We start from the raw sequence: 72,089 nt of genomic DNA on the forward strand, positions 1-72,089 counted from the left end.
ATGACCGTAATTTAGAACAAACACAGGATCATTAACCTCAATGTCACGCGAGGCCGCCGCTCGATCATGGTACAAGTTATGCTGGTGCCGCCGGGTTTCTGCGTGATCATTGAGATCCGGGTGGACTCAGGAGAGCCTGGTTTTGAGTGCTCTCTTTATTAACTATTCTGCAGGGGTAACCCTGGTGAGCGAGTGGGGGCGTGTCTGGTAGCTGAGCAGCACCCGAGATAACCGGGTCTGCAAGGAGCCGTCCGTTATGCGTCTCAAGCTTTGCTTGATGGTTTGGATTGCCCGCTCTGCTTGGCCGTTGGATGCGAGCTTAAATGGGACAGACCTGACATGCTTCATGCCATTGCGGTTCATGAACTCATTGAATTCTGAGCTGGTGAAACATGGTCCATTGTCACTGACAAGGACGTCGGGCAAACCATGGGTGGTGAACATGGCCCTAAGGCTTTCAATAGTGGCAGTGGATGTATATGATAGCATTATTATACATTCAATCCATCTCGAGTAAGCGTCCACTGCTACTAGAAACATCTTCCTTAGAAAGGGGCCAGCGAAATCTATGTGGACCCTTGACCACGGTTTGGAGGGCCATGACCACAGGCTCAGGGGGGCCTCCCTGTGTGCGTTGCTCAACTGTGAGCAAGTGTTGCATTGGTGTACGCATGACTCCAATTCAGAGTCAATGCCGGGCCACCAGACATGCGACCTGGCGATAGCCTTCGTCATGACTATGCCTGGGTGGATACTGTGTAGGTCACGTATAAACATTTCCCTGCTTTTGGGCAAGATAACACGATTCCCCCATAGGAGACAATCCGATTGGATGGACAATTCATCCTTGCGTCAGTGAAATGGCTTAATTTCATCTTGCATTTCCCTGGGGACCGCCAACCAGCTCCCATTGAGGATGCAGCTTTTTACTAGAGATACACCGGATCCTGGCTAGTCCAGGTCCTGATCTGGCGAGCCGTGACGGGTGACCCCCTCGCTCTCAAAAGCATCCATTACCAGTAGCAAGTCTGCGGGTTGTGCCATTTCCACCCCGGTGGTGAGCAATGGCAGCCGACTGAGGGCGTCAGCGAGGTTCTCAGTACCTGGTCTGTGGCAGATTACATAGTCATAGGCAGACAATGTTAGTGCCCATCTCTGGATGCGTGACGAAGCATTGGTGTTGATACCTTTGCTTTCTGAGAGCAGTGAGGTAAGCGGTTTGTGGTCGGTTTCGAGGTCGAACCGGAGGCCAAATAAACATTGGTGCATTTTCTTAACCCGTATACACATGCCAACCCTTCTTTCCCAACCATACTGTAGGCTCTTTCAGCCTTGAATAAACTCTTGGACGCATATGCAACTGGTTGCAGTTTGCCTGGCACATTTGCTTGCTGTAACACACAACCGACCCCGTACGACGATGCATCACAAGCTAGTACTAAACGTTTACATGGGTCATAAATACAAGTAACTTGTTAGAGCATAGCAGGTTTCTGGCCTTATTAAAGGCTGTCTCTTGAGATTTACCCCAAACCCAGTCGTCACCCTTGCATAGCAATAAATGCAAGGGTTCCAGCAAAGTGCTCAACCCCAGCAGAAAGTTACCAAAATAGTTGAGGAGTCCCAGGAACGAACGCAGCTCCGTCACGTTCTGTGGTCTGGGTGCATTCTTGATGGCCTCCATCTTGGAGTCCGTGGGTCTGATGCCGTCTGGCGCAATCTTTCTCCCCAGAAATTCGACCTCTGGCGCCAGGAAAACACACTTGGAGCGTTTCAGCCCGAGTCCCATTCTGTCCAGTCGCTTGAGAAACTCTTCCAGGTTGTGCAAGTGCTCGGTGGTGTTGCGACCAGTGATCAAGATGTCGTCTTGGAACACTACGGTGCATGGAACCGATTTCAGCAGACTCTCCATGTTCCAAAGGGGCATCTGCGGGACATGAACAGTCCTTTGTGCGTGTTGATGCATGTCAACTTCTTTGATGGTTCAGCCAGCTCCTGAAGAATATAAGCAGAGGTTAGTTCTAGTTTGGCGAACGACTTTCCCCCTGCTAACGTTGTGAACAGGTCCTCCGCTTTGGGTAGTGGGTATTGGTCCTGTAACAAGACTCAGTTGATCATCACCTTGTAGTCCCCACAGATTCTGACCGTCCCATCGCTCTTTAGCGCTGGCATAATTGTGTTGGCCCACTCGTTGAACTCCACAAGCGATATTATCCCCTCTCGTTGAAGTCTGTCCAACTCGATTTCGACTTTCTCTTGCATCATATATGGGACTGCTTGGGCCTTGTGGTGAATGGGCCGTGCCCCAGCAACAAGTTGGATCTGCACCTTGGCACCTGTGAAGTTGCCAATGCCTGGCTCAAATAATGCCGGGAATTTGTTTAGCACCTGGGCGCACGGGGCGTCATCCACCGAGGACAGTGCTTTGATGTCATCACAGTACCACCGGATCTTGCCTAGTCAGCTACTGCTGAAGAGCGTTGGACCATCGCCTGGTACAATCCATAGTGGTAAATCATGCACCATTCCTTCGTACGATACTTTCACTGCCGCACTGCTGATAACAGGCATGAGTTCTTTGGTGTAAGTGCGCAGCGGTGTGTTAATCGGGCTCAGTTTTGGCCTCTGTGCCTTGTTGCCCCACAATTTCTCAACAGCCTTCTGGCTCATAATCGATTGACTCGCCCCCATGTCCAATTCCATGCAGACTGGAATGCTGTGAACATAGAAAATAGGTGCAGGAGTAGGCCATTCAGCCCTTCTAGCCTGCACCGCCATTCAATGAGTTCATGGCTGAACATGCAAATTCAGTACCCCATTCCTGCTTTCTCGCCATACCCCTTGATCCCCTTAGTAGTAAAAACTTCATCCAACTCCCTTTTGAATATATTTAGTGAATTGGCCTCAACTACTTTCTGTGGTAGAGAATTCCACAGGTTCACCACTCTCTGGGTGAAGAAGTTTCTCCTCATCTCGGTCCTAAATGGCTTACCCCTTATCCTTAGACTGTGACCCCTGGTTCTGGACTTCCCCAACATTGGGAACATTCTTCCTGCATCTAACCTGTCTAAGCCTATCAGAATTTTAAACGTTTCTATGAGGTCCCCTCTCATTCTTCTGAACTCCAGTGAATACAAGCCCAGTTGATCCAGTCTTTCTTGATAGGTCAGTCCCATCATTCCCGGGAATCAGTCTGGTGAATCTTCGCTGCTCTCCCTCAATAGCAAGAATGTCCTTCCTCAAGTTAGGAGACCAAAACTGTACACAATATTCCAGGTGTGGCCTCACCAAGGCCCTGTACAACTGTAGCAATACCTCCCTGCCCCTGTACTCAAATCCCCTTGCTATGAAGGCCAACATGCCATTTGCTTTCTTAACCGCCTGCTGTACCTGCATGCCAACCTTCAATGACTGATGTACCATGACACCCAGGTCTTGTTGCACCTCCCCTTTTCCTAATCTGTCACCATTCAGATAATAGTCTGTCTCTCTGTTTTTACCACCAAAGTGGATAACCTCACATTTATCCACATTATACTTCATCTGCCATTCATTTGCCCACTCACCTAACTTATCCAAGTCACTCTGCAGCCTCATAGCATCCTCCTCGCAGCTCACACTGCCACCCAACTTAGTGTCATCCGCAAATTTGGAGATACTACATTTAATCCCCTCGTCTAAATCATTAATGTACAATGTAAACAGCTGGGGCCCCAGCACAGAACCTTGCGGTACCCCACTAGTCACTGCCTGCCTGAAAAGTACCCATTTACTCCTACTCTTTGCTTCCTGTCTGCCAACCAGTTCTCAATCCACGTCAGCACACTACCCCCAATCCCATGTGCTTTAACTTTGCACATTAATCTCTTGTGTGGGACCTTGTCGAAAGCCTTCTGAAAGTCCAAATATACCACATCAATTGGTTCTCCCTTGTCCACTTTACTGGAAACATCCTCAAAAAATTCCAGAAGATTTGTCAAGCATGATTTCCCTTTCACAAATCCATGCTGACTTGGACCAATCATGTCACCTTTTTCCAAATGCGCTGATGTCAGGCTGACCGGTCTATAATTCCCTGTTTTCTCTCTCCCTCCTTCTTTAAAAAGTGGGGTTACATTGGCTACCCTCCACTCGATAGGAACTGATCCAGAGTCAATGGAATGTTGGAAAATGACTGTCAATGCATCCGCTATTTCCAAGGCCACCTCCTTAAGTATTCTGGGATGCAGTCCATCAGGCCCTGGGGATTTATCGGCCTTCAATCCCATCAATTTTCCCAACACAATTTCCCGACGAATAAGGATTTCCCTCAGTTCCTCCTCCTTACTAGACCCTCTGACACCTTTTATATCCGGAAGGTTGTTTGTGTCCTCCTTAGTGAATACCGAACCAAAGTACTTGTTCAATTGGTCTGCCATTTCTTTGTTCCCCGTTATGACTTCCCCTGATTCTGACTGCAGGGGACCTACGTTTGTCTTTACTAACCATTTTCTCTTTACATATCTATAGAAACTTTTGCAATCCGCCTTAATGTTCCCTGCAAGCTTCTTCTCGTACTCCATTTTCCCTGCCCTAATCAAACCCTTTGTCCTCCTCTGCTGAGTTCTAAATTTCTCGCAGTCCCCGGGTTCGCTGCTATTTCTGGCCAATTTGTATGCCACTTCCTTGGTTTTAATACTATCCCTGATTTCCCTTGATAGGCACTGTTGAGCCACATTCCCTTTTTTATTTTTACGCCAGACAAGAATGTATAATTGTTGTAGTTCAACCATGTGGTCTCTAAATGTCTGCCATTGCCCATCCACAGTCAACCCCTTAAGTATCATTCGCCAATCTATCCTAGCCAATTTACGCCTCATACCTTCAAATTCACCCTTCTTTAAGTTCTGGACCATGGTCTCTGAATTAACTGTTTCATTCTGCATCCTAATGCAGAATTCCACCATATTATGGTCACTCTTCCCCAAGGGGCCTCGCACAACGAGATTGCTAATTAATCCTCTCTCATTACACAACACCCAGTCTAAGATGGCCTCCCCCCTAGTTGGTTCCTCGACATATTGGTCTAGAAAACCATCCCTTATGCACTCCAGGAAATCTTCCTCCACGTATTGCTTCCAGTTTGGCTAGCCCAAACTATGTGCATATTAAAGTCACCCATTATAACTGCTGCACCTTTATTGCATGCACCCCTAATTTCCTGTTTGATGCCCTCCCCAATATCACTACTGCTGTTTGGAGGTCTGTACACAACTCCCACTAACGGTTTTTGCCCTTTGGTGTTCTGCTGCTCTACCCATATAGATTCCACATCATCCAAGCTAATGTCTTTCCTAACTATTGCATTAATCTCCTCTTTAACCAGCAATGCTACCCCACCTCCTTTTCCTTTTATTCTATCCTTCCTGAAGTTTAACATTTAACATTATGGGAGGGCTTTTGGTGGTGAAGGTGTGTACCCCATACACTTCCTCCTCATCCTCCGGTTGAGTTGCCTCTCCTGCTCGTTCAGTGTGATCCGCGCTGGATTGGTCGTCCTCTGCTGACTCTGCCACGTGGTGAGTCCGAGGTCACTTGCTCGTTTGCTGGAGGTGCCCCATTGTTCCACAGCCCTTGCACACATTGTGCTTGAATCGACATTGATGGGCTGTATGACTGCCCCTGCAGCACCAGCATGGTGTTAATGGATTCGCATTAGCACTCCATAGTGGCCTCTGTGTCACCCTAGGCCTGGCCTCTGCGGTCGTGTGGGCCCTACCATGTACAGTTCTGCCTACTAAACGGATCATTTTATGCATAGTATTTATGCATAGAGCTTTGATTCTGTGAAGAAATCTGTTTCGTGTTGTCGCTCGTGGATATGAAGGCCTGGGCTATCGTGATGGCCTTGCTCAGATCTCAGGATTCGGCAGACAGTAGTTTGCGGAGGATGGCCTCATGGCCAATTCCGAGCACGAAAAAGCCCCACAACATTTCCCCCAAAGATCCTGCAAATTCACATTGTCCCGCAAGACGTCTTCGGTCGGCGATGAAACTCGCCACGTTCTGGCCCTCGCAGTGATGGTGCATGTAAAAGCACATAGCTCTGTGTAAGTCTTGACCGTTGGTTTGTCTGGGACCAGTAGATTTTTGAGGAGGCCATATACCGACGACCCACATACGATGAGGAGAATTGCCCTGCGCTTGGTCTCCGTCTCAGCGGTGTCCAGCTCATTTGCCACGAAGCACTGGTCGAGACACTCAATGAAGGCTTCCCAATCATCACCCTCAATAAATCTCTCAAGAATACCAACGGCAGCCATTTCCGCGTGAAAGTTCGTGATCTGTAACTCGTCGCTAGTTGTTAAGTTCAGAATAACTCCACAAGACTGTGTTGCAAGCTCAAACCATTGTGACCTTGGTCTCTTTAATATAACTCCAAAGTGAGGCAGCAGCATGGTGGACTGCCTTTTGTTCCTGCTTGTTCCAGGGTACACAGGTGACCCATAGGTCTCCCACAGGTGTGCCCCCTAGTGGCAAGTCTGAATAGTCTTAGGTTAGGTTCACATACATAACAGGTTGTAATTTACCAAGATTTCCTGGATTCTGGGGAGGTCCCAGCAGATTGGAAAACTGCAAATGTAATACCCCAATTTAAAAAAGGAGGCAGACAAAAAGCAGGAAACCAAAGACCTGTTAGCCTAACATCAGTGGTTGGGAAAATGTTGGAGTCCATTTTTAAAGAAGCAGTAACAGGACATTTGGAAAAGCATAATTCAGTCGGGCAGAGTCGGCATGGTTTTATGAAAGGGAAGTCATGTTTGACAAATTTCCTGGAATTCTTTGAGGATGTAACGAACAGGGTGGATAAAGGAGAACCAGTGGATGTGGGGTATTTGGACTTCCAGAAGGGATTTGACAAGGTGCCACATAAAAGGTTACTGCACAAGATGAAAGTTCACGGGGTTGGGGTAATATATTAGCATGGATAGAGGATTGACTAACTAACAGAAAACAGAGAGTCGGGATAAATGGTTCATTCTCGGGTTGGCAATCAGTAACTAGTGCGGTGCCGCAGGTATCAGTGCTGAGACCCCAATTATTTACAATCAATAATAATGATTTGGAAGAAGGAACTGAGTGTAATGTAGCCAAGTTTGCTGAAGATACAAAGATGGGAAGAAAAGCAATGTGTGAGGGGGACACAAAAAATCTGCAAAAGGACATAGACAGGCTAAGCGAGTGGGCAAAAATTTAGCATATGGAGTACAATGTTGGAAAGTGTGAGGTTATGCACTTTGGCAGAAAGAATCAAAGAGCAAGTTATTATTTAAATGGAGAAAAATTGCAAAGTGCTGCAGTACAGCAGGACCTGGGGTCCTGGTGCATGAAACACAAAAGGATAGTATGCAGGTACAGCAAGTGATCAGGAAGGCCAATGGAATTTTGGCCTTTATTGCAAAGGGGATGGAGTATAAAATCAGGGAAGTCTTGCTACAGTTATACAGGGTATTGGTGAGGCCACACCTGGAATACTGCATACAGATTAGGTTTCCATATTTTCGAAAGGATATACTTGCTTTGGAGGCAGTTCAAAGAATGTTCACTAGGTTGATTCCGGAGATGAGGGGGTTGACTTATGAGGAATGGTTGAGTAGGATGGGCCTCTACTCATTGGAATTCAGAAGAATGAGAGGTGATCTTATCGAAACGTATAAGATTATGAGGGGGCTTGACAAGGTGGATGCAGAGAGGATGTTTCCACTGATGGGGGAGACTAGAACTCGAGGGCATAATCTTAGAATAAGGGGTCGCCCATTTAAAACAGAGATGAGGAGAAATTTCTTCTCTCAGAGGGTTGTAAATCTGCAGAATTCTCTGCCTCAGAGAACTGTGGAAGCTGGGTCTGAATAAATTTAAGACAGAGATAGACAGCTTCTTAACCGATAAGGGAATGGGCAGGGAAGTGGACCTGAGTCCATGATCGGATCTGCCATCATCGTATTAAATGGCAGAGCAGGCTCTGGGGGCTGTATGGCCTACTCCTGCTCCTATTTCTTATGTTCTTATGTTTTTATTATTTAATGGTAGCTTGTTCCTTGACTAATAAGGTGCTTATTATTTTTTTTTAAAATCACATAACCTGAAATAGAAAGTATTCCTATAAAACACTCGAGGTTAATTTGAGAATAAGAAAGATGCTTTTGCCTGCAGAGTTAATAAACAGTATGATTAGTCCAGGTATTAGTAATTTGTTATTTTTCTCAGCAATTATCACCCCTCCCCTCTTCTCTCTGACTTCTTATTTGACATGATTCCATAGTTGCCACCCACAATCAGCCACCCACATTCTCCATGTGTAGCATGGATTGTTGGCAGGGTACTTGACTACAGAAGCCAGGTTCCACCCTGACCTCACCTGACATTGGCATGAGCACACTGCCAACAGGGGTCACTGGGCAGCTAACTAAATTGGATTGGCTAACTAAATCAAGAGCACTGAGGCCAAATATAACACTGCTCCTCAGATAACCCAGCACAAACCTGAAGCTGGGATCTTACTGGTCTGTGCAGCTCCACTTCTTGCTGTGTTGATTTATTGCCCTACTGTGAGAGCCTGGTACTGATAATTAAATAAAATATCTGGATTAACAAATTCACAATTATTTGTTATTAATATGCTAATAAAGCACATACTTATTACACACAATGCCACATTTCAAGGGTAAAAAGGAACATTTTCAAGTGTCCTGTTATGTGTAGTCTGTGTTGATATGCTGCCAAGAACTTTGGTTTATGAAAATGCAGCTTAGTTAATCATATGAAGAATACACGGATGCAATTCTGGTTTCCTCGTAACATCAAGTGTCAGTTCCTTTCGCAAACTTTGCAACCTGTCTGATATTACGGAGCGCATAAGAGCCCCTGTTTGAAATATATTCAAATCGGGGTGAACTTGTTACAACACTGCTGCCAATTTACGATCTTATTACCTGATGGTGGGTGGTACAAGTTCTGAGGTCACTATTGTAGGCTCTGAACTGTAAAACGGATTTTGGCATTGGAATTGGAATCCTGCTCTGGGGAGAGGAGGAGGAGGATGGAAAGGAGCAAGTAGACCAGCAGCTGGAAGGACAGCACATAGAAGGAAGCATGCACAGGGGAATCCTTGCCAAAAGGGTTTATAGGCTCAGACCAACATACCTAACATTCTCTAAGGAGTATTGCTGAAGAAGGCTTTGATTCTCTGGGGAGTCAGTAACAGAGGATGACGAACAAGCTGGAACGGTACAACAGATGCCTTTAGCCAGAGATATTTGGAAGGAGCTTATTGAAGAGAACACAACAAACAGCCACTTCCAATATCGACTTGATTATATCAATCATTTTTCGAGTCTCCCAGCAACGCAGTGGATGCGAGGCACACCCACATGGCACGATCTGAATTCCACTATTGAAAGGGCGAATGCAGAATGGAATTTGGAGGAGCCAGCAATTAGTTAGGATAGATTTACAAAGAACAAGGGTAGCACCCGGATTCAATGATGCTGCCCTGGAATTATTGATCGGTGCAGTCATGAGCAGGAGTGAAATAATTTTCCCGATCATGGGAAAAAGAAACCTGAGACGGTGACCAAGAATGCGTGGTTGGGGGTGGTTGTATGCCAGATTTTACCCCCATACACTGAGACACCCAGTACACTGAGACCCCCTACACCGAGACCCCGTATACCGAGACCCCGTACACTGAGACCCCATACACTGAGACCCCCTACACCGAGACGCCATACACAGACCCCATACACTGAGACCCCATACACTGAGACCCCGTACACCGAGACCCCATACACTGAGACCCCCTACACCGAGACCGCGTATACCGAGACCCCGTACACTGAGACCACCAAACAGCGAGACCCCAAACACTGAGACCCCATACACTGAGACCCCATACACTCAGACCCCATACACTCAGACCCCATACACTCAGACCCCATACACAGAGACCCCAAACACTGAGACGCCCTACACCGAGACCCCGTACACCGAGACCCCAAACACTGAGACCCCGTACACTGAGACCCCATTCACTGAGACCCCCAAACACTGAGACTGCAAACATCGAGACCCCGTACACCGAGACCCCAAACACCGAGAGCCCGTACACTGCGACCCCAAACACCGAGACCCCGTACACTGGGTCCCCAAACACCGAGACCCCGTACACTGCGACCCCAAACACCGAGACCCCGTACACTGGGTCCCCGTACACCGAGCCCCCATACACTGAGACCTGAAAAACCGACATCCTGTACACTGAGAACACATACACCGAAACCCCCAAACACTGAGACCCCAAACACCGAGACCCCAAACACCGAGATCCTAAACACTGAGACCCCCAAACACCGAGAATCACGTACACCAAGACACCGTACACCGAGACCCCCTACTCCGAGACCCCGTACACCAAGATCCCGTACACAGAGACCCTGTAAAACAAGACCCCAAACACCGAGACCCCGTACAACAAGACCGCGTACACTGAGACCCCCAAACACCAAGACCCCAAACACCGAGACCGCAAACACCAGACCCCAAACACTGAGACCCCGTACACCGAGCCCCGATACACTGAGACTTGAAAAACTGAGACCCCTTACACTGAGAACACATTCACCGAGACCCCCAAACACTGAGACCCCAAACACCGAGACCGCGTACGTTGAGACCCCTTACACAGAGACCCCAAACACCGAGTCCCTGTACACCCGAGACCTCAAACACCGAGACACCAAACACCGAGACCCCGTACGCCGAGACCCCAAACACCGTGACACCGTAGACTTTGACCCCGTACATTGAGACCACATAGACTGAGACCCCCAACCATCGAGACCCCAAACACCAAGATCCCGTACACTGAGACCCTACACTGAGACCCCCAAACACCGAGACCCTGTTCACTGAGACCCAAAAACAGAGGCCCCGTACACCGAGACCCCTTCCACAGAGACCCCAAACACTGAGGCCCCATACACCGAGATCCCGTAGACTGAAAACCCAAACACCGAGACCCCGTACAGTGGGACCCCAAACACCGAGACCCCAAACACCAAGACCCCGTACACTGAGAACACAAAACACTGAGACCCTGTACACTGAGACCCCGTACACCGAGAGCCCAGACACTGAGATCCCAAACACCGAGTCCCCGTACACCGAGACCGCAAACACTGAGATCCCAAACACCGAGTCCCCAAATACTGAGACCCCAAACACCGAGACCCCGTGCACTGAGACCCCAAACACCGAGTCCCCAAACAACAAGACCCCGTACACTGAGACCCCAAACACAGAGTCCCCAAACAACAAGACCCCGTACACTGAGACCCCAAACACCGAGTCCCCAAACAACGAGACCCCGTACACTGAGACCCCAAACACCGAGACCCCAAACACTGAGGCCCCATACACCGAGACCCCGTAGACTGAAAACCCAAACATCGAGACACTGTACAGTGGGACCCCAAACACCGAGACCCCAAACGCCAAGACACTGTACACTGAGAACACAAAACATTGAGACCCCAAACACCGAGACACCATGCACCGAGACCACGTACACCGAGACCCCGTACACCGAGACCCCGTATACTGAGACCCCCAAACACCGAGACCCCGTACACTGCGACCCCAAATACCGAGACCCCAAGCACCAGACCCCAAACACTGAGACCCCTTACACCGAGCCCCCATACACTGAGACCTGAAAAACCGAGACCCCGTACACTGAGAACACATACACCGAGACCCCCAAATACTGAGACCCCAAACACCGAGACCACATACACCGAAACCCCACCGAGATCCCGTACACCGAAACCCCATACACTGAGGCCCCATACACTGAGAACCCAAACACCGAGACCCGTACACTGAGACCCCCCAAACACCGAGACCCCGTACACTGAGACCCGGTACACTGAGACCTCGTACACCAAGACCCCGTAGACTGAAAACCCAAACACCAAGACCCCGTACAGTGGGACCCCGTACACTGAGACCCCCAAACACTGAGGCCCCATACACCGAGACCCTGTAGACTGAAAACCCAAACTCCGAGACCCCGTAAAGTGGGACCCCAAACACCGAGACCCCAAACACCAAGACCCCGTACACTGAGAACATAAAACACTGAGACCCTGTACACTTATACCCCAAACAATGAGGTCCCGTACACCGAGAGCCCATACACTGAGATCCCAAACACCGTGACCGCATACACTGAGACCCCGAACACAGAGACCCCAAACACTGAGACCCCGTACACTGAGAACACAAAACACTGAGACCCCATACACTGAGACGCCGAAACACTGAGACCCCAAACACTGAGACCCCGTACACTGAAACCCCAAACACTGAGACCCCAAACACCGAGACCCCGTACACTGAAACCCCAAACACTGAGACCCCAAACACCAAGACCCCGTACACAGGGTCCCCAAACACCGAGACCCCGTACACTGAAACCCCAAACACTGAGACCCCAAACACCAGACACCAAACACTGAGACCCCGTACACCGAGCCCTCATACACTGAGACCTGAAAAACCGACACCCCGTACACTGAGAACACATTCACCGAGACCCCCAAACACCGAGACCACATACACCGAAACCCCATACACTGAGACCCCATACACTGAAAACCCAAACACCGAGACAGCAAACACCAAGACCCCAAACACCGAGACCCCGTACACGGAGATCCCAAACACCAAACCCCAAACACTGAGACCCTGTACATTGAGACCTCAAGCACCGAGACACTAAACACCGAGACCCCGTACGTCGAGACCCCTTACACAGAGACCCCAAACACCAAGACCCCATACACTGAGACCCCAAACACAGAGACCCCCAAACATCAAGACCTTGTACACCGAGACTCCGTACACCGAGACCCCGAAAACTGAGACCCCAAACACCGAGACCCCAAACACCAAGACCCCGTACACCGAGACCCCGTACACTGAGAACACAAAACACTGAGACCCTCTACACTGATACCCCAAACACCGAGATGCCGTACACTGAGACCTCCAAACACCGAGACCCCGTACACTGAGACCCCATACAGCAAGACCCCATACACTGAGACCCCGTACACTGAGACCCGGTACACTGAGACCTCGTACACCGAGACCCCGTAGACTGAAAACCCAAACACCAAGACCCCGTACAGTAGGACCCCAAACACCGAGACCACAAACACTGAGACCCTGTACACTGAGACCCCAAAACACTGAGGCCCCGTACACCGAGACCCCTTACACAGAGACCCCTTACACAGAGACCCCAAACACTGAGATCCCATACACCGAGACCCCGTAGACTGAAAACCCAAACACCGAGACCCCGTACAGTGGGACCCCCAAACACCGAGACACCAAACACCAAGGCCCCATATACTGAGAACACAAAACACTGAGATCCTGTACACTGATACCCCAAACAATGAGGCCCCGTACACCGAGAGCCCGTACACTGAGATCCCAAACACCGAGTCCCCGTACACCGAGATCCCATACACTGAGACCCCAAACACCAAACCCCGTACACCGAGACCCCGTACGCCGAGACCCTGTACACTGAGACCGCAAACTACGAGACCGCGTACACTGAGACCCCAAACACCAAGATCCCGTACACCGAGACCCTGTACACTGAGACCCCCAAACACCGAAACCCTGTACACCGAGACCCCAAATACCAAGACCTCGTACACCGAGACCCTGTACACTGAGACCCCCAAACACCGAAACCCTGTACACCGAGACCCCAAATACCAAGACCCCGTACACCGAGACCCTGTACACTGAGACCCCCAAACACCGAAACCCTGTACACCGAGACCCCAAATACCAAGACCCCATACACCATGACCCCGTACACTGAGACCCCCAAACACCGAAACCATGTATACCGAGACCCCAAATACCAAGACCCCGTACACCGAGACCCTGTACACTGAGACCCGCAAACACCGAGACCCCTTACACCGAGACCCTGTAAACCGAGACCCCGTAGACTGAGACCTCAAGCACCAAGACACCGTAAACAGAGATCCCCAAACACCGAGACCCCAAACACCGAGACCCAAAACAGAGACCCAAAATACTGAGACCCCCAAACACCGAGACCCCCAAACACCGAGACCCCAAGTACTGAGACACCGTAAACTGAGACCCCAAACACTGAGACCCCATACACCGAGACTCCAAACACCGAGACCCCGTACACCGAGACGGCAAACACCGACACCCCGTACACCGAGACCCGGTACACCGAGACCCCGTACAGACACCCAGTACACCGAGACTCCAAACACCGAGACCCCGTATACCGAGACCTCAAACACTGAGACCCTGTACACTGAGACCCCAAACACCAATACTCCGTACACTGAGACCCCAAACATCGAGACCCCATACACCGAGACGCCAAACACTGACACCCCGTACACTGAGACCACAAACACCGAGACCATGTAAACCGAGACCCTAAACTATGAGACCCCGTACACAGAGACCCCGTATATCGGGACCCCGTACACCGAGACTCCGTACACTGCGACCCCAAACACTGAGACCCCTTACGCCGAGATCCCGTACACTGAGAACCCATACACTGAGACCACAAACACCGAGACCCCAAACACTGAGACCCCGTACACTGAGACCCTGTACACCGAGACCCCAAACACCGAGAGCCCGTACACTGAGACCCCAAACACCGAGACCCCGTACACTGAAACCCCAAACACTGAGACCCCGTACACTGAAACCCTGTACACCGAGACCCCAAACACCAAGACCCCGTACACTGAGACCACAAACACCGAGACCATGTACACCGAGACCCTAAACTATGAGACCCCATACACGGAGACCCCGTATACCGGGACCCCGTACACCGAGACTCCGTACACTGCGACCCCAAACACTGAGACCCCTTACACCGAGACCCCTTACACCGAGATCCCCAAACACCGAGACCCCAAACATCGAGACCCCGTACACCGAGACGCCAAACACCGACACCCCGTACACTGAGACCCCAAACACCAAGACCCCGTACACTGAGACCCCCAAACACCGATACCCCGTACACTGAGACTCTTTGCACTTAAGCCCTGTACACTGAGACCCCATACACCGAGACACCCAAACACCGAGAACCCGTACACTGAGACCCCATACACTGAGAGACCATATACTGGGACCCCCAAACTCTGAGACCCTGTACACCAAGACCTCATACACTGAGAGACCCATTAATGGAGGAGAGAGCAGAAATGGCAATGGAGACGCAGAGGACTGGATGTGGGCTGCCACAAATTGTGCAGCTCACGGATGCAGAGGAGGGTGCTATTGACATAAGTGGTACATCTGCGTTCCTCTTAATCAGTGATGGAGAGACTGAGAACTTGCAGATGGCTTGTGACAGAATTAAAAATATCTCTGACAAACATGCTGACTTTAGTTCATCAATGACCTAACTATGAAATGACTGAGTATGGTGTTTGTGACGATCATTACTTTGCCATGCCTAATTCATATCACTTTCTTTTGTCTTCTCGGGCCATCATGTGTACAGCAAGTGTTGTTTGAAGATGCATGAGGACTGTCCCTCATAGGAGCTCATTTCTTCTGGCAGTTCACCGTCGCAGGATGTACAGCCATATAAGAGTGCAAATACGCACACTTCGGTTATATTTCGACAGTTAGTTGGGTTTTCACTGAGTGATTCGTACCTGACAAGTGAGCACGAGCAGTCTGGTGTCAGGGACAGCCGTGAAGAGTCCACATCGAAGGTACAATACTCTCCCAGCTCTGCTCAGCTGGAAAAAGATGCAAGACCCCAGGGATCATCATTGAGAAGGAGAATGATACAGGTGATTCAGAAACTTTGTGACGACCTGACAGATGTGCCACACATACTCTCCACAATAACAGAGAGGAGTCCAACTCGAACACCTGTGGATTGGTGGCCCAGGTAATTGTGGGAATGTCTGTCATGGCGAGAGTGGCCATCTCCATAGAGCTTCATGCAAGGCTCTCAAATGAGTCTGTGCAGGCCATGACAATGGACATGCAGATTTTGGATGCCAACATGTCTGCTGCTATAAACAGGATGACAGATACCTGATCCATGGCCTTACAATGTGTCACTGATCTCCACCAAGCTGGCCTGCAGAAGGATGGTAACAGTGAAGTGGGGCTGGCCCAGGAGATGGATGAGGGTGAAAGGAGGCATGGAACTGCCCTCTCACTTCTCACTTGTTGCTTTCCCCAACGGCAAGTAGCCAACTTGCTGCCTCGCCTCCCAATGGCCGAGTCTGCCCCTCCAAAGGTGCAGGTGCAGTGGTCCTCACAGGCTCCAGGTGGCATAGGCCAAAGCATCTCTGCAGTCATGGCTGCGATCTGAGCCACCTGCCTCTAATTTGCTGAAGCTACATGAGATGCATCACGTAGAAGAGCTAAGAAACCTAAACTAAAGCATTTATAATTCTGAAGGGGATTGCAAAATGGGCGTTTGACAAAATGTTATGTTGTTAAGTTTCCTTTTGTTATTACGCAACATAAAATTTATTGAGTTGCACCATTTCCATGTCTTGTCCATTATTGCGTCCCGAGTACCAATGCCCTTTCGCTTGCTTCATGGTGAATGTCAATACATAACAGAACTCATTGGGTGGATGTGCAATGGGTGTATACGTGGTTGAAAGACTGTTTTGTGCAAAGGGAGTGGTTGTGTTGACAGGAGGTGGTGGTAGTGGGTTTCATTTGTTATTTGTTCCAGTTGGAATAACTAACTGAACTTTTGAACTGTCAGGGCATCCCTGGCATCCGGGCAGCAACGTGTGCACTGCTTGGGAGATTGGTGCCCCATCTTAATGTTTCACCTCTCCTCCGCTTCCTCCTCCTCCTTCTCTTCAATGTTCTCATCATCAGAAGTTGATTGATGAGCGCCTTGGTGGTCCTCCATCTCTAATCCTCTCTGCTGTACAATGTTGTGCAGGATGCAGCACACCACTATTATTCTGGATTGGTGTATACTGGATGGCACCTCCAGACCTATCTAGGCACCTGAACATGCCACTAGCTTACTCAATGACACACCTGGTGGCCATGTGGCTCATGTTGTCATGCTCCTGCGCTTCATTGGTGGAGTTCCTCACAGGTGTCATGAGCCAAGTTTGAAGAGGGTACCCTTGGCTTCTAAGAGCCTGTCCATAAGTCTGTTTCCTGGAAAGAAAAGATCTGGAATATTGGACTGCTGCAATATAAAGGCATCCTGAGAGCTCCTTGGGAATCTTGGGAACCTGCATGAAATGTTTCCTGTGGTTGCACATCAGCTGTACATTGATGGAATGAAATCCTTTGTGGTTGATAAAAAATCCGAGTTGATTTGGTGGTTCTCAACTGCCACGTGTGTGCGATCGATGGCCCACTGTACCTGTGGGAAGCCAGCCAGTGAAGCGAATCATGTTGCCCGCTCATTCTGACTATTGTCATCACAGGGGAAGTTGTCACAAGTCAATGCCTTGGCAAGCAACCCATCCGTGACCTGCTGTATACATCTATGTGAAGCTGACTGAGAGATCCTCAAGATTTCTCTAGTGGTGCACTGGAAGGAACCAGAGGCAAAGAAATTGAGGGCAGTGGTAACTTTTATAGCGATGGGCAACATGTGGCCACCAGGTCCAGCAGGCAGCAGTTTGTTTTGATAGGGACTGCAGATGTCTGCAACCACCTGCCATGTTAATCTGAGCCCAAGGAAGCACTGCTCTTCTGAGAGGTCAATGAAACAGAGCCTCTGTCGGCAGGCCCTCTCACAATGGTAATGCCTCGTGCGACCTTGTAGTGACACCTCCCTGCCCCTGTACTCAAATCCCCTTGCTATGAAGGCCAACATGCCATTTGCTTTCTTAACCACCTGCTGTACCTGCATGCCAACCTTCAATGGCTGATGTACCATGACACCCAGGTCTCGTTGCACCTCCCCTTTTCCTAATCTGTCACCATTCATTTAATAGTCTGTCTCTCTGTTTTTACCACCAAAGTGGATAACCTCACATTTATCCACATTATACTTCATCTGCCATGCATTTGTCCACTCACCTAACCTATCCAAGTCACTCTGCAGCCTCATAGCATCCTCCTCGCACCTCAAACTGCCATCCAACTTAGTGTCATCTGCAAATTTGGAGATACTACATTTAATCCCCTCGTCTAAATCATTAATGTACAATGTAAACACCTGGGGCCCCAGCACAGAACCTTGTGGTACCCCACTAGTCACTGCCTGCCATTCTGAAAAGTACGCATTTACTCCTACTCTTTGCTTCCTGTCTAACAACCAGTTCTCAATCCACGTCAGCACACTACCCCAAATCCCATGTGCTTTAACTTTGCACATTAATCTCTTGTGTGGGACCTTGTCGAAAGCCTTCTGAAAGTCCAAATACACCACATCAACTGGTTCTCCCTTGTCCACTCTACTGGAAACATCCTCAAAAAATTCCAGAAGATTTGTCAAGCATGATTTCCCTTTCACAAATCCATGCTGACTTGGACCTATCATGTCACCTCTTTCCAAATGCGCTGCTATGACATCCTTAATAATTGATTCCATCATTTTACCCACTACCGATGTCAGGCTGACCGGTCTATAATTCCCTTTTTTCTCTCTCCCTCCTTTTTTAAAAAGTGGGGTTACATTGGCTACCCTCCACTCCATAGGAACTGATGCAGAGTCCATGGAATGTTGGAAAATGACTGTCAATGCATCCACTATTTCCAAGGCCACCTCCTTAAGTACTCTGGGATGCAGTCCATCAGGCCCTGGGGATTTATTGGCCTTCAATCCCATCAATTTCCCCAACACAATTTCCCGATTAATAAGGATTTCCCTCAGTTCCTCCTTCTTATACTTGGGAAGAAAAGGAGGATGTGTGGTTTGTTTGTCAGCTATGAAAGTTAACAGTTTATGGTCAGTAGTTGTTTGGGGCTTTCATGAATTCGCTGTGCACTCAAATTACTTTGCTGCTATTAATAGCACTTTTGTTTTCACAACATAATGGCTAGCAATATCAGCAAGTTATGCCGATATTTACTCCAATCTTTCCATTGACACGTTACACCAAAATTTCCTGACACTCTCACTTGCGTATATATGGAAATCAGCGTAAAGAATCAAGGTCTGAATAAAGCTCCAAACTGATGTCATACTCCTTCCTCATGTCCCTCTTTATGTGTGAAAACTGATGTCTGAAGCCATTAACCTATCAATTATGCACATTAGGCACAGAGGGGGTGCAATTGGGTTTAATAGCATCCAATTTTTGAGTGTGACGAGGCCTCTTAGGGTTCCTTAATGGCAACGCTGGTGAACATGCACACTTCTGACATGAAGTACCCTAGACGCCATATTGGTAAAGAGGTTAGCGCTTAATGTCTGTTGAAAGTATGCAGATCAGGCAGATCATGATGTCAATCAGCATACAATGCTGATTTGATCCCAGCGCATCATTTTGGAGCTCCACACTCCAGCCTATGCCCTCTCTTTACCTCGCACAGCTGAACATGATGTAAAGCAGCGTGAAGGACCCCCCAACAATGCTATTTAAAGGAATCATTAATTACTTACAGGTTAGTTGCTGGTTTATTTCATCTGGCTATTGCTGCAATTCTGCACATTTTTAGTGCTTTCTATCGTTGTTTCAAGTTTCAACAGTCTACAGGGAGTGTTGTGGCAGGTGCTGAAGCATTTTTACTGACTTCAAGGTTTCTGCACAAGCCAGCTGCTCCCAGAAATGGGTGCACTTGTAAGCCTTCCTCTTGGAATCCAGCATGACTGGGAGGATGAGTCAAGGCCATGCAAAGCAGGACAAGCTGCTAGAAGAAGGGGGAGGGGGTTTGGGAGAGGTGTGAGGATGAATGCTGTCATCCTGAGAGAAGACGACAGGTGCTCAACCACTGCCTGGATGGGTTGTAGATCTTGGATATCATGAAAGAAGAAAGAGAAGGTGAGGTGAAGCATATAAACATATATATTCAAGGGGATAAAGACAAGCTAAGTGAGTGAGCAAGAACATAGCAAATGGAATATAATGTGGAGAAATGTGAAGATATCCTCTTTGCTAGGAAAAATAGAAAAACAGAGGGCTGGATTTTCTGCTATTTTGCACCTCGTTTCGCACCCCGGCATGGCGGTAAATGGTGTTTCTGGGCATCAAATGGGACATCCAGGAATTAGCGCCTAGCCTGAAGTTTCGCTAACGATTTAGCACCGGTGCAAAAACTTACCATCCTGCCCTCCATTTTGACCATCATGATGATGTAAACCATCGTGCAAGACTGCGCTAGCACCCCAACAGGAACTTTAGACCCTAACTCCTGACTTGGCGACCGCCCCAGGAACCGACCGAAAAAACCAGGCAGTCCCAGGATGCAGCAGGCACAATTGGCGGCATATTTAAAGGGAGGTTGGAGGATCTTATATCGCAGTTGTAAGTGACTGCCACGGTTGGGCACAGAACGTTGCGTGAGTCTATAGTTTAAAGCGGCATTTTTACGTGACTTCATTCTTTAGTTTCAAGGTCAGTAAGAGATTTCAATGGGGGCAATGCTAGTTCACCAGCAAATCATGCTGGTTGCTATTGGCAGGCAGCTTCAAGCTGGAAGAAGAGTTCTTGTCCATGGTGGGCAACGGAATCGAAGAGGTCACAGATGTTTGGGGAGGATGCCTTACCCCCCATGGGTTTACAGGGAACATCGTTCATATCTCCAGAATTGCTGATGCTCAGTGCGTTCGACAGCTGGGCTTCAGAAAAGAAGTGCTGACAGAGATTTGCCAGCTTCTACAGGCAGACCTACAGCCTACCAGCGCCAACAGGACTGTGCTGCCCGTCGATGTTAAGGTTACAGTGGCGATGGCATTCTATGTCTCCGACTCCTCCCAGGCAACAGCAGGGGACATATCTTACAGCACGTTGCACATTGCTGCATTCACCAAGTGACAAATGCACTGTTCGCAAGCAGAATGGACTTCATAAAGTTCCCAATGAGCAGGGTCAGCCAGAATGAGAGGGCTATAGGTTTTGCACGATTTACAGGCTTCCCCAAGGTTCAGGGTGCGATTGACTGTATGCCCTGCGAGCACCAACACAGAATGCAGAGGTCTCCCGAAACAGAAAGGGATACCACTCCCTAAACATTCAGCTGCTCTGCGACCACACTCAGCGCATCCTCAGTTAATGCCCGCTATCCAGGGAGCATATATGATGCTTTCATCTTGCGTAAGAGCAGTGTCTCATGAATGTTTCAGCGACAAAGACAAGGACAGAGCTGGCTGATCGGGGACAAAGGATATGGCTTGGCCACCTGGCTCATGACACCCCTCTGGAAACCTGCCACAGAAGCCGAGCAGCACTATAATGACAGCCATGCAGCCACCCGCAACATCATTGAACAGCCTGGACCGCTCTGGAGGCAGCCTTCAATATTCCCCTCAGAAGGTCTCCGAGTTTATTGTCAAGTGCTGCATGTTACACAACTTAGCCATCATGAGGGGACAGGCATTGCCAACGGGGATTGCAGGACCACCTCAGGAGGAGGAGGACAAGGAAGAGGAGCCTGCCACGGAACCCATAGCATGTCCACCACAACCATAGGGGAGGCAGCGTGGAGATGTGGCCGCAGCAAGAGCCTTACATCGACAGCTCATCATTGACAGGTTTGCTTGAATGTGGAAGGGGAGGTTGGAGCGTTGCCTCACTATTCTATGCCACCAAGCTGGCTATTCTACAACTGCTTCTGCGAATGAGTCACAAGACAGTAATGTCAAAGGCCAAACAACAATTTTTTAATCAAAATGCAACAGTTTCGATTCCCCCCTCGCTCCCACCCCCCCAAACCAAAAACTATACAATGGTTAATGACTTATGAACACAGAACTGATCCCTGCGGTCAGATACATGTAAATTAACATAAATCCGCTCCCTGCACTCAACAACATTTAAATTAACACAAAACTGCTTCATGCAGTGAACAAGATGTAAAGAAACAGTAAACTGCTTCATGCAGTGAGAAAATTGTAAAGTAACACAAAACTGCACCTTGCAGTGAACAAAATGTGAAAGAACACAAGGCTGCTTCATGCAGTGAACAAAATGTAAATGTACACTGCTTCATGCAGCAACACCATTGAACAGGAGGGCATTGTTATCACACAACTACATAATGTGGACAATGGTACAGACATTCCTGGCAATGAATGGGTCTTCAGGAGACTTCCCCCCCACTTCCCTCCCATGTCTGTGGCTGCTGGAGGGCTGCTGTGTTGGGGAGCCAGACAATGCAGACGGTGCCTGAGGATTCACTGGACCAGCACCTGGCCTGGTGTGTGTGGGCAATGATGGCCTTGCTGGACTCATGGCTAATAACGACAATCTGCGATGCTCCCTCCGCAAGTTTGTTGATGCTTTCTGGGATCCATCCCAATTAATCAATAAGGTCACGGTGCTTCACTGCAGTTTCCCTGGACATTTCCACCAGGTCCAGTTCCACATCTGCCTGTTTTTGAGCAGACCGACTTTGCCGGCTCACCCTCCGGAGGGCTGGCCTGTGGGATTCCACCACGGCACTGCGTTGCGTTGCTGTATGCCACTGGGACTAGGAGTCTCCAAACCCTCAAACCCTGGGAAGTTAGCATCGCGGCCACCGGGGCAACTGGTGGGCTCTGATACTCCACCAAAGCTGTCTGCTCCAGTCCCTCGTCACCTGCAGTATGGCCTGAAGTGGAGGCCTCCCTCGAGGGATACTGTGCCTCTGGCTGGCCATCTGGGAGTTGAAAACAACAGATGAGTGGTTAGTATCAGGGGAGGGGGCAGAGTAACATAAGGAAGGTGGCATAGTACAGGCTCATTTAAAGGGCCGCCTCAACCCCATAATATCTATCAATGCAGTGTCTTCAGTCGCGCCATCCATTTACATACCCTCCCGACCCAAAGGGAATCAGCATCGCCCCTGCTAACTGTCTGAGCTGGGACTCCAATGAGGGCAGAGACCCTCTCCTCCACATCCGTCAGTGGGATTGTTTGAGGCGGACCCCCGCCAGTCCACAGGTGCTTCCTTCGATTATGGGAGTGCTTGGACTGCAAAGAGAAAAATAGGAAGAGGATCAAAAAGGGTTTCTCTGCTGTTGTGCCACATATGTCTACCACAGTAGGATAGGTGATAGTGTGTGAATGTTCTCGTGGCCTCCGTTCAAACTGTTTGGATCTTGCATGTGCTTCGTCAGTTTGTATTCGCAGGTTAGTGGCATCTAACATGGGGGCTGTAGGTGATCTTTCAGAACGTGATAGGAGCAGTTGGAGTGTATTGCGAGGGACGATTTCACACTTGCTGCACTCATGTTAGCGTACAATTAATTTTGTACATTCGCGGCAGAAAAAAAAAATCAAGACTTCGCCAAACAACTATTTGAATTTAGCGCCTCGCTCTCCGAAGTTGTCTGGGGGGGGGGCGGAACTTCAAGTCTCCGCTAAAAGCTGTCTGGGCATGTATGAAAAAAGAAACTTCCTGGTCTGGATCAGGCATATTTAAAGAGCCCTTTGTGATCGGATAATTTTTCCTTTTGTGATCGGATCGTGCTGGCTGGATCTTTCTGCAATTTTGAGCATTAAAACCTGCAAAACATGGCTGAGAGGGAAGTGGAAGAGGAATTCGAAGGACAATGAGAAGAAAGGGCTATTCGATTTTTCCCAGACGAAGTGGTATCCCTGGTAGATATCATTGAGAGGAAATGGGATCAGCTGCCAACTTGGGGGGAAAAGCGAAAAAAAAGTAACACTTGCTATAATGGCTCAACGTTGGGATGATGTTGCTGTAAAGTACAATGCAGTAACCATCACCCGGAGAATCGGCGGGCAGCTGAAAAAAAAAGTGGCAGGACCTTGGACAATTAGTTAAAGTAAGTATGCACTGCAATTACATTTGTAAATGTGTGTGTGTGTGTGTGTGTGTGTGTGTGGCCACCACATAAAAGGACGCGCTCTTAAAATGTTCTATTTTCATCTTTGCAGTTGAAGAATGCGAAGATCAGGAACCACAGGAATTGTACTGGTGGAGGACCTCCAAGTAAGCTGCAATTGAGCCAGCTGGAACAGAGGCTCTCTGATCTGATTGAAGCTCACTGAAGGAGATCCACCACCAATGTGGACGCTGGGCCCAGGTCAAAGAGACGGGGTAAGCTCTGCAATTTGCACTGTGGGCTGGCTAAAGACTGCGTGGACTAGCTAGACTTTAATGGATGTTTTCAATATGTTTTACAGCAGCTGCGCATCGGGAAGAGGCAGAAGATGATCCAGAAGGACAAGCAGAAGTACCAGCAGAAGTAGCACCCGAAGGACATCCAGAAGAGACTCCAGAATTGTTTCCTGATTTTGAGCAGGATGGTCTGGATGAAGGCCAGCATGAAGATCCCTCACTGATCAGATGGTCATATTGGACCTGCAGCCGGTACAGTCCATGGATCAGGATGCGTGTCCCAGTGTGGTCCAGCAACGCACACCTGTGAGAGGGATGCCCAATAGGGTTGAGGAGCAAGGCACAGGTGGGTGATGGCAAAGGAGGGTGGAAAGGATAGCTGAACCACAAGTGCAGGTAGACGTGGTACAGCTCATCGGGATGAGTTGGAAGAGTATGCAGCCAACCAGTTCGCTCCTGGAAACCATGGGTGAGGTGAGGATAGGAATTGCGGGACTGTCAGGAGAAGTAGCAACATTGTCTGGAGGAATAGGACCACCACTGGCAGGGCAGATTAAAGAGGGAATGGTGGATGCACTTGATGCACAGTTGGGACAGCTGATGGGAAACTTGTCTGACATAGAAATATAGAAACATAGAAATTTACAGCACAGAAGGAGGTCATTTCGGCCCATCGTGTGTATGCCAGCCGACAATGAGCTGCACAGCCCTCAGTCAGCAGCCCTAAAGGTTAGATATAAACCTATGAACAATGAACAATGACGGAAAGGCAAAGAGCACCCAGCCCAACCAATCCGCCTCACACAACTGCGACACCCCTTCCACTGAAATATTCTACACTCCACCCCAACCAGAGCCATGTGATGTCCTGGGAGAGGCAAAAACCAGATAAAAACCCAGGCCAATTTAGGGAGAAAAAAATCTGGGAAAATTCCTCTCCGACCCATCCAGGCGATTGAAACTAATGTAGGAGATCACCTGGCCTTAGGCGATTCCCTGCAATACTTAACCATTATATCTGCGCCGGCCAACAAGAGGTTATCCAGTCTAATCCCAATTATCAGCTCTAGGTCCGTAACCCTGCAGATTACTGCACTTTAAGTGCCCATCCAACCATCTCTTAAAAGTGGTGAGGGTTTCTGCATCCACCACTCTTCCAGGCAGTGAGTTCCAAATCCCCACAACCCTCAGCGTAAAGAAGCCCCCTCTCAAATCCCTTCTAAACCTTCCACCAACCACCTTAAAACTATGCCCCCTCATAATAGACCCCTTCCACCAATGGAAATAGGCCCTTGCTATCCATTATGTCCAGGCCCCTCAATATTTTGCACACCTCAATGAGGTATCCTCTCAAACTCCTCTGTTCCAATGAGAACAAACCCAGCCTATCCAATCTGTCCTCAGAACTAAGATTCTCCATTCCAGGCAGCATCCTAGTAAATCTCCTCTACACCCTCTCTAGTGCAATCATGTCCTTCCTATAATACAGCGACTAGAACTGCACACAATACTCCAGCTGTGGCCTAACCAAAGTATTATACAATTTAAGCATAACCTCCCTGCTCTTATATTCTATGCCTCACCCAATAAAGGCAAGCATTCCGTATGCCTTCTTCACCACCTTATCCATCTGGACTGCAAATTTCAGCGATCTGTGTACAAGCACTCCAAGGTCCCTTTGTTCATCTACACTATTAAGTGGCCTACCACTTAATGTGTATACCCTTTCCTTATTAGCCCTCCCAAAGTGCATTACCTCACACTTTTCTGAATTAAATTATATTTGCCACTGCTCTGCCCACCTGACCAGTAAATTGATATCCTTCTGCAGCCCATGACTTTACTCTTCATTATCAACCACACATTTAATTTTAGTGTCGTTTGCAAACTTCTTTTTCATACTCCCTATATTCAAATCTACATCGGTGATATATACCACAAAAAGCAAGGGACCCAGTACTGAGCTCTGTGGAACCCCACTGGAAACATTCTTCCAGTCACAAAAACATCCATCAATCATCACCCTTTGCTTCCTACCTCCAAGCCAATTTTGGATCCAACTTGCCATTTTGTCCTGGATCCCATGGGCTTTAACCTTCGTGACCAGTCTACCATGTGGGACCTTATCAAAAGCTTTACTAAAGTCCATATACACTACATCATATGCACTACCCTCATCGACCCTCTTGGTTATCTCCTCAAAAAATTCAATCAGGTTAGTCAAATACGATCTTCCCTTAACAAATCCGTGCTGACTTTCCCTAATTAATCCTTGTCTTTCCAAATATAGATTTATCCTGTCTTTCAGGATTTTTCCCAATACTTTTCCCACCACTGAGGTTAGGATGACAGGCCTTTAATTACTCGGCCTATCCCTTTCTCCCTTCTTAAACAAGGGTACTACATTAGCAGTCCTCCAATCCTCCGGCACCATGCCCAAATCCAAAGAGGACTGGAAAATAATGGTCAACGCCTCTGCTATTTCCTCTTTTACTTTGTTCAACAGCATGGGATGCATTTCATCTGGGCCTGGGGACTTATCTACTTTCAAAGCTGCTAAACCCCTTAATACTTCCTCTCTCACTATATTTATTTCATCCAGAATATCACACTCCTCCTCGATAGTAGTATCTGCATTGCCCCTTTCCTTTGTGAAAACAGATGTAAAGTATTCGTTACGAACCTTGTCAACATCTTCCACCTCCACACAAAGATTACCCTCATGGTCTCTAATAGGCCCTACCCTTTCTTTAGTTATCCTCTTACTCTTAATATATTTATAGAACATCTTAGGGTTTTAATTTTACTAGCCAAGAATTTTTCGTGCTCTCTCTTAGCATTCCTAATATCCTTTTTAATTTTGTCTCTTAACTTTCTATATTCCTCTAAAGATTCTATAGTATTTAGCTATTGGTATAGGACATAAGTATACCTTTTTTTCTTTATCCTCTCCTGTAAGTCCCTAGACATCTAGGGGGCTCTAGAATTTTTATTCCCATCCTTTTTCTTTAAGGGCACATGTTTGGCCTGAGCCTTCTGGATCTCCTGCTTGAATGCCTCCCACTGTTCCGACACTGATTTACCCACAAGTAGCTGTTTCCAGTCCAGTGTGGCCAAATCACTCCTTAACTTAGCAAAATTAGCCTTTCCCCAATTTGGGACTTATATTCCAGGCCTATCCTTGTCCTTATCCATAACCAACTTGAATCTGACTGAATTATGGTCTCTGGCACCCAAGTGATCTCCCACTAATACCCCTTCAACCTGCCCAGCTTCATTCACCAAAACTTAATCCAAAACTGCCCCCCTCTCATGTTGGACTTGCTACATACTAACTAAAAAATTTCTCTTGAATGCATTTCAAGAATTCCGCACCCTCTATACCCTTCACACTATATTTGTCCCAATAAATATTTCAACAGTTAAAATCCCCTACTATTACTACCCTATGGTTTTTGGACTTCACAGCAATTTGCCTGCATATTTGCTCCTCTATCTCCCTCCCACTGTTTGGGGATGTATAATACACGCCCAGCAGTGTGATTGCCCCCTTTTTTATTTTTCAATTCGACCCATATGGCCTCATTTGATGATCCCTCTAACATATCATCCCTCCTCACCGCTGTAATATTTTCTTTAATAAGCACTGTGATGCCCCCCCCTCCCCCTTTTAACCCCCCTCTCTATCTTGTCTAAGATCCAGTAACCAGACATATTGATCTGCAAAACCTGCCCCTCTTTCAGCCATATTTCTGTAATGGCTATAATGTCATTCTCCCAAGTGTCTACCTGTGCTCTTAGCTTATCCGCCTTATTTGCTATACTCCTTGCATTAAAGTATATACCATTTAGCACAGAAAGACCTCCTTGCTTATTACTTACTAAGCCTTGTTTCATCTGTCTTACAGATTTGCTTTCTACACTCTTGCTATTCAATTTCTGCTTTACTTCCTTCCCTATTGAATTTGATCTCAGGTTACCATCCCTGTGCCAAGCTAGTTTAAACTCTCCCCAACAGCCCTAGTAAGGATATTGGTCCCAGCGATACTGAGGTGCAACCCGTACGTCCCATCTCCCCTAGAAGTGGTCCCAATGTCTCAAGAATTTAAAGCCCTCCCTCCTACACCAACTCTCCAATCACGTGTTTGTCCTTTCTATCCTTCTATTCTTGTACTCATTAGTACGTGGCACCGGTAGTAACTCGGAGATTACTACTTTTGAGGTCCTATCATTTAATTTTCTTCCTAGCTCCCTGAATTCTGCCTGTAGGACCTCATTCCTCTTTCTACCTATGTTGTTGGTCCCGAAATGGACCACAACCTCCCCCCGCAGAATGCCCTGCATCCAATCTGTGACATCTTTGACCCTGGCATCAGGGAGGTACCATACCATTCGGCAGTCACGTCTACGGCCGCAGAAACGCCGGTCTGTTCCCCTAACTATTGAATCTCCTATCACGAGAGCTCTTTTATTCTTCGTCCCTTCCCGCTATGCAGCTGAGCCACCTGTGGTGCCTTGGAATTGGTTCTGGCTGCACGCCCCAGAGGCACCATCACCCTCACTGATACTCAGAAGTGAATATCGGTTTGAAAGTAAAATAGACTCACAGGGGGACTCCTGCACTATCTGCCTAGCATTCTTATTTCGTCTGGTGGTCACTATTGTGTTCCTAACACAGATGAGGCTGCACACAGGGAGGTTAAAGTAACAGTGACCTCAGTCTTTAATAAGACACTCCAGTGAGGAACAGGCCTTAGGGGCCAGCTTATATACAGTGCTCCCAAGGAATGCTGGGATCCCTTGGGACTTCAGGGGATGAGCTCCCTGGTGGTGGAACATAGGAGTGCATGCTTTACAGATACACAACATCACTCCTCCCCAAAGTCAAAGTGAAAACTATTTACAAGGTGAGGTGGTCGGGAGCTTTTCTTTCCTTGGTGCACCGCCTCGGCACAAATGTCTGTTCTGGTATGTTGGCTGTGCCCTCGCTGGGCTGGCGTGTTATTGGCCCTACAGGGCTGCAGGGTGAGCGTGGCCTTGCTGGGCTGTTGGGCATGATGGGTTCGATTTCCTGGTCCGGCGTGGTGTCGTTGATCCTTTGGGTGTGTGTTGTGGGCTCGAAAAAGGTGGTGTCTGCTGTGGGTTGTTCAGGACAGTCTGTGAACCGCAGCCTCGATTGGTCCAGGTGCTTTTTGCAAATTTGTCCGTTGTCCAGTTTGACTACAAACACCCTATTCCCTTCTTTAGCTATCACCGTGCCCGCAATCCACTTGGGACCATGTCCATAGTTTAGCACATACACAGGGTCATTCAGATCAATTTCCCCATGACACAGTGGCGCGACCATCGTTTACATTTTGTTGCTGCTGCCTGCTCTCTACCTGATTATGCAAGTTAGGGTGAACCAGCAAGAGTCTGGTTTTAAGTGTCCTTTTCAAAAGTAGCTCAGCCGGGGGCACCCCTGTGAGCGAGTGGGGTCTCGTGCGGTAGCTGAGCAGTACTCGGGACAGGCGGGTTTGGAGTGAGCCTTCTGTGACTCGTTTGAGGCTCTGGTGATTGTTTGTACTGCCCGCTCTGCCTGCCCATTGGAGGCTGGTTTAATTTGGGCCGAGGTGACATGTTTGATCCCATTGCGGGTCATGAATTCTTTAAATTCGGCACTGGTGAAACATGGCCCGTTGTCACTGATCAGTATGTCAGGCAGGCCATGGGAGGCAAACATGGCCCTCAGGCTTTCAATGGTGGCGGTGGCAGTGCTTCCCAACATTATTTCACATTCAATCCATTTTCAAAAAGCATCCACCACCATCAGGAACATTTTACCGAGAAACGGGCTTGCATAGTCGACATGGATCCTCGACCATGGTCTGGAGGGCCAGGACCACAAATTTAGTGGTGCCTCTCTGGGTGCGTTGCTCAACTGAGCACATACGCTGCATTGCCGTACACAGGACTCTAAGTCAGAGTCGATACCGGGCCACCACACTTAGGATCTGGCTATCGCTTTTGTCATGTATTCAACCAGCATTGTAACCCATGTATAATCTGACCTAAGTTGTACACTATGAGAACAATGACCACGAGGTGGGAGACACTCCTAACCTGGACCTTCAGGTATAAAAGGGGAAGCTCCAGCCACCTTCATCACTTGAGTGCTCAGGAATAAAGGACAGGTCACAGACTGACCTTCTCTCAAGCATGGGCCTCATGTGCATTTATACTGTGTAGTAAGGACGTATCAATGGCGACTAGAAACTGGGATTTAAACCACGCGAACATGGCCACTAGCAGAACAGATGTGTTAAGGAATGGTTGCGACAGAGATTCAACAGTGTTAAAGCAGCACACAGTTCTCCAGGCAGAAAGGGCAGTCGGGCATGCCCCAACATGTAGTCGAACCCAGAGAGGGAGTTCGACAGACAATGGCAAGTTGAACGGCGATTCACGCCATTGCAAGGGACAATGCAGCCAATAATGGGGCCATCAACACCTGTTAATGGTGCAATCAAGGACAGTCACGGTGCAGTCAGGGACGATCGACTGGCAAGGGACCTTTTGTTTCCAACAGCAGCTCATGTTGGAGGCGTGGAGGCACACACTCAGCCGGAGTTTGCAGAGATGAGCAAAATACCTGCAGAAATTGCAGAAATGAACCCTGGGGGAAATCGCTGGAAGCTGAAGTTCAGCGAGTTCATGTGGAGCACGTATGCAGTTCATACACCAGGACGCCACCGATAATGATGAAAGTTCTCCTCAATGGCATCCCAGTATCAATGGAGCGAGATACGAGGGCCAGCCAGTCACTGATGGGTATCAAACAGTTCGAAAAGTTGTGGGCGTCCAAGGCCAGGAGGCCAAAATTATTGACGCACAGCTACGGACTTACACAAAGCAGATCATTCCGGTGCTAGGCAGCGCCACGGTAGTCGTGACCCACAAAGATTCAGAGAACATAGAAAACATAGAAACATAGAAAATAGGTGCAGGAGTAGGCCATTCAGCCCTTCTAGCCTGCACCGCCATTCAATGAGTTCATGGCGGAACATGCAACTTCCGTACCCCATTCCTGCTTTCTCGCCATACCCTTTGATCCCCCTATTAGTAAGGACTTCATCTAACTCCCTTTTGAATATATTTAGTGAATTGGCCTCAACTACTTTCTGTGGTAGAGAATTCCACAGGTTCACCACTCTCTGGGTGAAGAAGTTTCTCCTCATCTCGGTCCTAAATGGCTTACCCCTTATCCTTAGACTGTGACCCCTGGTTCTGGACTTCCCCAACATTGGGAACATTCTTCCTGCATCTAACCTGTCTAAACCCGTCAGAATTTGAAACGTTTCTATGAGATCCCCTCTCATTCTTCTGAACTCCAGTGAATACAAGCCCAGTTGATCCAGTCTTTCTTGATGGGTCAGTCCCACCATCCCGGGAATCAGTCTGGTGAATCTTCGCTGCACTCCCTCAATAGCAAGAATGTCCTTCCTCAAGTTAGGAAACCAACACTGTACACAATACTCCAGGTGTGGCCTCACCAAGGCCCTGTACAACTGTAGCAACACCTCCCTGCCCCTGTACTCAAATCCCCTCGCTATGAAGGCCAACATGCCATTTGCTTTCTTAACCGCCTGCTGTACCTGCATGCCAACCTTCAATGACTGATGTACCATGACACCCAGGTCTCGCTTCCTAATCTGTCACCATTCAGATAATAGTCTGTCTCTCTGTTTTTACCACCAAAGTGGATAACTTCACATTTATCCACATTATACTTCATCTGCTATGCATTTGCCCACTCACCTAACCTATCCAAGTCACTCTGCAGCCTCATAGCATCCTCCTCGCAGCTCACCCAACTTAGTGTCATCCGCAAATTTGGAGATACTACATTTACTCCCCTCATCTAAATCATTAATGTACAATGTAAACACCTGGGGCCCCAGCACAGAACCTTGCGGTACCCCACTAGTCACTGCCTGCCATTCTGAAAAGTATCCATTTACTCCTACTCTTTGCTTCCTGTCTGACAACCAGTTCTCAATCCACGTCAGCACACTATCCCCAATCCCATGTGCTTTAACTTTGCACATTAATCTCTTGTGTGGGACCTTGTCGAAAGCCTTCTGAAAGTCCAAATATACCACATCAACTGGTTCTCCTTTGTTCACTTTACTGGAAACATCCTCAAAAAATTCCAGAAGATTTGTCAAGCATGATTTCCCTTTCACAAGTCCATGCTGACTTGGACCTATCATGTCACCTTTTTCCAAATGCGCTGCTACGACATCCTTAATAACTGATTCCATCATTTTACCCACTACTGAGGTCAGGCTGACCGGTCTATAATTCCCTGTTTTCTCTCTCCCTCCTTTTTTAAAAAGTGGGGTTACATTGGCTACCTGCCACTCGATAGGAACTGATCCAGAGTCAATGGAATGTTGGAAAATGACTGTCAATGCATCCGCTATTTCCAAGGCCACCTCCTTAAGTACTCTGGGATGCAGTTCATCAGGCCCTGGGGATTTATCGGCCTCCAATCCCATCAATTTCCCCAACACAATTTCCCGACTAATAAAGATTTCCCTCAGTTCCTCCTCCTTACTAGACCCTCTGACCCCTTTTATATCCGGAAGGTTGTTTGTGTCCTCCTTAGTGAATACCGAACCAAAGTACTTGTTCAATTGGTCAGCCATTTCTTTGTTCCCCGTTATGACTTCCCCTGATTCTAACTGCAGGGGACCTACGTTTGTCTTTACTAAACTTTTTCTCTTTACATATCTATAGAAGTTGCCACTCTGGATTGTCCCAGGGGACGGTCCCGCACTATTGGGGAGGAGTTGGCTTGCTGTCATGAACTGGAAATGGGGCGATATCAATGCAATTTCCTCTGTGGAGCGAGTATCATGCTCACAGATCCTGGACAAATTTGACTTATTATTTCAACCCGGCATCGGCACTTTCATGGGGGCCAAGGTAGTGATTCACATAAACCCGGACGCCAGGCCAGTACACCACAAGACCAGAGCGGTGCCGTACATGATGCGGGAAAAGATAGAAGGCGAATTGGACCGCCTGCTGAGAGAAGGCATCATCTCGCCAGTCAATTCAGTGACTGGGCGAGCCCAATCATGCCGGTGCTCAAGGCAGATGGGTCAGTCAGGATATGTGGTGATTACAAGGCCACCATCGATCGGGTGTTACTCCAAGACCAGTACCCGCTACCGAGAGCGGAGGACCTCTTGGCGACGCTATCCGGTGGCAAACTTTTTTCAAAATTGGACCTCACCTCAGCTTACATGACCCAGAAGCTGGCGAGTGAGCCGAAGAAGCTGACCACCATCGCGACACACAAGGGGTTGTTTGAGTACAACAGATGTCTGTTCGGGATTCGCTCGGCCGCCGCGATCTTCCAACGAAATATGGAAAGACTCCTCAAGTCGATTCCAGGGACGGTGGTTTTTCAGGACGACATCCTCATCACGGGTTACGATACTGAAGAACACCTCCACAACCTGGAGGAGGTGATACGCAGACTGGACCGGGTAGGGCTGCGATTGAATAAGGCGAAGTGCGTTTTCCTAGCTCCAGAGGTAGAATTCCTGGGGATGAGGGAAGCAACAGACGGGATCAGCCCTACTGCGTCCAAGACGGAAGTGATCCAGAGAGCACCCAGACCCCGTAACACGATGGAGCTGCGTTCGTTCCTGGGGCTCCTGAACTATTTTGGTAACTTTCTTCCCAAATTGAGCACGCTGCTAGAGCCGCTGCACGTGCTCCTATGCAAAGGTTGCGAATGGGTCTGGGGGGACATCCAGGAAAGGGCTTTTAATAGTTCCAACACTCTGTTAACACTATACGACCCATGTAAGAAACTTGTGTTGACGTGCGATGCATAGTTCTATGGTGTCGGGTGTGTGTTGCAGCATGTCAATGTTACAGCCGGTAGCTTATGCCTCCAGAAGTCTGTCCCAGGCAGAAAGGGGTTGCGGGATGATAGAAAAGGAGGCGCTCGCTTGTGTATATGCGGTAAAGAAAATGCACCAGTACCTGTTTGGCAGGAAATTTGAGCTGGAGACAGATCACAAACCCCTAACGTCCCTTTTGGCCGACAACAAGGCCATAAATGCAAACGCATCGGCCCGCATACAGAGGTGGGCACTCACGTTAGCCGCCTGTGACTATACAATTCGGCACAGACCGGGCACTGAAAACTGCGCCGATGCACTCAGCAGGCTCCCACTAGCCCATAGTCCATTATTAAGGTAGCAGTAGCATGACATTTGGAAAAGCATAATTCAATCAAGCAGAGTCAGCATGGTTTTATGAAAGGGAAATCATGTTTGACAAATTTGCTGGAGTTCTTTGAGGATGTAACTAGCAGGGTGGATAAGGGGGAACCAGTGGATGTGGTGTATTTGGATTTCCAGAAGGCATTCAATAAGGTGCCACATAAAAGGTTACTGTACAAGATAAAAGTTCATGGGGTTGGCTAACAGAAAAGAGAGAGTCGGGATAAATGGGGTCATTTTCTGGTTGGCAAACGGTAACTAGTGGTGCCGTAGGGATCGGTGCTGGGGCCTTAACTATTTACAATCTATATTAATGACTTGGATGAAGGGACCGAGTGTAATGTAGCCAAGTTTAATGATGATACAAAGATGGGTGGGAAAGCAAATTGTGAGGAGGACACAAAAAGAGATATAGACAGGCTAAGTGAGTGGGCAAAAATTTGGCAGATGAAGTATAATGTGGGAAAATGTGAGGTTATCCACTTTGGCAGAAAAAATAGAAAAGCAAATTATAATTTAAATGGAGAAAAATTGCAAAGTGCTGCAGTACGGAGGGACCTGGAGGTTAGTATGCAGGTACAGCGTCAGGAAGGCAAATGGAATGTTGGCCTTTATTGCAAGGGGGATAGAATATCAAAGCAGAGAAGTCCTGCTATTACTGTACAGGATATTGGTGAGGCCACACCTGGACTACTCCGTTTAGTTTTGGTCTCTGTATTTAAGGAAGGATATACTTGTGTTGGAGGCTGTTCAGAGAAGATTCAGTAGGTTGATTCCGGAGATGAGGGGGTTGACTTATGAAGAAAGGTTGAGTAGGTTGGGCCTATACTTATTGGAGTTCAGAAAAATGAGAGGAGATTGTATCGAAACATATAAGATAACGAGTGGGCTCGACAAGGTGGATGCAGGGAGAATATTTAACTAAGACTAGGGTGCATAGTCTCAGAATAAGGGGCTGCCCATTTAAAACTGAAATGAGGAGAAATTTCTTCTCAGAGGCTTGTAAATCTGGAATTCTCTGCCCCAGGGAGCCATGGAGGCTGGGTCACTGAATATATTTAAGGCAGAAATAAGACAGATTTTTGAGCGATAAGGGTTTAAAGGGTTATGGGGAGCAGGCAGGGAAGTGGAGCTGAGTCCATGATCAGGTCAGCCATGATCTTATTAAATGGCGGAGTAAGCTCGAGGGGCCAAATGGCCTACTCCTGCTCCTAGTTCTTATGTTCTTATGTGCAGGAGGTGGTGGAGGAGGGGGAGGCGGAGACTCAGGGGTCTATTCTACCTGCGACCACCTCTTCCTCGTCGGAATCCATTTTTTCTGGCTTCCAAATGGAGGAAGTAGTGGGACCAAGCGGTGTGCAGCAGCGCATACCAAGTGTTTCAGCCCCGCGGAGGTTGATCCGGCAGGGAAGGTATGCTCCACGACAGGAAGACGGCGACCTAGACATGGTGGGACAGTCTAGGGTGAGCGTCAACGTAGGTCGAGAGCTCCTCCAGGCCATTGATGACTTAGCCAGGAACATCGCTGCACAATCCGCACATCAATCGGCGGACATGGCGGAGCTCATTGTTGCGGTGTGGCGAACTGCTGGTTCCATCAATGCCATGTGGCAATTGGTGGAATCAGCACATGGCACTGCACCACAAGGTGTCATACCACCCATGGCATCAAAAGGAATTAATTGCTTCCGACGCTGAAGCTGGGAGTTCAGAACCCCGAGCTTCTCCAGAACCATTGTTACCCTCCCTACAGCAGCAGTGTCGAGCTGCTCTTCTGCACATCGCCGTGGTCCCAACCCAGGTAGGGGCAGGGGTAGGGGTAATGGTAGGGGTAACGGGAAGAAGCAATTGGGGTTAAGAAGGTGGGAAAGGTGGCCACAGATAGAATTGATGCCGGGTGGGGGTTGTTGTGGTGGTTTCTAGCTTTTACTGTTGATTTAACTGAAAAATTGTTGCTTGTTGGGGGGTGTTGTGGGTGTTTGTAGTTTTTACTGTTTTCACTGTTGGTTGTTGTTAATGTTTGGGTTTTGTCATAGTTCGAAGAGAAATAATTTTATTTATTACATTATATGGAAAAATAATTATTTATTATTTTATTTTAACTCTTACAAACTTGTTCAAAATTTCAAAATTTATAAAAAAATCTTTTATTCAACTGAACCATTCTTGTGTAGTGTCTCACTCACTTTTACAAAATGAGGGGTAACAATCATTATAAGGGTTGCATACAATGGTCAGGCAAAAATAAAATGTAACTCTCACCACTCAAGCAAAGCATTAATTTATGAGCTGCTGACGTAGCAGTTTTGTAGTTGCGAAAGCACCATGAGGCTTCCCCTATGGTGTTGGGGGGGATAGTGGTGGTGGCATGGGTTTATCGTTAGGCTCCTCGTCCTCCTCGACCTCCTCTTCCTCTTCCTCCTCCCCTCTCTCCTGAGGTGGTCCTGCAGTCCCCTGTGGCAATTTCTGTCCCCTCATGATGGCTAAGTTGTGCAACATGCAACACTCCATAATGAACCAAGCGACCTGCTCAGGGTGGTTTTGTAGGCTGCCTCCAGAGTGGTCAGGCATCGGAAGCGCTGCTTGAGCACTCCAATAGTCTTTTCGATGACATTGCATGTAATTATATGGCTGTTATTGTAACACGTTCAGGGACTGGAATCCCTTTCTGTTTCTGTACACCTCTGGCTCCTCTAAAGGTGCTTGCAGGGCAACGTGCATACAGTCCATGGCATCCTGGACCTTGCGGAAGTTTGCAATTCTTGAAAACCTAAAGCCCTCTCACTCTGTGCCTCCCTGGTCACTGGGAGGTTTATAACGTCCATCCTGCGTGCGTAAAGCGCTTCAGTTATCTGGCGAATGCAGCGATATGTGGCGTACTGAGAGATGCAGCAAATGTCGCCAGCTGATGCCTGAAGGGAGCCCAATGCATAGAAGGCAAGAGCCGCAGTCACCTTCATCTCAACGGGAAGTGCAGTCCTGATGGTGCTGGTAGGCTGTAGGTCTGCCTTAATGAGCTAGCATATCTCATTGATGACCTCTTTTTGGAAGCACAGCCTTCTAACACACTGTGTATCGGACAAGTGCAGGTATGACCGCTTCTCCCTGTAAATTCGTTGGGGTAAGGCCTCCTCCTCCTCAGAAATCTGTGACGTCTTTGATTGGGCACATAATGCCCTTCAATAAACCTTCTTTGAGCTCTATTCCGCAGCACATAAGTAGTCAGCAATATTGGCACAGAAATTACAGGCCCCATTCCTTTTAATGTCCTAAGATGTCCTCAAAATTCCTCAAATGTCCTCAAACAACAAATGTACTTTAAATTGACCACAATATGCTCAGATACCCTTAAAAACACCCTTAAAAACAACTCAATAATAACTTTTATGTTCTCACGAACTTCAAACAGTCTTTCCTCAAGTTCCTCCGATTTAAAAAATGGCGTCCCTACTGCTGGGTTGAGGTCAGTTAAGACATGGGTTTTCTGGGTGGTATTTTAGTCCGGCAGTAAAAATGGGCGATTTGCTGAATTTATCGCAGGCAATATTTAGGCGGTGCACGAGAAACGACTTCAAAATCAGTAAAAAAAAAATGGGCGGGCGGTATCGTTAACGCCGGTGGTAACTGACTGTCGAATTTACCGTTGGCGATATATGGTCGGTAAATGGGCTGTGATTTTGAGTTTGGCCGTCATTTGGGCAGTAAACTGTTTCTCAGTGGTAATTGGGTGGTAAAATGGACGGTAAATGGGCAGTATGTTGCTGAATTTCTAGCACTATACACCTTTAAAAATTCGTTAGATTTGTTTTCTTCGTGATTTTTTTTCTGAAATAGTTTTATTTTATATTTAAGCTTTCTGTAGAAAGGAGTCAACCAACTAAAATGAGAAGTTCTGATCATTTACGATTTCTGACTATTCTCCATGGCGAGATCTGGTGTAATATGTGTCAGAATTGCTACTTTTCTTTGGTCATATGTATTCTGCAAAATAAACCAGCTTCTTGATTTGTCATCAACCTTGGCTTACTTGTTTAACCTTGTTCAGCTTGTCGAAAGATTAGAGAAGTCTACCTGAGGGTATGGTATCTAGTTCATATGTCAAGGAGGACATACTGTTAAAGCCCCTGGGTTAGGCTGTCACAGATGCAGATATTGAGCAGTGTGAGTCAATTACAGAATGTGAGGTGATGTGGGATCTTTTCAAAATTGAAAGAGATCACTTGCAAGCTGTTCTAGTCCCATAGTAAGATCAAAATCGAGCTCAGTTCCAAGTTTATATTTCACCACTGGATCAAAACAAATATGACTGACACAGACAAGCAATAGCATGTTTGCGTTTCATCCATAACGTGGTTCTGCACTTATCTCCACATCTCAATGAAGATTAAAGAAATAAAAAGGAAAATATACAGATTATTGGTCCCACTGTTTGTTTTTTGAACAAATGTTAGTATCTCAGCGAGCAGATTGTTAAATGTTAAATCTGCACAGGCAGCAATTAATGAATATGATATAATTGGCATCACGGAGACAGAGCTCCAGGGTGACAAAGGCTGGGAACTCAACATCCAGGGGTATTCAACATTCAGGAAGGATAGACAGAAAGGAAAAGGAGATGGGGTAGCGTTGCTGGTTAAAGAGGAAATTAACGCAATAGTAAGGAAGGACATTAGCTTGGATGATGTGGAATCTGTATGGGTGGAGCTGCGGAATACCAAAGGGCAGAAAACACTAGTGGGAGTTGTGTACTGACCACCAAACAGTAGTAGTGAGGTTGGGGACAGCATCAAACAAGAAATTAGGGATGCGTGCAATAAAGGTACAGAAGTTATCATGGGTGACTTTAATCTACATATAGATTGGGCTAACCAAACTGGTAGCAATACAGTGGAGGAGCATTTCCTGGAGTGTATTAGGGATGGTTTTGAAGACCACTATGTCGAGGAACCACCTAGAGGGCTGGCCATCCTAGACTGAGTGATGTGTAATGAGAAAGGATTAATTAGCAATCTTGTTGTGCGAGGCCCCTATACCAGAATATGGTAGAGTTCTTTATTAAGACGGACAGTTAATTCAGAGACTAGGGTCCTGAACTTAAGGAAAGGTACCTTCGATGGTATTAGACGTGAATTGGCTAGAATAGACTGGCAAATGATACTTAAAGGGTTGATGGTGGATAGGCAATGGCAAATATTTAAAAATCACATGGATGAATTTCAACAATTGTACATTCCTGTCTGGAGTAAAAATTAAACGGGGAAGGTGGCTCAACCGTGGCTAACAAGGGAAATTAAGGATAGTGTTAAATCCAAGGAAGAGGCATATAAATTGGCCAGAAAAAGCAGCAAGCCTGAGGACTGGGAGAAATTTAGAATTAAGCAGAGGAGGACAAAGGGTTTAATTAGAAGGGGGAAAATAGAGTATGAAAGGAAGCTTGCTGGGAACATAAAAACTGACTACAAAAACTTCTATAGATATGTGAAGAGAAAAAGATTCGTGAAGACAAACATAGGTCCCTTGCAGTCAGATTCAGGTGAATTTATAATGGGGAACAAAGAAATGGCAGACCAGTTGAACAAATACTTTGGTACTGTCTTCATGAAGGAAGACACAAATAGCCTTCAGGAAATACGAGGGGACCGAGGATCTAGTGAGAAGGAGGAACTGAAGGAAATCCTTATTAGGTGGGAAATTGTGTTAGGAAAATTGATGGGATTGAAGACCGATAAATCCCCAGGGCCTGATAGTCTGCATTCCAGAGCACTTCAGGAAGTGGCCCTAGAAATATTGGATGCATTGGTGATCATTTTCCAACAGTCTATCGAATCTGGATCAGTTCCTATGGACTGGAGAGTAGCTAATGTAACAACACTTTTTTTAAAAAGGAGGGAGAGAGAAAAGGGGTAATTATAGACCAGTTAGCCTGACATCAGTGGTGGGAAAATGTTAGAATCAATTATTAAAGATGAAATAGCAGCGCATTTGGAAAGCAGTGACAGGATCGGTCCAAGTCAGCATGGATTTATGAAAGGGAAATCATGCTTGACAAATCTTCTGGAATTTTTTGAGAATGTAACTAGTAGAGTGGACAAGGGAGAACCAGTGGATGTGGTGTATTTGGACTTTCAAAAGGCTTTTGACAAGGTCCCACACAAGAGATTGGTGTGCAAAATTAAAGCACATGGTATTGGGGGTAATGTACTGACGTGGATAGAGAACTGGTTGGCAGACAGGAAGCAGAGAGTCGGGAAAAACGGGTCCTTTTCAGAATGGCAGGCAGTGACTAGTGGGATGCCGCAAGGCTCAGTGCTGGGACTCCAGCTATTTACAATATACATTATTGATTTAGATGATGGAATTGAGTGTAATATCTCCAAGTTTGCAGATGACACTAAACTGGGTGGCGGATGTTACGAGGCTGCAGGGTGACTTGAACAGGTTAGGTGAGTGGGCAAATGCATGGCAGATGCAGTATAATGTGGATAAATATGAGGTTATCCACTTTGGGAGCAAAAACACAAAGGCAGAATATTATCTGAATGGTAGCAGATTAAGAAAAGGGGAGGTGCAACGAGACCTGGGTGTCATGGTACATCAGTCATTGAAAGTTGGCATGCAGGTACAGCAGGCGGTGAAGGCGGCAAATGGTATGTTGGCGTTCAGAGCTAGGTGATTTGAGTATAATAGCAGGAAGGTCTTACTGCAGTTGTACAGAGCCTTGGTGAGGCCCCACCTGGAATATTGTGTTCAGTTTTGGTCTCCTAATCTGAGGAAGGACATTCTTGCTATTGAGGGAGTGCAGCGAAGGTTCACTAGACTGATTCCTGGGATGGCAGGACTGACATATGGAGGAGAGACTGGATCAACTGGGCCTTTATACATTGGAGTTTAGAAGGATGAGGGGGGGATCTCATAGAAACATATAAAATTCTGACTGGACTGGACAGGTTAGATGCAGGAAGAATGTTCCCAATGTTGGAGAAGTCCAGAACCAGAGGACGCAGTCTAAGGATAAGGGGTAAGCCATTTCGGACTGAGATGAGGAGAAACTTCTTCACTCAGAGAGTTGTTAACCTGTGGAATTCCCTGCCGTAGAGAGTTGTTGATGCCAGTTCATTGGATATATTCAAGAGGGATTTAGATATGGCCCTTACGGCTAAAGGGATCAAGGGGTATGGAGAGAAAGCAGGAAAGGGTTGTTGAGGCGAATGATCAACCATGATCTTATTGAATGGTGGTGCAGGCTCGAATAGCCTACTCCTGCAACTATTTTCTCTGTTTCTAGCCACCACTGAGGGGGCTACCGAGCATGCTGCTGAGATGGTCATGGCTGTTGAAGCTTTCGGAAGTGAAAGCTCACCCGTGACAGCCCGTCAGATTAAAGTCTGGACAAATAGAGACCCGCTATTGTCTCTAGTCAAGAAATGTGTCCTGAATGGGGACTGGGCAGCCACATACAGGGCATGCCCTGAGGAATTTAAACCATTTCACAGGCGCAGGGATGAACTCTCGATTCAGGCCGATTGCTTACTGTGGGGAAACCACGTAGTCATGCCCCAGATGGGCAGAGAGGTGTTCATCAGAGAACTCCACAAAGAGCACCTGGGCATTGTCATGAAGAAGGCAATTGCCAGGTCACACGTTTGGTGGCCAGGGATAGACGCAGATCTGGAACTTTGTGTTCCCAGGTGCAACACATGTGCCCAGCTGGGCAATGCGCCCAGGGAAGTCCCCCTTAGCACCTGGCTATGGCCCGCCAAACCTAGGTCACACATCCATGTGGACTACGCAGGTCCTTTCATGGGAAAAATATTTTTGGTTGTCGTAGACGCCAACTCCAAATGGATCGAGTGTGACATTTTAAATTCAAGCACATCCTCTGCCACGGTAGAAAGTTTACGGACAATGTTCGCCGCCCACGGTCTACCGGACGTCTTGGTCAGCGACAATGCCCCGTACTTCACAAGCACTGAATTCCAGGACTTCATGGCAGGCAATGGAATTAACCATGTCAGAACGGCAGCGTTCAAGCCGGCCTCAAACGGCCAGGCAGAACGAGCAGTGCAGATAATCAAACAGGGGATGCTCAAAATCCAAGGAGGTTCCCTACAAAGGCGCTTATCACGCCTCCTGTTGGCCTATAGATCCTGACCACAATCGCTCACAGGGGTTCCACCCGCAGAGCTGTTAATGAAAAAGATGCTCAAAACCCGACCATGAAAGAAATTGTCGAGAGCAGGCGCCAGCCACAATATGACTACCATGACAGGAATGCGAGGGCGCGATGTATTGATGTAAATGATCCTGTTTTTGTCCTCAACTATGCTGCAGGGCCCAAATGGCTCGCAGGCATTGTGATTGCCAAAGAGGGAAATAGGATTCTGGTAGTTAAACTTACCAATGGACAAATCTGCCGCAAACACGTGGATCAAACAAAAAGGAGGTTCAGCAACCCCATAGAAGAAGCAGAGGAAGAACACGATGTAGAGTTCACTCCACCACAGATGACCGCACACTGGAACCAAAGGGAGGAGAGCCCAATCACTGTGGGCAGTCTAGATAGGCCTGAGGCACCGCAAACAGCAGACACTCAGGCCAGCGCCCAACAACCGGAGCCCCAACTCAGGCGCTCTACAAGAGAACGTAAACCACCAGAGACTCAACCTGTGATCCCAATATGACTTTGGGGGGGAGGTGATGTCATGTATTCAACCAGCATTGGAACCCATGTATAAACTGACCTAAGTTGTGCAGTGTGAGAACAATGACCACTAGGTGGGAGACACTCCTAACCTGGACCTCCAAAGGGGAAGCTCCACCCACCTTCATCACTTGAGTGTTGAGGAATAAAGGACAGGTCACAGACTGACCTTCTCTCAAGCATGGGCCTCGTGTGCATTTATACTATATAGTAAGGACGTATCAGCTTTCATCATTACTATACCCGGGTGTGTGCTGTGGAGATTCGAGATGAACGTGTCCCTGCCCTTTTTTGGTAGCACCACGCAGTTACCCCACAGCAGGCAGTCTGCCTGAATGTACAGCTTGTCCTTTCGCCGCTGGAACTGCTTGATTGGCTCTTGCATTTCAACGGGGATGCTGGCCCAGCTCCCATGCAGTACACAGTTTTTTACTTGGGACAGCAGAGGATCTTGGCTGGTCAAAGTCCTAATCTGGCGGGCCGTGACAGGTGATTTATCATTTTCAAATGCTTCCATGACCATCAACAAGTCTGCGGGCTAAGCCACCATCAAAAAGTTTGCAGGCTGCGCCATTTCCACCCCCGTGGTGGGCAATGGTAGCTGACTGAGAGCATCCGCACAGTTCTCGATGCCTGGCCTGTGGCGGATAGTATAGTTATACACTGATAGCGCGATTGTCCACCTTTGTATGCAGGCTGAGGCATTAGTATTTATCCCCTTGTTTTCAGCAAATATGGATGTGAGGGGCCTGTGATCGGTTTCCAGCTCAAATTTGAGGCCAAAAAGGTATTGATGCATTTTTTTTACCACGAACACACACGCTAATGCCTCTTTCTCAATCATGCTGTAGGCCCTCTCGGCCTTAGACAAGCTCCTGGAAGCATAGGCGACAGGCTGCAACTTCCCTGCAACGTTAGCTTGTTGTAATACACACCCGACTCCGTACGACGACGCGTCACATGCTAGCACAAGTATTTTACACGGGTTATACAATACAAGCAGCTTGTTGGAGCATAAAATGTTTCTGGCTTTCACAAAAGCAATTACCGTATATACTCGCGTATCCTGCGATCTCGCGTATCATGCGACCCCTGAATTTTCGTCCCCAAAACATGATTTTACCATATATCTCATGTATCATGCGAGTCACTTTTTTGAGATCGAATACAGACCTTAACATGAAACATCGAGTGGATTCTGCTGTGAAAGCTGTTCGCGAATCGAACACCGATACAGCAATCGTTCCAGCTGGCTTGACTAGCGTCGTTCAGCCACAGCCTCTACTGTGTTTGCGGGTAAAAGGAGCATGGGCTGAGATAGATGGAGCCTCTAACAATGCAGCAAACTTCAGAGGGAGTTGTGGGTGGCGGAGGTCGGGTCGCCGGGGGGGTGAGGGGGGGTGAAGAGGAGGTCGGGTTGGGTCACCGGGGGGAAGCGGAGGTTGGGTTGCCGGGTGGGGGGGGGTTGGGGGAGCGGAGGTCGGGTCGCCGGGGTAGGGAGAGCGGGGGTCAGGTCGGATCCGGTCCGGTCCCTTTCCTCCGCTCCCCCCCCCGACCGCCGCGACTCTCTCTCCCCCCCCCGACCTCCGCGACTCTCTCTCATCCCCCCCGATACAGTACAAGCGACAATAGAGCTGCAATCCAGCCCAGGAGATACCTGCCGAGATTCAGCGTGGATACGGTCTGCTTAACAGCCTAACAGCCTAATCTTGGACAGCACTTCACACCCGCAAATTTTGTATCTCGCGTATCATGCGACCCCCCAAATTTAGGTTACAATTTAGGTCTTCAAAAGTCGCATGATACGCGAGTATATACGGTACTTGTTTTTTTTCCCCATACCCAATTCTCACCTTTGTGCAATAACACATGTACGGGCTCTAAAAGGGTGCTTAACCCCAATAGGAAGTTATCAAAATAGTTGATTCCCAGGAACGACCGCAGTTCCGTGACGTTCTGTGGCCTGGGTGCGTTCCTGATCGCCTCTGTCTTGGCATCTGTGGGTTGAATGCCGTCCACCGCGATCTTTCTCCCCAAAATCTCCACTTCTGTTGCCATGAAGTCGCATTTCGACCTCTTCAGCCGCAGCCCTTTGCGATCCAGTCGCTAGAGGACCTCCTCCAGGTTTTGTAAGTGCTCGGCGGTGTCCCGATCCATGACCAATATGTCGTCTTGAAAGACCACCGTGTGTGGTATCGACTTGAGTAGGCTCTCCATGTTTCTCTGGAAGATCGCTGCAGCTGACCGAATTCCAAACGGACACCTGTTGTAGATGAACAGTCTCTTGTGCCTATTGCTGCAGGTGCGGCCTTTCAAAGACTCCTCCAGCTCCTACATCATGTAGGCAGAAGTCAGGTCGAGCTTGGTGAATCTCTTGCCTCCTGCCAGCGTCACAAATAGGTCGTCTGCCTTAGGTAGCAGGTATTGGTCCTGTAGCGAGAAACGATTAATAGTTACTTTATAATCGCCGCAAATCCTGACCGTGCCATCACTTTTGAGTACTGGAACGATCGGGCTGGCCCACTTGCTGAATTCCACTGGGGAGATAATGCCCTTGCGTTGCAGCCTGTCCAGCTCGATTTCCACTCTCTCCCTCATCATGTGAGGTACCACTCGCGTCTTGTGGTGAATGGGTCGTGCCTCTGGACCAAGTGAATCCGCACCTTCGCCCCGGAAAAGTTTCCAATGCCTGGCTCAAAAAGGGAAGGAAATTTGTTAAGAACCTGGGTACATGAGGCCTCATCGACATGTGATAGCGCTCGGATGTCATCTCAGTTCCAGCAGATTTTGCCCAGCCAGCTCTTTCCAAGCAGTGTGGGGCCATCTCCCGGGACAATCCAGAGTGGCAGTTTGTGCACTGTGCCCTCGTAGGTGACCTTGACCATGGTGCTGCCCAGGATAGCGATAAGCTCTTTGGTGTACGTTCTCAGTTTCATGTGGATGGGGCTCAGGACTGGTCTGAATGCCTTGTTGCACCACAGTCTCTCAAACATCTTTTTACTCATGATGGATTGGCTAGCACCAGTGTCCAGTTCCACAGCTACGGGTAAGCCATTCAACTTTGCGTTTAGCATTATAGGTGGACATTTCGTCGAAAATATGTGCACCCCGAGTACTTCAGCATCTGCCTCCTCTCTGAGGCTCGAAATTGCTTTGATCCGCCATGGACCGATCTTCCTCTGCCATGTGGTGGTTAGCAGGTTTTGCAGAGCTTGCAGCTCATTCGCAAGCTCGTTGGAGGTGCCCCATTGTTCCACAGCTCTTGCAAACATACCCTTTGAAGCGGCATGAATAAGCTGAATGGAAGCCTCCACAACGCCAACAAGGTGTGAATTGCCTTGCATTCATCCTTTGTTGGGGACTCTCTGTCATCTGGGTCACCTGAGGCCTGCTGGCAGTTGCAGACTCGTGGGTTCTGCCCTGTACATTTCTGCTTGCAAACACAGTTCCAGTTAATTTATGAACATTGCTAGCACTTGTGTGCTGAGAGATTTGTTTGGTGTTATCACTGGTGGACATAAACGCCTGTGCTATCACAATGGCCTTACTGAGCATCGATGTCTCTACAGTCAAAAGTTTTCGTAGGATGGTCTCGTGGTCAGTGCCCAGTACAGAAAAGTCTCTGAGCATTTGCTCCAGGTAGCCATCAAACTCATATTGTCCTGTAAGTCGCCTTAACTCGGCAACAAAGTTCGCCACTTCCTGAACTTCAGATCGCTGGCACGTGTAGAACCGATACCTCGCCATCAGCACGCTCTCCCTCGGGTTAAGATGCTCCTGGACCAGTGTACACAGCTCCTCATATGATTTATCTGTGGGTTTCACTGGAGCCAGAAGATTCTTCATGAGGCTGTAGGTCAGTGCCCCGCAGAGAGTGAGGAGGACCGCTCTCCTTTTTGCAGCGTTTCCTTCTCCGTCCAGCTCATTGGCTACAAAGTACTGGTCTAGCCGTTCGACATAGGCTTCCCAGTCCTCACCCTCCGAGAACTTCTCCAGAATGCCCACAGTTTGCTGCATCTTTGCGTTTGATTCGTATTCTCATAGTCAGTTATTTGTTCCTAACACAGATGAGGCTGCACACAGGGAGGTTAAAGTAACAGTGACCTCAGTCTTTAATAAGACACTCCAAAGTGAGGAACAGGCCTTAGGGGTCGACTTATATACAGTGCTCCCAAGGGATACTGGGATCCCTTGGGACTTCAGGGAATGAGCTCCCTGGTGGCGGAACATGAGAGTGCATGCTTCACCGATACAGAACAGTCACCACTTCCCCTCTACCTGCACGCCTTTAAGCTGCGGGGTGAACACCTCCTGAAATGTGCTATCCACGTAGCTCTCAGCCTCACGGATGCACCATATTGACTCCAGCCGCCGCTCCAGCTTTGAAACGCGGAGCTCGAGTAGTTGAAGCTGGAGACACCTCCTGCACACATGGTTGTCAAGGCTGCCCGAAGCATCCAGGACTTCCCACATGTGCGCTCCATGGGATTGAGCTGCCCTGCCATCTCTCTAGTTAGACTTATCTAGTTTAAAATCGAATTAAAAAGAAATCGAGAGAAGAGAGATACCTTGCAACTCACCTCACCGACCTCTGTGGCCTCCCGAACTCATCGACCTCTGTGGCCTCCCGAACTCACCGACCTCTGTGGCCTTCCAAACACTCGGACTCCTGACCTCCTGAACTCCCGACCACTGTGGCCTCCTGAACTCTCGAACTCACCGACCTGTGTGGCCTCCTGAACTCTCAGACTCCTGACCTCTGAACTCACCGACCTCTGTGACCTCCGGAACTCTCGGACTCCTGGCCTCCGAACATATGTGACGGAAATTTGCAGGTAGCTGCTGCAATAAAGGAACACACCCAGGTTGTCATTCAACAACACAAATTGACTGCATCAACTGCTGCCACTCAAATCATCACCAGACCAACCTCAGGAACTGTGCTGCCAAGTGATCCACAGCTTGAAAAAGAAGACAAAGATGAACCCGGGCCTTCCATAAAAGGTGTCTACTAGATCTGCCCCTGTTCAACCCCACCAAACAAAAAACAAAAAAATATAATCTTAGGCTCACCGGAGGGACCAAGGAATTCTGTTGCGCCAACAAAAAGGGCTAACAATAGAGGCACCAGGCCAGGCAAGAGACCACTACGCGTTAGTGGTGGTTGAGTAAAGGGAAGGAGAGATATTTGTATCTTGCTGTTACTTGTTTTGTTAATAGAAAAGTTTGATACAATAAAGTTTTGTTAATTGAAAGTTAAAGTTTGCAAGAAGTTTAAAGATTGATATATGTTAATTGAAAATATTAAAGTTTGATATTTCTTCATGGAAAAGTAAAATATTTTATTGAAGTTAAGTACAAATGTACATATGTCTAATAAACCTATTTTAATTTTACCAGAATCAGTGCGTTATTTTGTGAATTTAACCAACATAAACCAACACAACATTATTAAAAGTGCAAACAGGTGTAAACAGTCAACATGGTGCACCAATGGTATCTTGGCCTTTATTGCAAAGGGGATGGAGTGTAAGAGCAGGGAAGTCTTGCTACAGATATATAAGGTATTGGTGAGGCCCAACACCTGGAATACTGCATGCAGTTTTGGTTTCCATATTTACGAAAGGATATACTTGCTTTGGAGGCAGTTCAGAGAAGGTTCACTAGGTTGATTCCAGGGATGAAGGGGTTGACTTATGAGGAAAGGTTGAGTAGGTTGGGCCTCTACTCATTGGAGTTCAGAAGAATGAGAGGTGATCTTATCGAAATGTATAAGATTATGAGGGGGCTTGACAAGGTGGATGCAGAGAGGATGTTTCCACTGATAGGGGAGACTAAAACTAGAGGGCAAAATCTTAGAATAAAGGGCTGCCCATTTAAAACTGAGATGAGGAGAAAATCTGTGGAATTCGCTGCCTCAGAGAGCTGTGGAAGTTGGGACATTGAATAAATTTAAGACAGAAATAGACAGTTTCTCAACCGATAAGGGAATAAGGGGTTATGGGGACCGGGCAGGGAAGTGGACCTGAGTCCATGATCGGATCAGTCGTGATTGTATTAAATGGCAGAGCAGGCTCGAGGAGCCATATGGCCTACTCCTGCTCCTATTTCTTATTTTCTTATGTTCTTCTGACACTATAATCAACCGTGCCGCCGTTTAGCCTTCAGGCAGAAAAACGTTCATGGATTAGCCACTGACGCAAGTCTCGAACAATGGCTAGAGGTCCCCTTGGTCGCCCCACCCTCCTCCGCCGTCGTCCTGCGGCTTGAGATGGTTCCTCCTCCTGCTGCTTGTGCTCCTCCCCCTCCTCCTCCTCCTCATCAGCCTCCTCCGAATCCGAATCCCTCCTTCTCCCCTCAGGATGATCTTCAATGTGCAGTACCTGTCCTCTCATGATGACCAAGTTGTGCAGCATGCAGCACACGACAGTGACTGAGCGATGTGGTGAAGGGAATATTGCAGGTAGCCTCTAGAGTGGTCCAGGCATTGGAAACGCTGCTTTAAAACGCCAATTGTCCTCTCTATTGTCCTTGTGTCATTATGTAGGACATATTGTACTGATGCTGTGCCTCAGTGCAGGGATTGCGTAGGGGTGGGAGGGCATAAGCCAAGTGGTGAGCCCGTACCCTTTGTCGCTGAGCAACTAGCTGTGCCCTTCAGGGAGCTCCTGAAACATCGCAGATATAACGCTCTCACGTAGGATGGAAGCATCATGGAATGTACCGGGATATTTGGCATCCACTGCAGATCGTTGCACACCAGCTGCACATTTAGGGAGCGGAACCCTTTCCTGTTTGTGGTAAACTTCGGAATCTTGCAAGGGTGCTCTCAAGGCGATGTGGGTACAGTCAGTGGCACCCTGTACCCTGGGGAAGCCAGCAATTCTGGAGAACCCCACAGCCCTGTCTCTCATTGCCTGTGTGGTCATAGGGAAAGTGATGTACTGCTCCCTTTTGGCATACAGTGCAGCAGTCACCTGGCGAATGCAACAATGTGAGGTGTGCTGCGAGATTGAGCATACGTCCCCAGCTGAAGCTTGAAATGATCCCATAGCATAGAAGGCAAATATAGAAACATAGAAGCATAGAAAATAGGAGCAGTAGTAGGCCATTCGGCCCTTTGAGGCTGCACTGCTATTCAATATGATCATGGCTGATCCTCGATCTCAATACCATATTCCCGCTTTTGCCCCATACTCCTTGATGCCTTTTGTTTCTAGAAATCTATCTTTCTCTCTCTTAAATATATTCAGTGACTCGGCCTCCACATCCTTCTGTGGTAGAGAATTCCACAGGTTCACCACCCTCTAAGTGAAAAAATTTCTCCTCATCTCGGTCCTAAATTTCCTACCCCGTATCCTGAGACTGTGACCCCTTGTTCAAGACTTCCCAGCCAGGGGAAACATCCTCCCTGCATCCAGTCTATCCAACCATGTCAGAATTTTATACGTTTCAATGAGATCCCCTCTCATTCTTCTAAACTCTGGTGAATACAGGCCGAGTTGACCCAATCTCTCCTCATACGACAGTCCTGCCATCCCAGGAATCAGTCTGGTGAACATTCGTTGCAATCCCTCTATGGCAAGTACATACTTTCTTAGGTAAGGAGACCAAAACTGAACACAATACTCCAGGTGCGGTCTGACCAAGGCCTTGTATAACTGTAGTAAGACATCCTTGCTCCTGTACTCAAATTCTCTTGCAATGAAGGCCAACATACCATTTGCCTTCCTAACTGCTTGCTTTCAATGACTGATGTACAAGGACATCCAGGTCTCGCTGTACATCAACACTTCCCAAGCCATCACCATTTAAATAATACTTTGTCCTTAAGTTTTTCCTATCAAAGTGGATAACTTCACATTTATCCACGTTATACTGCATCTGCCATGTGTTTGCCTACTCACTCAAAATTGCCTTGCAGCATCTTTGCATCCTCCTCACAATCCCACAAAGTTTTGTGTCATCACAAACTTGGAAATATTACATTTGGTTCCCTCATCCAAATCATTTATATATATTGTGAATATATTGTGAATAGCTGGGGCCCAAGCACTGATCCCTGTGGTACCCCACTAGTCACTGCCCGCCACCCCAAAAAAGACCTGTTTATTCCTACTCTCTGTTTCCTTTCAATCCATGCAAATACATTACCCCCAATCTCATGTGCTTTAATTTTGCACACTAACTTCTTATGTGGGACTTTATCAAAGGCCTTCTGAAAATCCAAATACACTACATCCACTGGTTCTCCCTTATCTATTCTATCAGTTACATTCTCAAAAAACTCCAGTAGGTTTGACAAACATGAATTTCCTTTCATAAATCCATGTTGACTTTGTTTAATCCCATTGATATTATCTAAGTGTGCATCCTTTATCACATCACATCCTTTATAATAGACTCTAGCATTTTCCCTACTACTGATATTAGGCTAACTGGTCCGTAGTTCCCCATTTTCTCTCTCTCTTTTTTTAAATAGTGGGGTTACATTTTCCACCCTCCAATCTGTAGGAACTGTTCCATAATCTATAGAATTTTGGAAGATGACAACCAATGCATCTACTATTTCCATGGCTACCTGTTTTAGTACTCTGGGATGCAGATCATCAGGCCCTGGGGATTTATCGGCCTTCAGTCCCATTAGTTTCTCCAGCACTATTTTCTTACTAATAATCATTTCCTTTAATTCCTCTTGCTCACTCAACCCTTGGTTTCCTAACATTTCTGGGATGTTATTTGTGTCCTCTTCCGTGAAGACAGAACCGAAGTATTTATTTAATTGTTCTTCCATTTCCTTGTTCCCCATTACAAATTCTCCCGTTTCAGTCTGTAAAGGACCTACATTTGTCTTCACTAATCGTTTTCTTTTTACGTACTTGTAGAAACTTTTGCAGTCGGTTTTTATATTCCTTGCAAGTTTACTCTCACTCTATTTTTCCCCTCTTAATCAATCTCTTGGTCCTTTTTTGCTGAATTCTAAACTGCTCCCAATCCTCAGGCTTGCTACTTTTTCTGGCAACTATGTATAACTCCTCTTTGGGTCTAATACTATCCTTAATTTCTTTTGTTAGCCACGGTTGGTCTAAAAATCCATCTCATACACACTCCAAAAATTCATCTTCCACAGTATTATTACTAATTTGGTTTGGGCAGTCTATATGTAGATTAAAGTCACCTACGATTAATGTAGCACCTTTGCTACATGCATCTCTAATTTCCTGTTTGATGCCATCCCCTGCATTACAATTACTGTTTGGAGGTCTATAGATAACTCCCACCAATGTTTTCTGCCCCTTGGTGCTCCTGAGCTCCACCCAGACTGATTCAGCATCTTGATTTTCTGAGCCAATATCCTTTCTCACTATTGCTCTGATTTCATCCTTTACTAACAACGCCACACCACCCCCTCTTCCTTTTTGCCTGTCCTTCCTAAATATCGAATATCCTTGGATATTCAGTTCCCAACCCTGGTCACCCTGCAACCATGTCTCTGTAATTGCAACTATATCGTATCCGTTTACATCTATTTGCGCTGTTAATTCATCGACCTTATTACAGAGCTTCGTGCTTTCAGATACAATACTTTTAAATTTGTCTTTTTAACATTAGACACCTTGGCATTATTTTGTACTATAGCCCTATTTGTCTTATCGCTATTTTTTCTTACCTGGACCCTATTTGTTAGTGCACTCTTTTGTTTGTATGCTCTGTCCCTTCCTGACATAATCTGGTTATCCTTACCACAATCACTTTCCTGCATTGCTTCCTTTTCTTTTCTCCTTAGCATTTTAGATTGCTCTCTACTGCGACCGTCCTCCTCCCCCCATTATTTAGTTTAAAGCCCTGTCTACTCCGTAGTTATTCGGTTCGCTGGAACTCTGGTCCCAGCATAGTTCAGGTGTAGTCCGTCCCCATGGAACAGCTCTCTCTCTTTCCCGAGTATTGGTGCCAGTGCCCCACGAATCGAAACCCACTTCTCCCAGACTAACCTCCGAGCCAGGCATTCATCTCCCTGATTCTATTGAACCTATGCCAATTTGCTTGTGGCTCAGGTAATAATGCAGAGATTATTACCTTTGTGGTTCTGCTTTTCAATCTAGTCCCTAGCTGTTCAAACTCTCTCAGCAGAACCTCTTTCTTAATCCTACCTATGTCATTCGTACCTACGTGTACCACGACAACTGGCTCCACCCCCTCGCACTCCAAGTTTGTTTCCAGCCCGGAGGAAATGTCCTTTACCCTGGCACCGGGTAGGCAACACAGCCTTCGGGATGCACGCTCTTGGCTGCAGAGAACCCTATCTATCCTCCTAACTATACTGTCCCCTACTACAACTACCTGCCTCTTTACTCCCCCCACTTGAATGGCTTTCTGCACCACGGTGCCTTGGTCAGTCTACTCATCCACCCCGCAGTCTGCACACTTGTCCTCAAGGATTGCAGAACCTAAAATCTATTTGACAAGTTCTGTGACTGAGGTTCCTGCAATACTACCTCCTGAATCCCCTTACCTGATTCACTCGCAGTCACACCCTCCTGTCCCTGACCACGTGTCATAGAAAACATAGAAAATAGGTGCAGGAGCAGGCCATTCGGCCCTTCGAGCCTGCACCGCAATTCTAAAGTGTTTAATCTAGAGGGTGTGGCTGCCTCCTGGAGCAAAAGGTCCAGCTAACTTTCCCCCTCCCTGATGTCTCGCAATGTCTGTAGCTCGGAGTCCAGCTCCTCAACTCGGAGCCGAAGTTCGTTGAGCCGCAGACACTTACCGCAGATGTCGTCGCCCTGGACCAAAACGTCCAGAAGCTCCCATATATTGCAGCAGCAACACATCTCCTGTTTTCCTATTATTTTATTTAATTAATTAGTTTTAGCATTAATCAAGTATTTACCCTACATAGTTTCTTAAATTAATTAAACAAATAAAGGTTAGTTTTTAGTATTTAGTTATATGCTATATGTTATATGTTATATGCAAGTGCCGTTGTTACCTTTACTTCTAGTGAGGGCAGTCCCCCTTCTTGGCCGTATGTCTGCCCTGATTTGTTGGCAGATCTCAGTGTTGACCTCCTTTCTGAATCGCAGCCTGTGAACGCAGTCTGCCTTACTCAGTTGCAGTTGCTATAGACTCGCTGAGGGTAAGGCCTTCTCCCCGTCAATCTATCTCCCTGATATTGGCGTTGAATTAGTCATCGCCTCAGCGTGTGCATGCCATGTATGGCCAACGCCCTTATCACATCAGGATTGCTAAAAATTGCACTCATTATTATTGTTATCATGCAGATAAATACTTAAATCACTGACACCTTGCCTCTCCGTTTTGCTCCACAAGGCTGGGTGATGCCCTAGGTCGGATCACACCCTGATCTGCGCATGCGTTTGTCTGTTTGTTTGTACAATGATTCTCTTGGGTCACCTGTGACAAATGGAGATTTCTAGCTTGTGCCTGTGCACAAAATGTCCCGTTTTGGATGCTGACCGAGCTCGAGGCATGGGTCGAAGGAGTGCCAGCTGGGCCGGATTGCAAGTTCGGCCAGACACAAGCACAGCAACTCGATGCTCGGCTTCAAAAGCAGCCGGGCTCTAGTGCTCGTGTCTGGCCGAGCCCGTGATCCTGCCCAGCCGGAACTCTTTCAACCTGTGCCTGGAGCCCGGTCAGCAATGATTGTGTCGGGGTGGACAGTCGTGATTTGGGTGACAAAGAACCCAGCAGAGTTATTTCATTTCCCTCTGAAAAACGTATACATTTGTTTATTAAATTGTCTCGCTCCAAAAACTCAGAAATTACTTTCCGAGTTATTCTCAGAGTACCCTGTCAAAAAAAAATCCATGCACTTCTATTTTATTTTGACTTCTTTTGCCTGGCCCCAATGTCCTTTTGTGCGCCGTGCCAATTTCCTTAAGTTCACAGAAGATTTTTTGGGGGGCGGCTTTTTGGTAGTGTGCACCGTGCTGTAAAGAATTGTGGACAGCCAAAATCGCCTAACTGCACAAAAGCGGCACCTGAGCCCATTTTCCCTCATGTCTGCGCCAAAAATTTTTAAACTGGCATACATGGTCAGTGCCAGGGTACAAACTTTGGTGAAAGATGGAAACGGAGGATTTCACTGCAAAAAATGTTTGGATGCCAAAAAATGACGCATACTCGTGGTGAAAATAGTGGCCGATGTTAATCATACAAATAATATGCATAGATCAATAATGCTGAAGTAAGCCTTCATCTTTGATATGCATTGTGAAAGCCATCCCACAGAGTGTTGAGAGGGACCAGATGCATGACAAACTTCACATAGTGTGTGAGATTAATGTTAGAAGTCATGGGGCTAGAACCTCCAAATTTTTGCATGCTTAACGTCCACTTAACGCCCATTTTGCCGCTTAAATGACGTATAACGGCCAGCTATCGTCCATTTTGGCACAAAATGGAAACTGACGGGCTTTTTTAGGAGATTTATCGGCGAGTGTTATTTTCCCCATGTGATTCACGCCGGGAAAAAATATTACCGCCCGCCCACTTTTTTGGGGCGGAATCAGCAGAATGGGCGAAATCAACGCCCATAACATTACCCAGCGTTACTTTCCGCACAAAATTAATGCCGAAATTCAATATGAAAGCCCGTCCCCTGTTTTTTGCCATAAAGAGCATATTTACCCGAACTAGTGGTCATGCAGATCACCCTTTGCCAATTTCATCACCTGGCACATGTAATCGCCCACAATATCGCTCGCTCAAAAAAACGCACATAAAATGTGGAACTAACCGGAATGAACGCCAGAGGTATGGCTGGCATTTGTTAAATCCCACTCTTAAGTGAGGAGCTGATTTCGGAAAGATTTGCTTGAAAGAGCGCTGATGTAAGTGACAACACTGACACACTGTTTTGTGTGTGCAGCTCAGATATCAATGGTGCCCATCACCTTGGTGCCAGTCAAAGTTTACGTTGATTGATGTTAAGTTGTATTTAACCCTTTTATGGTTATTATTTAAATGGAGAAAGATTACAAAGTGCTGCAATACAGCAGAACCTGGGGGTACTTGTGCATGAAACACAAAAGGATAGTATGCAAGTACAGCAAGTGATCAGGAAGGCCAATGGTATCTTGATCTTTATTGCAAAGAGGATGGAATATAAAAGCAAGGAATTATTGCTACAGTTATATAAGGTATTGGTGAGACCATACCTGGAATACTGCATGCAGTTTTGGTTTCCACATTTACGAAAGGATATACTTGCTTTGGAGACAGTTCAGAGAAGGTTCACTAGGTTGATTCCGGGGATGAGGGGGGAAGATTTATGAGGACATTTGGTTAGGTTGGGCCTTTACTCATTGGAGTTCAGAAGAATGAGAGGCGATCTTATCGAAACATATGGACCTCAACGATAATAATCTCAGGATTGCTACCAGTGCCACGTGCTAAGCAGAGTAGAAGTAGCAGGATAGTTAAGATGAATACGTGGCTTGAGGAATGGTGCAAGAAGGAGGGATTCAAATTCCTGTGAACCGGTTCTGCGGGAGGTGGGACCAGTACAAACTGGATGGTCTGCACCTGGGCAAGGCCGGAACCGAGATCCTAAGGGGAGTGTTTGCCAGTGCTGTTGGGGAGGGTTGAAACTAATATGGCAGGGGGTTGGCATCTATGCAGGGAGATAGAGGGAAGTAAAATGGGGGCAGAAGCAAAAGGTAGAAAGGAGATAAGGAAAAGCGGAGGGCAAAGAAATCAAAAGGAAAAAATCAAAAAGGGCCACATTACAACATAATTCTAAAGGACAAAGAGAATTAAAAAAACAAACCTGAAGGCTCTGTGTCTCAATGCGAGGAGCATTCGTAATAAGGTGGATGAATTAACTGCGCAGATAGCTGTTAACGGATATGATGTAATTGGGATTACGGAGACATAGCTCCAGGGTGACCAAGGCTGGGAACTCAACATCCAGGGGTATTCAATATTCAGGAAGGATAGACAGAAAGGAAAAGGAGGTGGGGTAGCATTGCTGGTTAAAGAGGAGAGTAACGCAATCGTAAGGAAGGACATTAGCTTGGATGATGTGGAATCTGTACGGGTAGAGTTGCGGAACACAAAAGGGCAGAAAACTCTAGAGGGAGTTGTGTACAGACCACCAAACAGTAGTAGTGAGGTTGGGGATGGCATCAAACAGGAAATTAGGGATGTGTGCAATAAAGGTACAGCAGTTATCATGGGTGACTTTAATCTACGTATAGATTGGGCTAACCAATCTGATAGCAATACGGTGGAGGAAGATTTCCTGGAGTGTATAAGGGATGGTTTTCTAGACCAATATGTCGAGGAACCAACTAGAGAGCTGGCCATCCTAGACTGGGTGATGTGTAATGAGAAGGGACTAATTAGCAATCTTATTGTGCGAGGCCCCTTGGGGAAGAGTGACCATAATATGGTAGAATTCTTCATTAAGATGGAGAGTGACACAGTTAATTCAGAGACTAGGGTCCTGAACTTAAAGAAAGGTAACTTCGTTGGTATGAGACGTGAATTGGCTAGGATAGACTGGCGAATGATACTTAAAAGGTTGATAGTGGAAAGGTAATGGCAGACATTTAAAGATCACATGGATGAGCTTCAACAATTGTACATCCCTGTCTTGCGTAAAAATAAAACGGGGATGGTGGCTCAACCGTGGCTAACAAGGGAATTTAGGGATAGTGTTAAATCCAAGGAAGAGGCATATAAATTGGCCAGAAAAAGCAGCAAACCTGAGGACTGGGAGAAATTTAGAATTCAGCAGAGGAGGACAAAGGGTTTAATTAGGAGGGGGAAAATAGAGTATGAGAGTAAGCTTGCAGGGAACATAAAAATTGACTGCAAAAGCTTCTATAGATATGTGAAGAGAAAAAGATTAGTGAAGACCAATGTAGGTCCCTTGCAGTCAGACTCACGTGAATTTATAATGGGGAACAAGGAAACGGCAGACCAATTGAACAAATACTTTGGTTCTGTCTTCACTAAGAAAGACACAAATAACCTTCCGGAAATTCTAGGGGACCGAGGGTCTAGCGAGAAGGAGGAACTGAAGGAAATCTTTATTAGTCAGGAAATTGTGTTTGGGAAATTGATGGGATTGAAGGCCAATAAATCCCCAGGGCCTGATAGTCTGCATCCCAGAGTACTTAAGGAAGTAGCCCTAGAAATAGTGGATGCATTGGTGGTCATTTTCCAACATTCTATAGAGTCTGGATCAGTTCCTGTGGATTGGAGAGTAGCTAATGTAACACCACTTTTTAAAAAAGAAGGAAGAGAGAAAACAGGGACTTATAGACCGATTAGCCTGACATCGGTAGTGGGGGAAATGTTGGAATCAATTATTAAAGATGAAATAGTAGCGCATTTGGAAAGCAGTGACAGGATCGGACCAAGTCAGCATGGATTTACGAAAGGGAAATCATGATTGACAAATCTTCTAGAATTTTTTGAGGATGTAACTATTAGAGTGGACAAGGGAGAACCAGTGGATGTGGTGTATTTGTACTTTCAAAAGGCTTTTGACAAGTTCCCACACAAGAGATTAGTGTGCAAAATTAAAGCACATGGTATTGGGGGTAATGTATTGACGTGGATAGCGAACAGGTTGGCAGAAAGGAAGCAAAGAATAGGAGTAAACGGGTCCTTTTCAGAATTACAGGCAGTGACTACTGGGGTACCGCAAGGTTCAGTGCTGGGTCCCCAGCTATTTACAATATATATTAATGATTTAGATGAAGGAATTGAATGTAATATCTCCAAGTTTGCAGATGACATAAACTGGGTGGAGGTGTGAGCTGTGAGGAGGCTGCAGGGTGACTTGGTCAGGTTAGGTGAGTGGGCAAATGCATGGCAGATGCTGCATAATGTAGATAAATGTGAGGTTATCCACTTTGGTGGCAAAAAGAGGAAGGCAGAATATTATATGAATAGTGACAGATTAAGAAAAGGGGAGGTGCAAGAAGACCTGGGTGTCATGTTACATCAGTCATTGAATGTTGGCATGCAGGTACAACAGACGATGAAGAAGGCAAACGGCATGTTGGCCTTCATAGCGAGAGGATTTGAGTATAAGAGCAGGGAGGTCTTACTGCAGTTGTACAGGGCCTTGGTGAGGCCACACCTTGAATATTCTGTACAGTTTTGGTCTCTTAATCTGAGGAAGGACATTCTTGCTATTGAGTGGGTGCAGCAAAGGTTCATCAGACTGATTCCCGGGATGGCAGGACTGACATATGAAGAAAGACTGGATCTCATAGAAACATATAAAATTCTGAGGGGACTGGACAGGTTAGATGCAGGAAGAATATTCCCGATGTTGGGGAAGTCCAGAACCAGGGATCACAGTCTAAGGATAAGGGGTAAGCCATTTAGGACCGAGATGAGGAGAAACTTCTGACTCAGAGATTTGTGAACCTGTGGAATTCTCTACCACAGAAAGTTATTGAGGCTAGTTCAGTAGATATATTCAAAAGGGAGTTAGATGTGGCCCTTTCGGCTAAAGGGATCAAGGGGTATGGAGAAAAAGCAGGAATGGGGTACTGAAGTTGCATGATCTGCCATGATCATATTGAATGGCGGTGCAGGCTCGAAGGGCCAAATGGCCTACTCCTGCACCTATTTTTTATGTTTCTATACTTCTCTGTATAAGATTATGAGGGGGCTTGAAAAGGTGGATGTAGAGAGGATGTTTCCTCTGATGGAGGAGACTAGAACTAGAGGGCATGTTCTTAGAATAAGGGGTTGTAAATCTGTGGAATTCGCTGCCTCAGAGAGCTGTGGAAGCTGGGACCTTGAATAAATTTAAGACAGAAATAGACAATTTCTTAACCGATAAGGGGATAAGAGATTATGGGAACAGGCCGGGAAGTGGAACTGAGTCCATGATCAGATCAGCCATGATGTTATTGAATGGCGGAGCAGGCTCGAGGGGACGTATGGCCTACTCCTGTTCCTATTTCTTATGTTCTTCTGTTCTTATGAATCACCAGTGTGTAAAGGTCCAGCTATCTGAGACAATGCGCAACAAGGTTATGTTCAATAACAAACGTTTAATACCAACATTGGTCTGAAATCATAAGTATCACAGCCAGTAACACCCAACCCCCGCCCACACCCCACTTTTTCCACGATTGACGGAAATCACATGTTCAACATGTCCACCAACACAGAATACAAAGGCAAAGCAGGAGCATGGTTCCCCAGCCTCCATACAGTGCAACAAATTGCATACACCCAGATGGAGATATAACACAGCCATCACCTGCGCACATGCACCTCACTTTCCTTATCCCCTCTCATTCTTCGCCCCGCCTCTACCCCTTCCCCTCATCGCGCCACAGCACCTGGCCGAGGAGCTCCTCAGTCGTTGCCTGATTGGTGGGGGATGAAGGCAGATTCGGTGGTTGCATGGGTACGGGAGCGGGGGGTGTCACGGGGACAATATTCTCTGATGCAGAAGCTGGATCTTGGTCCTTGCTCTCATCTGTCGTTTGCAGTTAGGGGTGGAGTGCCGCGCTCGGAGACCAATGGGAGGCCTAAGGCAGCAGTGGCTTCCTGGCTATCGCATCCAGAGACTCCGCCATGCGTGGAATGTACTCGGTCATGGTGGCAAGCTGTCGGGATATGCCCCCCAATGCTTCGATGAGCTAGTCACCAATGTCTACAGTCCTTCTGGACAAGTATACCATCTCTCCATTGTCATGTCGCACTCGTGGAACAGACCTGCCATGCCCACGAGGCCTCCGCGGGGTCAGCGCCGTCCTGGGGACAAATGGGATGCCCCGTGGAGTGGTGCTTGGGGCCGGTACCTCCAGAGTGGAGGCGGGAATGACCGGAGGACCACTAAATGGCATTAGGGTGCAATGGCTTCTGGAGCGTGACGTGGCAATGCAGGTTCTTCGAAGTCCGTGCTCTCATCCGTCGAGAACAGACCCAACGGATTGACAGGTGACAATCGGAGCTCGTCAGCACCAGATGTAGTAGGATCGTCCGCCGATTCCTGCCCCGCGCCCCCACCTTCTGGCCTCTGTGGCCTTGCCTGGGGCCGTGCTGCTGGCTGAGCTGCAAAACAGAGATTATTAGAGGAGAACGGGCTGCTAGGGTGACAAGGCGAGTCCAGCGCTACACACAGCGTATGCATGACAAAAGCACTACCGCTCTCATAATCATCGCAGACATCACATTTCGTGACCATCAACACATTGTGCATTGCAATGATTTTCATTAGGTCAGCATTATTTCTATGACACTTTTATCTATCACATATAATTGTTTGGATATGAGTTGGTGTGGCATCTATTGACTTTACATCACACAGTGGTGTAAGCTTTATTCACGTGGCATCACTTCTTGGTCTGCAGATGCTTCTGTGGCTGTCCGGGGGTGCTTCTCCACAAGTGCGAGCATTTGCTCCTTTATCTCAGTGATGTCACTGGGGACTGGTGGCCCCCCACCCGTTCACCTCTGCACGGACCTCATCATCGATAGCTTCTTCTGTAAAAGGTGACAGGACGACATGGCATGAGATCATTGCGTGATTTCATTGCTAGGTACTCTCACAGATACTGATACAATACATAACCAATGATTATTATCATACTTTACCTAAAGACGTGCACCGTGACCGCAGGCTTTGAGTAAAACATTCCCGGTAAAAGTGGAAGACCTCACATCTGCTGATAGTCACTCATAACTGTTACAAATCAAATTATATAAATACATAAGTACATGTAAATCAATGTAATACTTACTCTTGCGGATCCCACAAGGTCGTTCCATTGTTTGCGGCATTGGTTGCCCTCACGCACCTCGCTAGTCGCCGATGAGACCACCTCTGCTATCTCGGTCCATATCTTCTGGTAGGTCTTTGCAATGGGCTTCCCAAGCCCTCCCTGTGTCAAATCATTCCAGCGTAACTCGACCTCCTGCAGGAGGGAGGCATTTGCCTCGTCCGTGAGCTTCCTGGCTCTTTTGCACCCACCAATGTGCTCCTCTTCCACCTCAATGCTCTCTCCAGCGTCAGTCTCCACAGTGTGCTGTGATGTCTCATCCTCTCTCTCCATTATAGGGCAAATTCGGTCAAATATGTGCCTGGTAACAACTACTTTTTGTTTTCCTACTTGCTGTGAAGCTCTAAATTCTCCCTCCTTCCTCCCAAAGCAGCCACACCACACCCAGACATGCCTTCAGTCCCTCTGAGCTCCCTCTCTCTCCGTCTCCTTTTCTGCGCCTGTCATGGTGACCCTTGACCTCCAGATTCGCGCGAATTGAGCATTGCCATGACGTTGCTAAGGACGGCCACACTTTACGGCAGAAGGTCAAAAAAACTTAACGCTACCGTCCATTTGATATCGTTCGTGGTAATGGCCATTTTCAAAACTGTAAACTAGGTGTTTTGAGAATGGGCGAGAAGCCAGCGATCTGAAAACCCTTTTTTACTGCCCATGCCAGAAATAATTCCCATTTTTGGGCAATAAGCACTAAAGTGGAGGTTCTAGCCCATGGAGGCATGCATAGATGCAAATGGTACTTACCCTGACGACTCTCATAAGGTTGTTGAACTTTTTTCTGCACTGTGTGCCAATCCTGGGCACAGCATCTGCAGCAGACACCTCCTGTGCAATGTCTGTCCATATGCATTTAAACACAGGAGGGAGTGGTCTGGCTCCCCCAGCAAGATGGAGTGAAGTCCACCTCCTTTCCACCGTGCCCACCAACTCTTCACTAGCCTCCTGGCTGAAGTGCTTGGGATGGCTTCCTTCCTTCCTTTCTTCCTACTCCTCCATCTCAGCAGAAGGAACTGAAATAGGGCGTTTTAAATGCGCATGTACGCAGGAGGCTTGTGAGCCCTGCATTTGCGTTTGCGAATGGAAAAGAAACCAAGAAGAAAAAAAAATGTCAATGCGCATGCACAAAATGACCACCTCCTTCAATGCCAAAAGTTTTGGCTCGGGTGCACAAAGTCAGGTGTGCAATGCCTGACTTAACGCCAATGCTCCTCCAGATCACTTTTTTGCTGAAAATTCCTGATGAGGGCGCAAACTATTTTCTGGCTCTAACTTTTGCGCCCCGCCGCGAATAGCGCCCCGAAATACAAAAGCTGAAAATCCAGCCCAGAGTATTTTTTAAACAGTGAGAGATTGGGAAATGTTGGTGTTCAGAGGGACCTGGGTGTCATTGTACACAAATCACAGAAAGTTAACATGCAAGTTATTATGCTCATAATAAAGGATGAAACTGCGTACTGTAAGCAATGAGTAAGTGTGACCTTAGCTCCTTTAATTAGACTCCAGAGTGCAGGTACAGCGTGAGAGGCCTGCTTATATACAGTGCTCCCAAGGGATGTTGGGATCCCTTGGGATTCCAACAGGTAGGCCCTCTGGTGGTGGTGTGATACAGGTTGCCAAGGGTTACATACATAACATCACTCCCTCATAAAGTCAATAATATACTTATTTACAGGGTGAGACGATCTGGGGCTTTTCGCTCCCTTGTCGATCGTCTCGGTACAAATGCAGGTGTGGGTGAGTTGGTTAGTTCTTCACTGGGCTGCTGGGCAGCCAACCTTGACGGGCTGCTGGAGATGATGAGTTTGGCTTCATGGTCAACTGTGATGTCAGTTGCCACTTGTCTGTGTGTTGGAGGGTCGAAGTTGATGGTGTCCTCTTTGGGTTGCTCATAGCTGTTAGTGAACGGCAATTTGGTATGGTCCAAATGTTTTCTGCACGTTAGTCCATTGGCCAATTTGACCTGAAACACCCTACTCCCTTCTTTGGCTATGACCGTGCCAGAAAGCCATTTGGCACCATGTCCATAACTGAGTACAAAAACAGAGTCATTGACCTCAATATCGCGTGCCAAGTTTGCACGATCATGGTACATGCTTTGTTGATGCCGCCTGCCCTCGATGTGATCATATAGATCTGCGTGGACAAGAGAGAGCCTTGTTTTGAGCGCCCTTTTCATGAGCAGCTCGGCTGGGGGAACCCCGGTGAGTGGGTGGGGTCTGGTGCGGTAGCTGAACAGGACTCGGGACAGTCAGGTCTGCAGGGAGCCTTCCGACACGAGTTTCAAGCCTTGCTTGATGGTTTGAACTGCCTGTTCTGCCTGGCTGTTGGATGCAGGCTTGAACGGGGCAGATGTGACGTGCTTGATCCCATTGCGGGTCATGAATTCCTTGAATTCAGCATTGGTGAAACACGGCCCATTGTCGCCGACAAGGACATCAGGCAGGCTGTGTGTGGCAGACATAGCTCGTAGGCTTTCGACGGTGACAGTGGATGTACTGACAGACATTATTAATCCATTTTGAATAAGCATCAACGACAACTAAGAACATTTTGCCTAGAAATGGGCCCGTTAAGTCAATGTGGATCCTCGACCACAGTTTGGAGGGCCACGACCACAAACTTAGCGGTGCCTCTCTGGGTGCATTGCTCAGTTGAGAACAAGTGTTGCACTGGCGCACGCGTGACTCTAAATCTGAGTCAATGCCAGGCCATCACACATAGGATCTGGCTATGGCTTTCATCATTACAATGCCTGGGTGGATGCTGTGTAGATCACGTATGAACGTTTCTCTGCCTTTCTTGGGCAAGGCCACGCGATTACCCCACAAAAGTAAGTCCGCCTGTAAGGACATTTCGTCTTTGCGTTTTAAGGAATGGCTTAATCGCTTCCTGCATCTCCGCTGGGGCGCTGGACCAGCTCCCATGGAGAACACAGTTTTTTTTACTAGGGACAGTCCTGGTCCTGATCTGACAGACTGTAACAGGTGACTTTTCGTTTTCGAATGCATCCATCACCATCAGCAAGTCCACTGGCTGTGCCATTTCCACCCCGGTGGTGGGCAATGGTCGCCAACTGAGAGCATCTGCGCAGTTCTCTGTGCCCGGTCTGTGGTGGATTACATAATTGTATGCTGACAGCATAAGCGCCCATCTTTGGATGCGGGCAGAGGCATTGGTGTTAATCCCTTTGCTCTCTGAGAATAACGGTATGAGCGACTTATGGTCAGTTTCAAGCTCAAACTTGAGACCAAACAAATATTGTTGCATTTTTTTCACCCCGTAAACACATGCAAGAGCTTCTTTTTCAATCATGCTGTAGGCCCTTTCGGCCTTGGACAGACTCCTGGAAGCATAGGCGACCGGTTGCAAAATCCCCGATTCGTTAGCCTGTTGTAACACACACCCGACCCTGTATGATGACGCATCTCAAGCTAGCACTAATCGTTTACATGGGTTTTACAGAACAAGCAGATTGTTTGAACATAACTGATTTCTGGCTTTCTCAAAGGCAGCCTCTTGTGAATTCCCTCATGCCCCGTCGTCTCCCTTGCGCAGTAGCACATGCAGGGGTTCTAGCAAGGTGCTTAACCCGGGTAGGAAATTACCGAAATAGTTGAGGAGTCCCAGGAACGACCGCAGCTCCGTCAAGTTCTGTGGTCTCGGTGCATTCTTGATGGCCTCCATCTTGGCGTCGGTGGGTCTGATGCTGTCTGCTGCGATTCTTCTTCCCAAGAACTCGACCTCTGGCACCAGGAAAACACACTTCGAGCGTTTCAACCTGAGTCACATGCAATCTAGCCGACTTAGAACCTCTTCCAGATTCTTCAAGTGTTCAATGGTGTCCTGACCTGTGACCAGTATGTCGTCCTGGAAAACCACAGAGCATGGAACCGACTTTAGCAGGCTCTCCATGTTCCGTTGGAAAATTGCTGCAGCCAAACAAATCCCGAATGAGCACCTGTTACAGATGAACAGACCTTTGTGCGTGTCGATACAGATGAGGCCTTTCGAAGATTCCTCCAGCTCCTGCGTCATGTAGGCCGAGGTCAGCTTGGTGAACATCTTTCCTCCAGCCAGGGTCGCAAATAGGTTGTCTGCCTTGGGTAGTGGGTACTGGTCCTGTAGCGAAAAACGGTAAATTGTTACTTTATAGTCTCCAAAATTCTGACCGTGCCGTCACCTTTGAGTACCGGGACAATCGGATTGGCCCATTCATTGAATCCCACCGGCACGATGATGCCTTCTCGCTGCAATCTGTCCAGCTCAATTTCCACTTTCTCTCGCATCATATATGGTACCGCCCATGCCTTGTGGTGGATGGGTCGTGTACCGGGAACCAAGTGGATCTGCACTTTTGCCCCCGAGAACCTTCCAATGCCTGGCTTGAACAACGATGGGAATCTGCTCAGAACCCGGGCACATGAGGCGTCGTCAACGGATGAAAGCGCTCGGATTTTGTCCCAGTTCGAGCGGATTTTTCCCAGCCAGCTTCTGCTGAACAGTGTGGGGCCATCCTCTGACACGATCCATAATTGGAGTTTGTGCACTGCTCCATCATAGGAGACTTTATTTCTGTGCGCCAATTACAGGGATCGGCTCTTTGGTGTAAGTTCTCAGCTTGGTGTGAATGAGGCTAAGCTTGGACCTGTGTGCTTTGTTGTACCACAGCCTGTTGAAGGCTTTTTTGCTCATTATGGACTGACTCGCACCCATGTCCAGTTCCATGGATACTGGAATTCCGTTCTGTTCATCTTTTAACATTATCGGTGGATATTTCGTGTGTACCCCTGCCTCCTCGGTTTGAGTTTCTAGTTCAGCCGAATCCACCATGGACCGATCTTCCTCTGCAATGTGGTGGTTTTCAGGGTTTGCAGATTTTGCAGCTCGCCTGCACATTCGCTGGAGGTGTCCCATTGTTCTGGAGCCACAACGCCAACAAGGTGTTAACTGCCTCGCATTAACGATTGATGTTGGACTCTGGGTCATCTGAGGCCGTGCAGCAGCCGGTGTGTACGTTCTGCCATGTATATTCCTGCTCGAAAACAACGTTACTTTGTGCACAGTACGAGCCAAAACCTCTTTATGCTGCAAAATTTGTTTGGTGTTATTGCTGGTGGATGTAAATGCCTGGGCTATCATTATGGCTTTGCTCAGATTCGGTGTTTCAACAGTCAATAGTTTGCGAAGGATTATCTCATGGCCAATGTCAAGTACAAAAAATTCTCTTAGCATTTGTTCAAGGAATCCATTGAATTTGCAATGTCCTGCAAGGCGTCTTAGTTCGGCAACGTAGCTCGCCACTTCCTGGCCCTCCAACCCTTGACACGTGTAAAACCGATACCTCACCATCAAAAAGCTTTCCTTCGGATTTAGGTACTCCCGGACCAGTGTACACAATTCTTCATGGGATTTGGTTGTTGGTTTCGCCGGAGCTAGAAGATTCTTCATGAGGCCATAGGTTGTTGCCCCACAGACGGTAGGAGGATTGTCCTTCGTTTGACAGCGTTCTCGTCCCCTTCCAGCTCATTGGCCACGAAGTATTAGTTGAGTCTCTCCATGAAGGCCTCCCAAGCGCCCCCTTCTGAGAACTTTTCCAGGATACCAACAGTTCTTTGCATTTTTGCGCAGTTGTTCGTTAACTCGTCGCCAATTATTATGCTCATAATAATGGATGAAACTGAGTACTGTATGCAATGAGTGAGTGTGACCTTAGCTCCTGTAATTAGACTCCAGAGACCATCTACAGCGTGGGAGGCCTGCTTATATACAGTGCTCCCAAGGGATGCTGGGATACCTTGAGAGTCCAACAGGTAGGCCCTCTGGGGTGGTATGAAACAGGTTGCCAAGGGTTACATACATAATACAGGTAAAGCAAGCAATTAAGAAAGCAAATGGGGGTATGTTGGCCCTTATTACAAGAGGATTTGAATATACGAGTAAAGATGTATTAATGCAATTATGTACGGCCCTGGTGAGACCACACCTAGAGTATTGTGCACAGTTTTGGTCTCCTTAGCTAAGGAAGGATATACTTGCCATAGAGGGAGTGCACTGAAGGTTCACCAGACATAGAAACATATAAAATAGGTGCAGGAGTAGGCCATTTAGCCCTACAAGCCTGCACCACCATTCAATATGGCTGATCATGCAACTTCAGTATCCCATTCCAACTTTCTCACCGTACCACTTGATCTCTTTAGCCGTAAGGGCCACATCTAACTCCCTTTTGAATATATCTAATGAACTGGCCTCAAAAACTTTCTGCGGTAGAGAATTCCAAGGTTCACAATTCTCTGAGTGAAGAAGTTTCTCCTCATCTTGGTCCTAAGTGGCTTATCCCTTATCCTTAGACTGTGACTCTTGGTTCTGGACTTCCCCAAAATTGGGAACATTCTTCCTGCATCTAACCTGTCCAATCCTGTCAGAATTTTATATGTTTCTATGAGATCCCCTCTCATTCTTCTAAATTCAAGTGAATATAAGCCTAATCGATTCGGTCTTTCTTCATATGTCAGTCCTGCCAACCCGAGAATCAGTCTGGTGAACCTTCGCTGCACACCCTCAATAGCAAGAATGTCCTTCCTCAGATTAGGAGACCAAAACTGTACACAATATTCAAGGTGTGGCCTCACCAAGGCCCTGTACAACTGCAGTAAGACCTCCCTGCTCCTATACTCAAATCCTCTCGCTATGAAGGCCAACATGCCATTTGCTTTCTTCACCACCTGCTGTACCTGCATGCCAACTTTCAATGACTGATGTACCATGACACCCAGGTCTCCTTGCACCTCCCCTTTTCCTAATCTGTCACGATTCGGATAATATTCTGCCTTCCTATTTTTGCCATCAAAGTGGATAACCTCACATTTATCTATATTATACTGCATTTGCCATGCATTTGCCCATTCACCTAACCTGTCCAAGTCACCCTGCAGCCTCTAAGCATCCTCCTCACAGCTCACACTGCCACCCAGTTTAGTTTCATCTGCAAACTTGGAGATATTACACTCAATTCCTTCGTCTAAATCATTAATGTATATTGTAGGGGGCCCAGCACTGAACCTTGTGGTACCCCACTAGTCACTGCCTGCCTTTCTGAAAAGGACCCGTTTATTCCTACTCTTTGCATCCTGTCTGCCAACCAGTTCTCTATCCATGTCAATACATTACCCCCAATACCATGTGCTTTAATTTTGCACACTAATCTCTTGTGTGGGAACTTGTAAAAACCCCTTTGAAAGTCCAAATACACAACATCCACTGGTTCGCACTTGTCCACTCTAATAAGTTACATCCTCAAAATATTCCAGAAAATTTGTCAAGCATGATTTCCCTTTTATAAATGCATGCTGACTTGGACTGATCCTGTCACTGCTTTCCAAATGCGCTGCTATTACTTCTTTAATAATTGATTCCAACATTTTCTCCACTACCGATGTCAGGCTAACCGGTCTATAAGTCCTGTTTTCTTTCTCCCTCCTTTTTAAAAAAGTGGTGTTACATTAGCTACCCTCCAATTCATAGGAACTGATCCAGAGTCTATAGAATGTTGGAAAATGACCACCAATTCATCCATTATTTCTCGGGCCACTTCTTTAAGTACTCTGGGATGCAGACTATCAGGCCCTGGGGATTTATCGGCCTTCAATCCCATCAATTTCCCAAACACAATTTACTGACTAATAAGAATTTCCTTCAGTTCCTCCTTCTCGCTAGACCCTCGGTCCCCTAGTATTTCCGGAAGGTTATTTGTGTCTTCCTTAGTGAAGACAGAACCAAAGTATTTGTTCAATTGGTCTCCCATTTCCTTGTTCCCCATTATAAATTCACGTGAGTCTGACTGCAAGGGACCTACATTTGTCTTCACTAATCTTTTTCTCTTCACATATCTATAGAAGCTTTTGCAGTCAGTTTTTATGTTCCCTGCAAGCTTACTCTCATACTCTATTTTCCCCCTCCTAAATAAACCCTTTGTCCTCCTCTGCTGAATTCTAAATTTCTCCTCGTCCTCAGGTTTGCTGCTTTTTCTGACCAATTTATATGCCTCTTCCTTGGATTTAACACTATCCCTAATTTCCCTTGTTAGCCACGGTTGAGCCACCATACTTTTTTTATTTTTACGCCAGACAGGGATGTACAATTGTTGAAGTTCATCCATGTGATCTTTAAATGTCTGCCATTGTCTATCCACCATCAACCCTTTAAGTATCATTCGCCAGTCTATTCTAGCCAATTCACATCTCATCCCATCGAAGGTACCTTTCTTTAAGTTCAGCACCCTAGTCTCTGAATTAACTGTGTCACTCTCCATCTTAATGAAGAATTCTACCATATTATGCTCACTCTTCCCCAAGGGGCCTCGCACAACAAGATTGCTAATTAATCCTCCCTCATTACACAACACCCAGTCTAGGATGGCCTGCTCTCTAGTTGTTTCTTTGACATATTGGTCTAGAAAACCATCCCTAATACACTCCAGGAAATCCTCCTCCACTGTAATTGCTGCCAGTTTGGTTAGCCCAATCTATATGTAGATTAAAGTCACCCATGATAACTGCTGTACCTTTATTGCACGCATCCCTAATTTCCTGTTTGATGCCATCCCCAACCTCACTACTACTGTTTAGTGGTCTGTACACAACTCCCACTAGAGTTTTCTGCCTTTTGGTGTTCCGCAGCTCTATCATACAGATTCCACATCATCCAAGCTAATGTCCTTCCTTACGATTGCGTTAATCTCCTCTTTTACCTGTAACGCTACCCCACCTCCTTTTCCTTGTCTATCCTTCCTGAGTATTGAATACTCCTGGATGTTGAGTTCCCAGCCTTGGTCACCCTGGAACCATGTCTCCGTAATCCCAATTACATCATATCCGTTAACAGCTATCTGCGCAGTTAACTCATCCACCTTCTTACGAATGCTCCTCGCATTGATACACAGAGCCTTCAGGCTTGTTTTTTTTAACACTCTGTGTCCTTTTAGAATTATATTGTAATGTGGCCCTTTTTGATTTTTGCCCTTGATTTCTCTGCTCTCCACTTTTCCTTATCTCCTTTCTAGCTTTTGCTTCTGCCCCCATTTTACTTCCCTCTGTCTCCCTGCATAGATTCCCATCTCCCTGCCATATTAGTTTAAACTCTCCCCAACAGGACTAGCAAGCATTCCCCCTTGGACATCGGTTCCGGTCCTGCCCGGATGGTCTGCACCAGGACTTCATTCGATCGATCGGGTTTTACTTCTTTTTAATTTTTAATCGAACGAAGCCCAGGTGCAGACCATCTGGTTTGCAATGGTCCCACCTCCCGCACAACCGGTTCCAGTGTCCCAGGAATTTGAATCCCTCCCTCTTGCACCATTCCTTAAGCCACGTATTCATCTTAACTATCCTACTATTTCTATTCTGACTAGCACGTGACACTGGTAGCAATCCTGAGATTACTACCTTTGAGATCCTACTTTTTAATTTAATTCCTAGCTCCCTAAATTCAGCCTGTAGGACCTCATCCCATTTTTTTACCTATATCGTTGGTACCTATATGCACAACAACAACTAGCTGTTCACCCTCCCCCTCCAGAATGCCCGATAGCCGCTCCGAGACATTCTTGACCCTTGCACCAGGGACACAACATACCATCCTGGAGTTTCAAAAGAAACGCCTATCTATTCCTCTTACAATAGAATCCCCTACTACTATAGCTCTCTCACCCATTTTCCTGCCCTCCTGTGCAGCAGAGCCACCCATGGTACCATGAATTTGGCTGCTGCTGCTGCCTTCCCCTGATGGGCCATCTCCCCCAACAGAATCCAAAGTGGTAGATCTGTTTTGGAGGGAGATGACCACAGAGGATTCCTGCATGACCTTCCTACTCCTGCTCTGCCTAATGGTCACCCATTCCCTGTCTGCCTTTGTAACCTTTACCAGCGGTGTGACCAACTCACTAAACTGATTCCTGGGATGGGGGGATTGTCGTATGAGGAGATATTGAGT

General features: G+C 47.2%; 1 long non-coding RNA gene across 3 annotated transcripts; it reads right to left on the reverse strand.

Annotated features, from left to right (window-relative positions):
- Positions 1-21,993: 21,993 nt before the first annotated feature.
- LOC139275035 (uncharacterized) lies at positions 21,994-54,721 on the reverse strand. Of its 3 annotated transcripts, XR_011595659.1 has the most exons (4): positions 54,302-54,721; positions 47,892-48,153; positions 23,052-23,210; positions 21,994-22,896 (listed from the first exon to the last, which is right to left on the reverse strand). It is a non-coding gene; the product is annotated as an uncharacterized lncRNA (long non-coding RNA). The 3 variants fall into 3 exon arrangements; XR_011595660.1 differs by lacking the exon at positions 23,052-23,210; XR_011595661.1 differs by lacking the exon at positions 23,052-23,210 and having other exon boundaries at positions 47,880-48,153.
- Between the last annotated feature and the right edge of the window lie 17,368 nt (positions 54,722-72,089).

Source organism: Pristiophorus japonicus, chromosome 10 (genome assembly GCF_044704955.1).
Source record: "Pristiophorus japonicus isolate sPriJap1 chromosome 10, sPriJap1.hap1, whole genome shotgun sequence".
Taxonomy (NCBI): Eukaryota; Metazoa; Chordata; class Chondrichthyes; family Pristiophoridae; genus Pristiophorus; species Pristiophorus japonicus.